Source organism: Elaeis guineensis, chromosome 6 (assembly GCF_000442705.2).
Source record: "Elaeis guineensis isolate ETL-2024a chromosome 6, EG11, whole genome shotgun sequence".
Classification (NCBI taxonomy): Eukaryota; Viridiplantae; Streptophyta; class Magnoliopsida; order Arecales; family Arecaceae; genus Elaeis; species Elaeis guineensis.
Genome location: NC_025998.2, coordinates 60,017,510 through 60,089,598, shown reverse-complemented (window position 1 = coordinate 60,089,598; position 72,089 = coordinate 60,017,510). Strand labels below are relative to the sequence as shown.

Genomic DNA, 72,089 nt, shown 5'->3' with positions numbered 1-72,089 from the left:
CTCCGTTGTTATGATGAAGTCCTTAGGACTATTTAGATTCGATAAAGAGAGGATTTATCGATTAGTCCTTAAAACTGTTCACGACCAAATGATAGGCTATTAATAAGGACAACAGCTTCTATCGAGCATAGGTCGCTGTAGGCCATATGGGTTGGTTGTCCTCTTAACCAAGGAGTGTGGAGACACTAGTATGGCATACAGGTGAGATGTAAGGGTACATCATCATTGAACGTGACCAACTCCAGAGTATTCTGCTGTCGAGAATGTCTCTGATGGGATATAGGTATAAGTGTCCCTTAGACCTGAGATCGCCTCAGTGACTTGCAAGCAACTCACTGTGCTTTGGTACTGGACTAACTGAATTTCTAATTCAGGGACGGAAGGCTTCTGGGCACAGTCAAGTACTTGCGAAGTCAGAGTGTGATCGAGATGGGATTGACCACTCCAAGAGTTGGAGAAGAATGAGTCGTTGTATTTTAATTTAGCAAAACCTTGGCCAGGGTAATCCATCAGATGGATTTGATATTTTGAAATACAATATGGACAACCTGATCAGAGTTGACAGTTGAACTCTGGGGTGTCCTATGATCATTTTGGTCAAGGGGATGAATTATATGAAAACTATATCCGCATGGGTTCTAAGGATGTTGTTCTACACATTCGACCTATCCGGTCGTCGGGTACCATTGCTAGATGGTCACTTCGATTGGTATAGAAATTTATTCCTATGCTACCGGCTTAGGTTCGGACCTATGAGGTCACACACATTAGAGTTCATGATCTGATCAGATGGTTGATCAACGATTAAGAATCGTTCTAGGGTTAAATGATCAATACGATTGACATTTAACCCAGTGCAAGTGTTGCAGGAGGATCTATTAGCAATTCGATTGCTGATTGGCTTAATTTGATTAAGCCAATGGGCTGAGATTAAGTCTAATTAAATATGATTTAATTAGATTTAGTTTGAGCTTGATTGGATCAAGTCCAATTGGTTTATTGGATAAGCCAAGTGCAAGGAAAAACTAGTCCTAGTTCAACTAGGACTTGGGTCAATCTAATTTCTAATTTGATTAAAAAATTAAATCAGATTTAAATCTAATTTAATCTGATTAAATTAGGTTCTTAATTGGATTAAGACCTATTTTAATTGAGTTGATCTAATTTTGATTTGATTTGGTTTGAGAAACCAAATTAAAACAAGTCATAAGACAGAATCCTAGTAAGACTAGGATTCCACCTTGCGCCACATAAGCCTTCTCCACGCCCTCTCTCTTATTCAACGCCAATCTCCACTTATTTTGTGCAACAAAAGCCCTCTCCCAGATCTCTCCCACGTTCACAAAAGGTCTCCTCTCTTCTTTCTTACATGGAAGGTGGTTTGGATCAAATCTAAAAGGAATAAGTTTGGATTTCGAATTCTATGAGATAGAGTTTTAGAAATCCAAAACTCTTTCAATTTTGCACCGAATTTATCCAAATTTTTTTTGGAATTTTTATAGCTTTTAGGGTATATATTGTGCACCCTTTTCTGGTAATCCATGTATAAAAATATGAAGGAGGTGCTCAAGAGTTGGGCGTCCCTTAACTTGCCATGTTTGGATAAGCCTTGACTAGGTGTTTGACCTAGATAAGGACTCTATCATATCTCTCTATATAAGATGAGTTTCTTTATGAAATTTTAGGAGAAGTTAGATATTTGAGATACCTTTGTGCCATCCAAAAATCAAAGAGAAATAACTTTGGGTCGTGGAGATATAAAAGATGCAAGTTTGGATGTCTAGAGAGAAAAACGTGAAGAAGAAGAGGGTCTTCTTCTAGGGTTTTTGTTTTCATATCTTTCCTCCCTCTATCTTGAGTTTCCTGAGAGTATCTCAGATCTGAAACTCCTCCTTCTACTTTTCATCTTTGGAAGAGTCCAAATCAAGAAGAAGGAGGCACCTGATCAACCATCAAAGAAGGATCAGCACAGTACTAGCATACTATGCTGATTTCCTGATGCAGGACTTCTGATCGAGATTCGTGGGCTCGTGTGGACGACTCCTAGAGGCCAGACACGTGTGTGGCTTGCAACATCATCCTCAAGCCCAGATCAACAAGGTTAGAACGTCTAACTTGCAAGGTAATAGATCTAATCTATTGTTTAATACATACATTAGATGTAGTATAGAAACATGTTGATATGATCAACATGTAGTTCATGCTATATTTATATATTTTAATTTTTGATTTAATGCTACGTAATAATCATGTAATAGGATCTTAGATCTAAGGATTTTCTGATTTTAGAAAATAAATTTTGATTTATTTTAGTCTTTCGCTGTATGATCTTGAAAAAGTTTCAAGATCTAACCCTGAAACCCTAGATAAGGTTCCTTCAATTCATAGACTCCATTTCAAACTTCATGGCTCCAAGCCACTTATCGTAGTCGGACTTTTACAAGTCATTCAATAATGGGCTTCAAGTTTGATCTAATCAAATCTAGTTTAATAGGTTCATTAGATTGTGTCAGTTCTTCTACCTATCAAACTTTATAAGTTCAACTTTAGAGGCATCAGTTTCTTTACCAAAAAATTTTTTTTCTAAAAGAAATACCAAACAACTCTTATTCTTTATCAAGGTAGGAGCAATATCCCCTAATTTTTTAGGAGTATCCTACAAAATAACACTTATCGGCATCCAAGCTTATCGGTCTATAAATTCTAGACATAAGCCGAACACCCAGACCCTAAGGTGAGAGTGTCAGCCTACGTTCAGTCTATATTCCGTATGGTGTCTTTGTGACTGATTTGCTCGAAACTCTGTTCAGAATATGACAAGCAGTCTCAAAAGCATAATCCCAAATGCAAACTGATAGACTTACAAACTCATTATAAACTGAATCATGTCTAATAAAGTTCAATTCCATTAAGAAGAATCTCATTCTCTTTTAGATATGTCAAAAAAACTTATCAAAAGGTATTCTCCTCTTCGATCAAACTGATGAGTTCCAATACTCTTCTCAGTTTGTTTCACTACCTCATTTTGAAATAGTTTAAATATTTTAAGCAATTCAGATTTATGACACTCATATTCATAGGTCCACATATATTAATATGTACTAGACTCAGAACATCACTGGCTCTTTCATCTTTTCCAATAAAAGACGACTTAGTCATCTTACCAATGAGACAGGACTTATAGGTTGTCAATGATTTACAATCATTGACTTCAAAGATTATATTTTAAATCAACCTGTTCATGCTATTCTTATTTATATGATCGAGCCTTCAATGCCAAAGATAGTCATGCATGACATTATCTACTTTAGGATATTTGATTGATGTGTACATTACACTAACAGGCGGTGTAAATATCATTTCTTAGTTGTCCACCATAATTTTGACATCATTCATAATGATATTATAAAAATTATTAGACGATAGTGACAATCACTAAAATAATATTGTTAGAATTAAAAATAGGCTCCATAATTTCTAAAATCAGGACTGAAACATAACTTCCATCACCAACATTTAGGAACCTCTTGCTGTTTTCAAACTTTCTACTAATCTGAAGTTCCTGCAACAAATTATAAATTTGAATAGACTTTCGGTATCCAATATGTAGGTAGTAGTATCACAGATAGAGAAATCACAAGATATTATCATATAAGTATCTTGTTAGCAATCCTTTGCTAATTTTTCTTCCTTAGCCTAATCGGGTCAAGGGACTCTGCCAGACTCAGGTTAACCTTAGACACTTTTGTCAGTTCGGACCCCTCAGCCTAAGCATGATTCTCTTGCACCATCTTTTTCTTTTCTTTTTTCAAAGGATTGATGCCCCACTGAAGACATCTTCAGATGTGCCAAAGGACTCCAACATTTGTAGGATTTTCTCTCACTGAGCATCATCTAATTTACAACTAAATTCATATTTTTTGCTGCTCTCAAAAATACCATACAATGATTCGATCATTTGGCCACTTCTAATTAGTGCCTTTGATCGCATCACGTGTGTTGGACATGGAAACATCAGGTGCTGGATCCATATACAGGATCCATTCATACTTTAGAACTATTTGTAACTTTCGATACCAACTATGAAAGTTGGATCCTATAAGTTTATCACTGTCAAACGTGAATGGAGCAACGGATATCTAGCCATAATTGAAAGGAACAACATAAGACCTCTATGTTTATGAATTGATTAAGCTTAAAGACTTAGACTTTAGTCTAAAGGTTCTCCCATTATTTTTATAAATTGGTAACCTCTATCTTCAATTCGAAAAATTATTTTAATTTCTTAGCGGATACTAGAATCCACATAGACTGCACATGAGCCTGACTTTGATCGGCTCACCCATGTGCATTTATGAGTAGATTCTTAACCAATTGTTTCACTAAACAACTTCTAGTAATTGATTTTTCTCTAAATTCCTAATAGTAGACTTTGGCCTCCACTGAAAGATCTGGTTAGGTCAAACCATTAACATGATCATACTCAAGAATCTGACTAACAAACGATCAGGCCTAACTTTGACCGATCATCCAGACCATCATCAGAGAGACTCGACTGAGTCATCATATTATGAATGATAATTTTAATAGCAGATAAGCACCAGGCCTTTGGGCCGTCCAATGATCATCCAACTAATGGACCCATTATCACTTAACTTAATGGGAGGCTATGACTCTATTATCTCCATAATATTATCATTTTAAGGATCTAATAATTTAAAAGATTTAATCAATATATTTTAGAAGATAAAAATCAACCTGCAAGTCATAAATTCTCTCACTGACTACACCAAGTCATGAAAAGACTAAAGACTAACTGGTCAACCCGATAAATCATAAATACTCCTACTGACTTCACCAAGTCATGAAGAGAAATACTGACAAGTCATACTAAGAACACCTAAATCAATCATACTAATTTTCAAGTTAATACGGGTCAACCCAAATCATTAAGCAATCTGATCAAAATATAATTCATCATGTTGGTCAAATAAGTAAGATCAGTGGGAGGGATATGCCATTAACTCGCCAAAGACCTAATCTTTGCGAGTAGCTCCCAATTAATGACCATCGATCAAGACTGTCAAACTTATCTTAAACACTAATTGGTTAATTAGTTTCAATTCGATCAGCTTATAGACTTGGGTTCAACCATTGAGCTAAAATCAAGATCCATTTGGTCTAATCAAAGACATGGACTTGACCAACTATAACTATTACATTTGATCTAGAATTTTTTTGATCTAGTTTAAATCAACTTTTGGTTAGATTTGATCAACTACTCTTTTAGTCTATTAAATCTTTGATTCTAACTTTAGTCCAACCCAATTAAAAGGATCTGATCTGAGCTAACCCATGCCTCATGTTTTATGCAATGTCATTAGATCTTAAATTCATAATTCTAGATCTAAGGATTCATCTCTTAATTCTCAATTAAGCGTAGCATTAACATGGGTTAAGATTTTTAATTGAAACCATTTCAATTTGTAAACTCCTTTACAACTTGTAAACTTCTTTACATTGATTTTATGTATAAATATTTAATTCTAAAAATTGAGTCGGCTCACTCCTGGACTAGCCAGCTCACAACAATAGTCGACTAAGTTCTGAACTTAGTCAGCTCATTGAGATAAATAATAATATTTACTTTCTACCTTTGTAAACTGGGTCAACTTAGTAGGAAGCTGATCTGACCAACCAAGGCACTGGGTCGACTCAAATCAAAATGAGTCCACTCAGCAGGCAAAAATAACAACACTTTGTATAATTTTCAGATCTAAATAATTTTACATAAACAGAAATAAAATCAATCATAAATCAATTTTAGATCTCATCTAAATTTATTTATGATTTTAGATTTTATTTTTCATGATTAAAATAATTTTAATCACTAAGATTAGATGTTACTACTTTTCGTATAATTTATATCACATACAATAATCCTAGGATTTTGTTGGTGCAAAAATCTGCTTGCGTCGGAGAAGCTGGAGTCGGAGAAGTCGCGATCGCCGTCGGGACCTGCAAAGGAAGTCTAAACCGGAGGTGGGGTTGCTCCGGCAAGACCCTCCGACGCTCAAGTCAGTTCTCTGCCTCAACAAGAATGGAGTGCTCGAATGGAGAATTTAGCAAAGTTTTGAGATAAGAAATGAGCTTATAGAATAACGTATCTGGGTCCCCCTTTTATAGGCGGAGGAAGCAACGGATTGATGGCGACGTTTGTAACCGTCTGGCAGTGGACTGCCCAGGGTCAGGCGGAGTTTGCTGCGAAGCGTAGTGGAATGGACCCGTGGCTATCACTGGGGCGTGCCACGTGGAGTCTGCCGCATGAAGTGGGGCGGCGTTTGTCGTCGTGACTTGCCAGTGGATGGGAGAATCGCACAGTATCCGTTGCAGGAGGTGGAGCAGGATCGTGGCCGTTTATCGTGGCTGGTCAGGTAGTAATGGAGCCATGCAGGATCCGTCATAGGGAGTGGAGCAGTGCTGCGATCGTTACTGCGGTCTGTCAGGGAGTGGTGGGGCTGCGCGAAATCCACCGCAGAAAATGTAGCAGAATCATGGCCGCGATTGCGGCCTGGGAGTGCTGATCTGTCGGTTGAAGTTCGGCAGTGGTCAGAGTCCGGCCACCGTAGAGGTCCGGACGAAGACCGTCTGCAGCCATTGGAATCGAGGACGGAGCCCGGCTCTCACAGAGTTCGGGCAAAGTCTTCCCGCAATCAAGGTTAAAGGCGAAGTCTGACTCCCGTCGGAGTTCGGTCAAGGCTTACCAGCAGTTGATGTTGAGGACGGAGCCTGGCTCCCGTGGGAGTCCGGGCGGAGTCTGCTCGCTGCTGAAGTTATCGACGGAGTCCGGCTCCCATAGGAGTCCGTCCGGCTCCCGTAGGAGTCCGATCGCAGTCTGCCTTGCAGCCGTTGGAGTCGAGGACGAAGCTCGGCTCCCGTAGGAGTCCGGGCGAAGTTTTCCTGCAGTCAAAGTTAAAGGCAAAGTCCGGCTCCCGTAGGAGTCTGGTCAAGGCTTACCAGCAGTTGACGTTGAGGATGGAGCCCAGCTCCCGTGGGAGTCCGGGCGGAGTCTGCTCGCTGCTGAAGTTATCGGCGGAGTCCGGCTCCCGTAGGAGTCCGTCCGGCTCCCGTAGGAGTCCGATCGCAGTCTGCCTTGCAGCCGTTGGAGTCGAGGATGAAGCTCGGCTCCCGTAGGAGTCCGGACGAAGTTTTCCTGTAGTCAAGGTTAAAGGCGAAGTCCGGCTCTCGTAGGAGTCCGGTCAAGGCTTACCAGCAGTTGACGTTGAGGACGGAGCCCGGCTCCCGTAGGAGTCCAGGTGGAGCTGTCCTGTAGTCGATGTCGGCGGTGGAGCCCGGCTCCCGTAGGAGTCTGGGTGGAGTCTGCTTGTGGCTGAAGTTGTTGGTGTCGAGGATGAAGCCCGGCTCCCATAAGAGCCCGGGCTAAGTCTCCCTGCAATTAAAGTCAGAGGGGAGGTCCGGCTCCCGTAGGAGTCCGGACGAGGCCTACCAGCGGTTGAAGCTGAGGACGGAGCCCGGCTCCCGTGGGAGTCCGGGCGGAGCTGTCCTGTAGTCGATGTCGGCAGTGGAGCCCGACTCCCGTAGGAGTCCGGGCGGAGTTATCCTGTAGTCGATGTCGGCGGTGGAGCCCGGCTCCCGTAGGAGTCCGGGCGGAGTCTGCTTGCGGCTGAAGTTGTTGGCGTCGAGGATGAAGGAGCCCGGCTCCTGTAGGAGCCCGGGCTAAGTTTCCATGTAGTCGATTCCACGAGGACTTCGGCTGTGGGTATTTTATACCCAACATCAGTCCCCCTACTTTCGAGTTTGAATTTCAAACGAAGGAAGTACACAGAGAGAGAGATGGGCACATCCGAAACCGTCCCTTCGAATCCTATGCACTGCCGCCTCCGGATATTTTGGCATTAAATGTGCGCGTGCCGGAGTCTTTTCGAATTGGAGCGGTATGAGGGGATGCTTCGAAATTCCCGCAGATACACTGGCCTAGGTACGGCGCAATTATGATCCTGCCAACCGTCAGTCGCTTTTAGCCGTCTGTCAGGGGGAGTGGGACACGTGTCGGATGCGGACTGGCTCGGGGGATTCGCGATCATTATGGCGCCGGATCCCAAGGTCTATTTAAACCCGTCCTTCCTCCTTTAGGTGTCCTACTCCATTCGTGAGTTTTCGCTGGTGTCTGTCTTCCTTCGAGAGTCCTGCTTTAGTGAGCATCTTCTCGAGGCATAGGCGCCTCCCGTTTTTCGTCCCTCAGGTCCCTCAGAGTAATATAGGTTAGTGCCAACCTTCCTCTCACCGCCTAGGGGCTTCTTTTTTCATCATTACTTTTGTGCATCCCTCCGAGTTAGTCTTCGGCCTTTCGTTCCCCTTTCGGTCTGTCTTTTTAGGGTCCTTTAGATCCCCCCTTCGAAACTACTCAAAATGTCCTCTGGCTCTTCTGCTCCCAGCAGTTCCGAGAGTTCTTCTGCTTCAAACCCCCAGGTCCCTGTCTCTGTGGATGAACCCACGTCCGGGGCTGGGCCTCACCCGGTTTTGGCACCGGGCGCAATTCCATGTTCCTCGACTTCGGAGGAACTCCTTCTGATAAGGGTTCAGTATGGGGTTCCTCCGGAGTACGACCTGGAGCTACCTGGCCCCTCTGACCGGGCCAGCACTCCTCCTCCCGGTCGTTTTTGTTTGTATCAGGAAGCGTTTCGTGCCGGACTCCGGCTTCCGCTTCCTGCCTTTGTCGCTGCCTTCTTCCGCTTCTTGGACATCTCTCTCACTTCCGTGGCCCCGAATTCTTTTAGGTTTTTGATAGGGTTTCTCTCCCTCTGCCATGTAGTCGAGGTTCAGCCGTCTCTTTCCTTATTTAGGTATTTTTATACCTTCAAACGTCATCCTTCGGCGAAGGACTGGTGGTACTTCTCCCCCCAGTTTGGTAAGAAGGGGTTGCTAAAAGGCGCCCCTTCTTCGATTCACAATTGGAAGGGGAAATACCTCTTCGTCCACTGTCCGACCCTGGAACTGGGCCTGCCCCCTTGGGGTTCTCTGAGGGATTCCATCCGCCGGGCTCCCAGCCTGGGGGAGGATGACCTCCAGGCCGCCCAGAAGCTTCTAACTTATCCCGCTCCTTCCTTTCCTAATCTTCTGAGGGAGCAGCTTCTTTTCGACATCGGCCTGAGCCCCCAGGATCCAGCGAGTATTCATCTTATCTTTTCTTTTCTTGCCTTCCTCTTCTTCTTCTCTTTACTTCTTTTTCCTTCCCACTCTCTTCTTTTTCTTTCTCTTCTCTCTTTTTTTTTTTTTTTGACTCTTGATTGATCGGTGTTGCTTCTTTTTCCCCTTTTTCTTCTTTCTTCTCTTTCTTTTCTTTCTTTTTTTTTTTTTTTTAGCAATGGACGTCGAAGCAACGTGGATGCTCACCAGGGGCATGAGAGCTCAAAAGAGAAAGGGCGCGGCGGCCTCCGGATCGGCGAAGAGGGCCAGGGCGGAGGAGACGAGCTTGGCTGCGCCCGTCCAGGCGGCCCCGACCATCGACATTCCTTCAGATGCCGAGCCAGTGGCTCCCCGGGCCTCCTCGAGGAGCCCACCGACTGGGGCTCCCGCTCCGGGGGTTCGCTCCACGGAGGCGCCCGCCGCGGGGAGGAGGAGGAAATCGGTGGCTCGCAGGGCGAGTAGCCACCGAGCTGCTGTAGACGAGTCTGTCTGCTCCGAGGAGGGATTGGAGAATCCTTTCAACGATAGGGACTTGATCAGGCGGTTGATCGACGGCTGCATCCTGTCCGACGTCGTGGGGAGGATCGACCGCGCCGATCCTGAGCAGCGGGCTTGGAACTCTTTGGGGTCCTTCCTCGAGATAAACGGATCTTTATTTACACGGTCATTCGGCCTCTGTCATAATTCTCTATTCATCCTTGCAGATTGGGCACCAGCTCTTCGCCTATATCGAGGCGGTGAGCCGCATGAGGAGGGACATCCTCCAGGCGAAGGAACGCTGCCAAGCCGAGGTTGCCCGCCTCCAAGCGAAGTCGGCTGAAGTAGTCGCCCTCCAGGAGGCCCTGGAAAGAGAGAAGCAGGCCCGGGAGGAGGAGAGGCAGATCTTGGAGGAGTCGGCGAGGAAGGCAGAGGCCGAGGTCGCCCATTTGGTCGAGCAAACTCTGATCCTGGTCTCAGAGGCCAGGGTCCTTGCGGTGGAGGAATTCAAGGCCTCCGCGGAGATGAGGAACCTGAATATCCAGTTCGGCCAGGAGGCGTTCACCAAGGGGTTCGAGCTTTGCCAAGAGAAGGTGGCCAGCAAATTCTCCGAGCTCGACCTCGGCTTCCTTGAGGAGTCCGAAGATGAGGCCGGCCCCTCGTCTGCCGCCACCGCGGTCGCACCCCCCACGTCGGGTTCTCCACCTCCCGCCCCTGAGGTCTGAGACCTCTGATCTTGTGCCCTTATTTTGTCGCAATATTCCCTTTCTGTTTGTCTTCATAATTATTCAATCAATAAAGTTGAATTTCTTGTTGTGGATGGCTTCTCCTTCCCCCTCCTCCTTTCCGCTTTTCTCCTTGCAATGAGTCGTTCCCTGATGCTCTTGCCTTCCAATGGCAGTGCCCTGCAGAAGCACTCCCCTTGCCCCTAGGAGTCCCGCTGAAATCGACAATCCAGCGGTTGAAAAAGGAGGTCCTTCACCTGATGAAGAAGTTGAAGAAGTCGGAAGGCGAGCTCCGCAAATCGAGAGAAGGCCATTCTGAAGCCGCCGCTGAGGCCGCCCACTTTCGGAGTCTCCATGTGAAGGCGATCATGGATTACAGCCGGAGGAAGGTGAACTTTGCAAAGGAACTCGAGGAGTGCAAGAAGAGCACCAGCGACCGTATTTGGGCTCAAAAAGCCAGGATCAGCACCCTTAAGGTGGAACTGTCGGTTGCGAAGAGGAAGATCGGCCAGCTGGAAGAAAATTCATCCCAGCTCTTGGCCCGGGTCGATGATGAACAGAGATGGTCGCAGAAGGTCTCCGACCTTCAGAAGCAGCTTCAAGACGCCGAGATGAGCCACGACGTGCAGCGGGCTAGCTGGCGCAGGCAGGTAGAAGAGTACAAAGGGAGATTTCGGACGGCGGCCGACGAAGTCGTTCGTCTTCAGAGGCAGCTGGCTAACAGGGCGTAGCTTACTTCTGCCCAAGATTCTGAAGAGCTTCAAGCCCTGAGAGGCACTGTTGACGGGATCTCTATCTCCCTCAGGGAGAAGACAGCCGAGCTGCAACAAGTGAAGATCCAACTGGCACTTGAGCGGCGGGCCATCGCGGACGTGGAGGCGGAGTTCGAAGTTTTGAGGAAGAGGCGTCGAGAGGTGGAGGCTGAGAGCCAGCGACTCCGTCGGGCGGTCCAGGACGCGCTGCAGAAGAGGGAAGAGCTAGAAGGAGAAATAGAGAATATGAGGCAGTCCTGGTTGAGGGATGGAGTAGATAACTCTAGGTCGGAGGGAGCAGGGCCTCCTTAGAGCTCTTTTGTCTTTCTGTCTTATCATGTAGTTACTTTCTTTCTATCGTTTTGTCCTTCTTTCCTTGGCCGTCCTGGCCTTGTAGTGTGTATATCGAAAATGGAATAAAAAGAGCATTTTGTGTTACCTCGTCCACGCGTTGCACTGATATTGTTGTCTGCTGAACCTTTCTTGTCGTTTGACTTGTCTGATGTAGACGTCGTCGGGGGGGGCTTTTTTCCTTCATCCGATCTTGTTAGGCGGCCGGGTTTCGCCACCATTAACCCCCGCTGCAGAAGTCGTGGATGGAGCCCGGCTCCCATAGGAGTCCGGGTGAAGTCTTCCTTGTAGGCGGAACCCGGTTCCCGTAGGAGTCCGGGTGAAGTCTTCCTTGTAGGCGGGACCCGGCTCCCGTAGGAGTCCGGGTGAGGTCTTCCTTGTAGGCGGGACCCGGCTCCCGTAGGAGTCCGAGTGAGGTCTTCCTTGTAGGCAGAATCCGGCTCCCGTAGGAGTCCGGGTGAGGTCTTCCTTGTAGGCGGAATCCGGCTCCCGTAGGAGTCCGGGTGAGGTCTTCCTTGTAGGCGGAACCCGGCTCCCGTAGGAGTCCGGGTGAAGTCTTCCTTGTAGGCGGAACCCGGCTCTCGTAGGAGTCCGGGTGAAGTCTTCCTTGTAGGCGGAACCCGGCTCCCGTAGGAGTCCGGGTGAAGTCTTCCTTGTAGGCGGAACCCGGCTCCCGTAGGAGTCCGGGTGAAGTCTTCCTTGTAGGCGGAACCCGGCTCCCGTGGGAACCCGAGCCTTCCATTTTGCTCGAGTCGGTGGGAGGTTCTCCTCTCGTTACCAGCCTGGTTGCGGGGGTGCGTTAGGGCGCTGTATGGCCTCTCCCCCCATCCGATCTAAAAGAACTGGGCCTTCGACTTTGCTCATGTCAGGACGAGGTTCTCCTCCTGTTCCTGACATGGCTGTGGGGGCACATTTGGGTGCTGTAAGGCCTCTCCCCCCATCCGATCTAAAAGAACCAGGCCTTTGACTTTGCTCATGTCAGGACGAGGTTCTCCTCCTGTTCCTGACATGGCTGTGGGGGCACATTTGGGCGTTGTAAGGCCTCTCCCCCCATCCGGTCTAAAAGAATCGGGCCTTTGACTTTGCTCATGTCAGGACGAGGTTCTCCTCCTGTTCCTGACATGGCTGTGGGGGCACATTTGGGCGTTATAAGGCCTCTCCCCCCATCCGGTCTAAAAGAACTGGGCTTTTGACTTTGCTCATGTCAGGACGAGGTTCTCCTCGTGTTCCTGACATGGCTGTATTTTTGGAGGGATCATATCCAGTCATAATAGATCCACGCCAGGTGGGAAGAGCACGTTAAGTAGAAAGGAAATTAGATTCGAGGTGGAATCGTAGGTGATACATTTACAGTTTTCCCGCTCCTCCTTGAGGCCCTCCGGTGATGGAGTCGATGGTCCCGATGGGGGGCCGGTCCCCGGACTGTTCCTCCCTTCTCTGCGGTTCAGGCTGTGGGAGGGCTCTTGGCCGGTCTCCTCTACCCTCAGGCCTACGGCGGATGAACCTGTCGAGCCGACCTCGCCGAATGAGCTCCTCGATCTCGTCCTGGAGCTAGATGCATTCCTCTGTGTCGTGGCCGTGGTCACGGTGGTAGAGGCAGAACTTGTTAGGGTTGCGCTTCCCGGGGTGTGTGCGCATCCTCTCCGGCCTAGGGAGCTGCTCCCTGACCTCCATTAATACCTGGGCCTTCGAGGCGTTGAGGGGGGCGTAGTTACGGAATCTCCCTGGTGGGGAACCCCGTCGAACCCCGCGGTCCGGGCTTCTCTGCCTGCGCGCCTGGGGTGGAGTATGGGCGCGCTTATGACCAGGAGGGGATCGAGAACGCGGCCGAGCTTCCTTTGGCCTTTTCTCAACTGCGGGTTTACTCGAATCTCCCGCTTGCCGCTCCCTTACTGTCTCTTCGTCCTTCATTTTGAAGGCTTCTTCCGCTCGGGCGTACCCCTCAGCCCGAGCCAGTAAATCGGCAAAATCCCTGGGGTACTTCTTCTTCAAGGAGAACAAAAGATCATTCTTCTGAAGGCCACCCTTCAGGGCGGCCATGGCAACTGATTGGTCCAAGTTCCGGACCTCCAACGCCGCGATGTTGAAGCGGTTGACGTAGGCCCGTATGGACTCCCCTTTCCTCTGCTTGATGTTGATGAGGGACTTCGAACCCTTCTGGGGGCGTCGGCTGCTGACAAAATGGGCCACAAATTGGTGGCTCATTTGATCGAAGGAAAAGATGGTACCCGGCTTCAAAGCCGAGTACCAATTCCTCACTGCTCCCTTCAAAGTAGATGGGAAAAGCTGGCATAAGATGGCGTCAGGAGCGCCGTGAAGCAGCATCATCGTCCGAAAGGCCTCCAGATGATCAACCGGGTCCGAAGTCCCGTCGTAGCTTTCGAATTGGGGAAGCTTGAAGTTTGGCGGGATCGGCTCCTACATGATCATTTGGGAGAAGGGAGGGTCAGTGCAAATATCCTCACCATAAGCGGGGGGCGCGTGGCGGAGTTCTTCAATCCGTCGGTTCATCTTCTGGAGCCTCCGGTCCAGGAAATCCTCTCGACTTCGAGTCTCGAGGGTCCTTTGGCAGAACGGGGGCAGGGATCTTCCACGGGTGGAGTCGTGATCCGATTGAGGGCTCTCTATCCTCGGATTTATTTTCTCGGGAAGGATGGGGCGGCTGGCCCAGGTGGCCCGCCCCACCGTCGGGTTCTGGCATTCCGGAGATGCCCCTTCCGGATGCACCGACGCCTGCGGTTGCTGCTGCTGCATTGCTTGTACAGCTTCGACGAGGCCTCTGACCTGCTGTGCCAGCAAGTCAAATTGCTCCGCGCCGACCGCCGCCGCTGGAGGAGGAGGAGGAGGCTGAGAAACAGGGAGGGAGGCCGGAGCCTGAGACCTGGCCGCAGAGGCCGTGGACCGTCGTGTGGATGCCTTGCATGGAGGCATCGAGTGTGGATCCCGTGGGGGAAAACAAGGAGTGGGTGTCGGAGAGACGATCGGAGGTGGCTCCATTGAACACTCCTTTAAGAACAAGGGTACTGCGGAGGTTCGACCCTTCCTCTAGCGCCAATCCTGTTGGTGCAAAAATCTGCTTGCGCCGGAGAAGCTGGAGTCGGGGAAGTCGCGGTCGCCACCGGGACCTGCAAAGGAAGTCTAAACCGAAGGTGGGGTTGCTCCGGCAAGACCCTCCGACGCTCAAGTCAGTTCTCTGCCTCAACAAGAATGGAGTACTCGAATGGAGAATTTAGCAGAGTTTTGAGATAAGAAATGAGCTTATAGAATAACGTATCTGGGTCCCCCTTTTATAGGCGGAGGAAGCAACGGATTGATGGCGACGTTTGTAACCGTCTGGCAGTGGACTGCCCAGGGTCAGGCGGAGTTTGCTGCGAAGCGTAGTGGAACGGACCCGTGGCTATCGCTGGGGCGTGCCACGTGGAGTCTGCCGCACGAAGTGGGGAGGCATTTGTCGTCGTGACTTGCCAGTGGATGGGAGAATCGTGCAGTATCCGTTGCAGGAGGTGGAGCAGGATCGTGGCCATTTATCGTGGCTGGTCAGGTAGTAATGGAGTCGTGCGGGATCCGTCATAGGGAGTGGAGCAGTGCTGCGATCGTTACTGCGGCCTGTCAGGGAGTGGTGGGGCTGCGCAGAATCCGCCGCAGGAAATGTAGCAGAATCGTGGCCGCGATTGCGGCCTGGGAGTGCTGATCTGTCGGCTGAAGTTCGGCAGTGGTCAGAGTCCGACCACCGTAGAGGTCCGGACGAAGACCGTCTGCAGCAGTTGGAATCGAGGACGGAGCCTGGCTCTCACAGAGTTCGGGCAAAGTCTTCCCGCAATCAAGGTTAAAGGCGAAGTCCGGCTCCCGTCGGAGTTCGGTCAAGGCTTACCAGCAGTTGATGTTGAGGACGGAGCCCGACTCCCGTGGGAGTCCGGGCGGAGTCTGCTCGCTGCTGAAGTTATCGGCGGAGTCCGACTCCCGTAGGAGTCCGTCCGGCTCCCGTAGGAGTCCGGTCGCAGTCTGCCTTGCAGCCGTTGGAGTCGAGGACGAAGCTTGGCTCCCATAGGAGTCCGGGCGAAGTTTTCCTGCAGTCAAGGTTAAAGGCAAAGTCCGGCTCCCGTAGGAGTCCGGTCAAGGCTTACCAGCAGTTGACGTTGAGGACGGAGCCCAGCTCCCGTGGGAGTCCGGGCGGAGTCTACTCGCTGCTGAAGTTTCAATGGAGTCCGGCTCCCGTAGGAGTCCGTCCGGCTCCCGTAGGAGTCCGGTCGCAGTCTGCCTTGCAGCCGTTGGAGTCGAGGATGAAGCTCGGCTCCCGTAGGAGTCCGAGCGAAGTTTTCCTGCAGTCAAGGTTAAAGGCGAAGTCCGGCTCCCGTAGGAGTCCGGTCAAGGCTTACCAGCAGTTGACGTTGAGGACGGAGCCTGGCTCCCGTAGGAGTCCGGGCGAAGCTGTCCTGTAGTCGATGTCGGTGGCGGAGCCCGGCTCCCGTAGGAGTCCGGGCGGAGCCCGGCTCCCGTAGGAGTCCGGGCGGAGTCTGCTTGTGGCTGAAGTTGTTTGTGTCGAGGATGAAGCCCGGCTCCCATAAGAGCCCGGGCTAAGTCTCCCTACAATTAAAGTCAGAGGGGAGGTCCGGCTCCCGTAGGAGTCCGGACGAGGCCTACCAGCGGTTGAAGCTGAGGACGGAGTCCGGCTCCTGTGGGAGTCCGGGCGGAGCTGTCCTGTAGTCGATGTCGGCGGCGGAGCCCGGCTCCCGTAGGAGTCCGGGCGGAGTTGTCCTGTAGTCGATGTCGGCGGCGGAGCCCGGCTCCCGTAGGAGTCCGGGCGGATTCTGCTTGCGGCTGAAGTTGTTGGCGTCGAGGATGAAGGAGCCCGGCTCCCGTAGGAGCCCGGGCTAAGTTGCCATGTAGTCGATTCCACTGAGGACTTCGGCTGTGGGTATTTTATACCCAACAGATTTCAATTCTAAGGTTTTGTAGAAAAATAAATTTTCTTCCTTTCATAACTCATCTTCATTAACAAATAGCACTCTTATATGCCATAAAAAATCTCTATGGAATGGAAGGAGAGGGTCTTAAAATCTTACTTTTTCTTATGACCAGACGGTCAAGAATGTCCAATCCGATTACTTGACTAGTAGGCATCTAATCAAATCATATCACATATAAAAAAATTTAGATTAAATCTAAATCATATCAAATCTGATTTTAACATTAGATCATATCTAAATCAGATTGAAAATATCACATGCATCAAATAAAATCAGATTTTATTAAAGATCAGCACAAACTAAGATAATCTTTTCACTGTAAGGGATAAACTCTACAACAGGACAACCTTATTTCAATTTGTATGATCATCTAATAATTAAATTCAGATCTAAGATATCACATATTAGATCTAAATAAAATTAAATTTCAAATCTAATGTGCATATATAGCATGTCATAATGAACCTAGGCTCAAATACTGCTGTTAGAAAATATAGACGATTTCATGCATGTATTTTAAAAATTTTTAAAATAAATCATAGCGAAAAAAAACTAGATTAATCATATTAATCTAACATGCATATGATCTGATCAATAAATCAACCTACTCTAGGATCTATGACATGATATATGGCATATAAAATTTGAAAATCTAAAAATAAAATCTGCATACATGAATGTGAGCAGTAGATCAAATCTACATCTAATCTAAGTTCAAAACTCGATACTTGAGTATGGATCAACAATCGTCGCTACTGATAAATATGATAAAGAGGTCCTCGCTAGTTACGCGTGCCATACAGCATATCCGATCTCTACAGATGGTCCACTCGAAGCTCCGATCTGATCGATCTCCTCGAAAGTACTAACTCGCACGAAAATCATCTTGTTGGCTAATCTGAATCCTTCCTTTAGATCTCTTGAATCTTTCTAGAGCTTGAAGGAGGATACTCATGGTGGAATCATAGGATGTGGAAGAAGAAGAATACAAGAAACCCTTCCTTTTATTTTTTCTCTTCCTTAAACCCTAGAAAAGAAACCTAAGAACCACCAGCCCAAGAGAGAAGACCCTTCTCCTTAATATCTCACGACAATAACCCAAGGAGACCTAAGCTGATAGCATAAGAACAAATTTATGAATCAATTGATGTAATCATCTAACAATGAGACCTGACGTCCGGATATGTCAAATGATGACTAAGCAACATTCAAGAACCTACTGACGTATGGTTACCGTATAATTCATTTCTTTAACTCTAATGCTCAAGGAGACCTAAGGTTTAACTATCAACCTTGAAATAGTTATCCATATTATATTTTAACCCTTCAAATCTATCCGAGCTCAAATTTTACTAAATTGAAATACACTAATGTATTAACTCCTACTTATTCGAAGGGATCAATCCCATCTTGACTCACACACCGACTTGACAAGTACTTGATTGCACTCAAAAATCTTTCGTTACTGAATTAGAAATTCAGATAGTCCGACACTAAGGTACAGTGAATTGCTTGCAAGTCACTGTGATAATCTCAGATCGAAGGGATAATTATATCCATACCCTTCATGAGCTACTCTTGATAGCAGAGTACTCAGCAGTTGGTCATGTTCAGTGATGATGTACTCTTACATCTCACCTGCATGCCATACCAGTGTCTCCATACCATTTGGTTATGAAGACAACCAATGCATATGGTACACAATGAGCTACACTTAATAATTGCTATCGTCCTAATAATAGCGCATCATTTGGTTGTGAACAAGTTTAAAGACTACGCGATAAATTCTCCTTTATCGATCAAAGTAGTCCTAAGAACTTCATCACAATACAGGAGTTCATTAGAAGATGTAACCTTATGATGAATAGGCCAAATAATTTTTATTATTGTTTAATTCATATATAATTTATAATTAGCGCAATCGTCAAACAATTGACTTTTGAATACAATTTCTAACATCATCTATATTTTTCCTATAATAAGATAGAAGTGTTCTTAAAAGATATGATTAGCCCATACAAAATAAAAATGTCAGCTAACAGTAAGCACTAATTTAAAATTTAATTTCAATCCCAAATAAAGATGAGGAAGATCGATTTGACCAAGTATCTTGAATATTGATCCAATTAGATTTTTTATTAAAAAGATTAAAAATTATAAATTATTTACATAAAATATGTCATATTTAAATATTAAAATTTTTAATATTAAATACAACCATTTCTCTTTAATTACAATATAAATAAAATTATCTATATTTTAAATAAAATGGTTTTGAAGATATCATAAAAGTATAAAGTTAATCACTTCCATTTGTCTCAAAGAGAAAAGGATTGAATTTTTCATGACATGAAATAATCATTAAACTATGAAATATCATAATATATTTTAAATGGGTATATTTAAAAATGTGAATAAGCTTTTCATAAGCATAATAATTAGTAATTTTGATAAAGTATATTCCCCGACACTGTATTTGTGGATACTTATCACAAATTTTCAAAATGTGGGGGATAAAATTGATGAATATTAGATTTTTCAAAGGAGGTGAAACCCATAAAAACCAACCTTTTGATGAACAATCCAAAATTTAATGTAGCAAGAATAAGCTAGTCAGGTGATCCGACGAGTATCGATATATTATAGAGTTATGTAACCAATAGTCCCTCAAAAAATCTGCGCTTCGCAAAACTGGGAAGAGGAAAAATAAAGTGCTTTGAATGAGCCTGTAGCCAACCGAGCAGGATTTGTACTACAAACACCTTTATAGGACTCATATATTTGAATGCGTTTGTGAAACCTTAACCTATAGGACCTAGATTATCCAAGAGCACTCAAGAAACAAGATAACAGCACAAGTCTGCAACGTGCCATCCATTACGAACCCAAAAATAAGCCTATGTTATGAGTATGATTGGGAAAATTAACACCAAAAGGACTAGTCTTGTAGAATGGTGTACTAAATAGAGTAGATCGCCTGTACCGGCCCAAGATCCAAAACAAACATCAAACAAAAACTATTTGTAGAGAATCGTGAGCAAAAAATAATGGTGGAAGAAGAAAAAAATTGGAAGAGAAAATCAAATATATTCAAAAGAGAATAAAGATCAAAATCTTACGAAATACCTTATAAAAGAGTCTCTATACATAAATAATCTTTCCTTTCTCTTTCTTCCTACACTTTTCCATATAATTTTTCTACCATCTTCCACATAATTTTCAATACAAAGGAGATGCCTAGGGTCCCTTTAAATAGAGCATTATATGGGTGAGAGTTTAACTCCTACCTTAATTCAAAAACTAAAAATCCACTAAAACATAAACTCTGCCAACCTTTAGAAGGAAATAATTAGATAAAGTAATACTAAAAATAGAATCATCAAAACCAATGACTTACTAAAAATGGAATCCTAATTGGGTTGAGACTTGACAATAAATCTCAACATTTTCCTTCACTGCAAAGTCCATGCTGACAATATTGATTTTGTCGATGTCATGAAATGCAATAATAGCCATCGTCATTGTCGCTGTATTAACAGCGATATATAGTAACTTGTCAAACCAACAATTGAATAGCAGCACTTCTTTATCGGCTTGAATATTAATTCTTTCATTGGCTCATCCTTTTCGATGCATATATTGAAGACAATGATGTCCTATAAAGTTCTCTCTGGGCATTGACTCCATAGTTATGTTACCAACACTCTTTCATGCATCCAACTCATCCTAACAAACATCAATATATTGCTTGCAATATATTGTAAGGATTGGTCATTACCTGCATACAAGAAAAATCAAAAACAAAATTTTGGCCATATCTGCATACCCCCACTTATATACTTCAAGTATCTGTACACAGTTAACTTCTATATATGAAATCAAATCTTCATGCATAAAGTCTTCTAGCAGCTTGAACTTTGTAGTAGCTTCAAGATTAACTAATACACCAAAAATATTGTCGAATACTAAGACGTAGCAAGAATCATCTCCACCAAACATATTTTCATATTGTTTAATCTCTGAAAATATGGCAACATTAGTCAGCTTTCCATCTTCATAACTAACTAAATCTTTACAAGAAACATCCATATCTTGGATAACTTCAACATAAAATCTTTTCACATAATTTGATTTCTCAATATAGATCTCTATAACCAAATCAACTATAGTATTCATTAACTCTTTCTAACTAATTTCAAAATTAGTGGATTCTTCCATCATGATCTTTTCTAAACTTGATATAGTAATCTAATCAGGCTTCTCTTGCTCTAAATTTTCTTCTGAACTTGCTTGATCCTAAAATGGATCAACCTTGTTATGCTCTGAGTCTTCAAAAATTTATCCAATCTCTAACTAATCGAGCTCCCCTTGCTTCAAATCTTCATCTTTTAATCAATTTTATTCCTCTTTGAGATTTTTGAAAAAGTTTAGAATCATAATCCACTTTTCAGATAATTTTTGTTTCGGATATTTATATGAATTTGAATGGATGGCTACAAGAATATCCCATACTTTCTTTGGCATCTTTATATGCTGAATATGGAGATAATTCTGTTTATCAACTAAAAGTTGAAGAATCTATATTATCTTTTTAGATTTTGGATTTTACTCTCTTCTTAGAATCTTATCTGTTGGCATCATCTCTGACTCATTCAAAATATCCTATAAATCTTGGTCTTTCAAATAAGACCCGACAAGACCTTCCAATATGGATAATAGATGTTCTTCAACTTACAAAAAAAAAATGGTAGTAGTCAAAGCAATCTTATTGATATTGGTAAGATCAAAAAACAACTAAACTCATTGATAGAGACAGTAGTAACATCAACCATGATGATTCACCTCTTGAATCACTAAATAAGAGTCCACATGTGTCACGCCCCCGACCCGAGATTTTGAATCGAGGGTCATGGCAACCGCCGCATACTCATAGAAAACTCTTCCCATAAGCATGCAAGGCATCTTATCATACTATCCTAAAACAACAGCGAAATAATTAGTCAATAATTTAAATCCAAAACATAATGACCTAAATTTTTTTTTCTTTAATGTCTCAATAAATTCAATAATGATTCATAGGCTTTACATCAAATTCAATAAGACTTTCAACCTAAAATAAAAGTATAGGGATTCTACTTCTGATCACTCTTCCATTCATATCTTGTATCATCTTAATTCCTTAACATCTGTAAAAATAATAAAAATAGGAGGTAATGAGCTAGACAGCCCAGTAAGCAATGATCACTTTTCAACAGATTTCATCAGGCATTTAAGTAAATCTTCATTTATAGAAAATAAGTATATAGAGTTCATCAATTCGAAATCAATTTCAATTATGCAACATAATTCATGCCAAATTCATTTCTTTTTCGAAAATTCAAGTTTCTTTCCAAATTTTAATTTCTTTTGTTCTTTAATTTTTTTTCGTCAACCATGAGCTATGACCATATTTTTTCTGTGGCAGGATCATAATACCGCGTATCTGCTTGCGGTAGGCTGTGAATCATCTGGCAGTCATGTCCTTTGGAACCGCTGGTCTCTCGACGGTTTGTCGCTGGTCTCTCTGGCGACATGTCACTGGTCTCGCTGGCGACATAAACCCTCAGGATAATTAATTGCCAACGTATATGCCCCCATTGGCAGGGTCCTTTACATAGTCAGGTTGTCAATTCTTATTGTTTCTTATATCATAATTCTTCATAAATCATGTTTCATATTCTAATTTTGATAATAAAATATATAATCATGTAGTATCGAAATCAATCAATATAATGCATCATGAAATCAATATGTTCAATCATGCTTCATCATAACATTTCAAATAAGATATTTTCATAACAAAATACCATTCATCCAATTCATGCATCGTTTCACAAATCATGTCAGAAGAATACATTATAATTTACCGATAAATCTAGAAAAAGTGAAACATTACTTACCTCGAACGCATTCCAATAAATCCACATAATTCTATAAATTTTCTTTCAAAAATTTTGTTCGTAGATCATATCGCGATATCCCATGATCAAACATCCACAATTCTATACAGAATTAATTTCAATAATTAGAAAGAATACGAATATCATATTTTAACGGTTTAGATTGGGTCCGATCATCTAATTTTATCTAATCAAAATCTAATTATAACCTAAATGATCCAAAGTTTGACTATCAGATCAAATCGGATTCGAAGTGATAGGACCGAGGTTTCTTCATCGATTTCATAAAATCAAATGGAGAGAGAAAATCAGAGGAGAGAGAATTTATGAGGTACAATTCAAATTGATCAGGTGACACAATCCAACATTACGATTGGTCCAATATCTCAATTGGTGAAATCAACATGATCAAATCAAATCATGGCTAGATCGGAATCATGGATGATCAAATCTAAAGATTCATGGTCTGATTAAGGTGAGTGCCAGTACGCTTCTGACAATCATAGATCAGGGTTCTTCATTAAAATCAGATCAGACTTATTAAAAAAAATTTCTTCATTCACTAGCCTCTTTTTTTTTTAGAGAGAGAATCAATCAAGAGAGAGAATATTTTAGAGAGAAAAAATTCTAGAGAGAGATAATTCTAGAGAGAGAAAACTCATCTTGAATTCTTCAAACAATATGATTCAACAAATTCTGATCGATCAGATCAAATCATGCTAAAATTATCATGTGGATAATTCAATAAGATCATGAGAAATAAAATCTAAAAATACCTGATCTGATCAAAGTGGATGTCGGTGTATCGTCCGACGATCACAGATCAAAAATCTATTATGAGAATCATTTAAATTCATCATCATTCTTCTCAAAATTCTAAAAATCTCAGGAGAGAGAAATAATCTAGAGAGAGGATTCTAGAGAGAGAAAGTAGAGAGAGAAAGTCCAATTCTAGAGAAAGAAAATACTAGTTCAGGCTGAAGAGAGAGAGGAAAGAGAGAGAAACTCTCTTTCTCATATTTTATTATTTATATCATTATTTATTAATTAATTTATTGATTTTTTTCTTTTCTTTTCTCTCTCTCTCTTTTTGTTTTCTTTTTCTTCACGGAAGAGAGAGGAGAAAATCTTATTTATTATTATTATATTATTATCATTTTATTTTTCTTCTTTCTTTTTTTTTCCTTTTCCTTTTTCTTTTTTTTTTCTTCTTTTTCTTTTCTTTTTCTTTTCTTTTCCTTCTTCTTCTTTTCTTTTTCTTTTTCTTTTCCTCCTCCTTTTTCTTTTCTTCTTCCCGTGGGCTTGTTTTGGGCTGAAACAGGGGACCGTGAGGTCCCCTCGTTGGGTGGCCTGCCGGCGGCGCAGCCGGCGTGGGGCGATCGTCGGCAGGAGGGGGTGACTCGCCGATAAGAAGAGGGCCAAACCGGTGGTCGGCGGTGACCATCGGCGACGGCAAAACGGCAAAAAAAAAAATTCTTCCGCAACAAAATCCGGCGACTCCGGTCGCCGACGAGTGTGCACATCGGCACGGGAAGGAAGAGGGAGAAGAGAGGAAGAGGAGGCTTACCTCCGTCACCGGCGAAGCTTTTCCGGCGAGAAATTGGACGGCACAGCGACAGGTCTCCGTGAGGAATTTTCGGCGATTGCCGCCGTTTTGCCCCGGGATTTCTCGATGAGAGGAGAGAGGAGGGTTCTCCTCCTTAAATAGGGCCGGAGGGAACCTGTTTCCGACTCCGATTAGGAGCCGGTGAACGGAGGAAGAAGACTCCCTTCGAGAGTTCTTCTCCTCTGTTTTCCTTTCTTTTCTTTTTTTTTTTGTTTTGGGCTTTGGATTCGTTGCTTGGGCCGGGTCTCACATTCTTCCCCTCTAAAAGAAATTTCATCCTCGAAATTTTTCTTGCCTGAGTCTTCATAGTTTCTTACTTGAATCTCATCCACAAATATTTCAATATTCTAATTCTTGATATAAATTCATTCTTAAATCATTCCATAAGGAAAAAGTAAATACATCAAATATTGATCTGAACGGAACCATCCATTTTCTTATTTATCAAGATCATCATCTCAAAGATTTTCAATGTTTCAAGATTTCAAAATTATGATCTTATTTCCAATAAAAATTAATATTCAATATCTCATGACTCAAATTAAAATCAAATCTATCTCTTGTGAATAGAAAAAGGTCAATGTCTCTATTCTTGCATAAGAACTTCATTCATCATCATTCATTTATTTATTTATTTATTTTAAAATATTAACCACTCTTAATTTCAACCCATCATAAGATAGGAAAATATACTTCTATGAATCATATGATGACATCCCAATCAATCAAAATTCAAAAATATTTTTTCTTATTCGTACTTTCAAAGGTTGAAGATTTATCATCTCATTCTCGAACTTTTGATATTTTAATTCTCGATACAACTTCATCATTATGTCATTTCATAAAGATCAGTATCACCATTGTTGATTGAATCAATATCACTATTTTCTAGTCATCGAAATTTTCTTACTCAAACCCTCAAACTCTTAAATATTCTAATTCTTGAAGCAAATTTTATCATTAAGTCATTCCATAATAAAAATCAATAACTCAAAAATTGATCTAAATCAAAACTATATTTTTCAATATCTCTATTCTAAGTAAGTATATCAATTTTCTTTATCTAAACATTAACAACTCTTAATTAATCGATTCATTATCAAATTATTATTGTATTATTTTTTTTAATATTATTCTTTCTAATATCAATAAATTTCTCGTATCAAACCATATCATCTATCATAATTCTTTAACTCAAAGGGTCAACATTCCTGACTTACTCAAAATAGTCCAGATTACCATGCTTCCGCTGCGCACTCTGATCTAACAATCAAAATTTCTTAGCTTCACCAAAAAAATTTTGATCAAATTATTTCTTTATCTTATCAATAGAAAAGATCTAAAATTTTAAATTTTAATTGAAGTCAAAGATTAACTTTCGATTCTCATTCATATTTTTACTGGTGTACAATAATCTTGATTAACCCTTGAGTCCAATATCATATTTAAACCATCATATAAATTTACTATAATCAATATGAATCAAATCTCAATTCTCATATCAATTCAATTCGATAATTTTTAAACCAAAAATCTTTATAAGTCAAATTAATGAAGAAAAAAAATCCTTCGATGCTCCACCAAATTTAGACATAATCAGAATATATATGGATTTCAAATCATTAATATTTTTTTTTCTAAAATTTTTATCATCAGGATCTTCAATATCTATCAAATATCCTTTCATAACAATCATACAAGCTTCAAAAAAATCAAATCTCCATTTAATAGTAGATTCAATTAGGGACCTCGTTAACAAAAGCAAAGGAACTCCATATCAATTTCTAAATCCAAAATTTTTAAATTATAAATTCACATGGATCCCTTAATCTGAAATAAATATAAATCAGATCTTAATCTAAAAAATATCAACCTCAACAATAATATCAGAAAATCTCTTGATCAACTTAGATACGAAATCTTTAAGTTGAAATTTCATACACATCAGGTAGTCTCCAAGAGACATAATAAGATCCATTATTTAGATCTAAGGATGATGATTAAAGATTCCAGTATGATGAATATTCTACAACCTCATAATCGATTTCATCAATAGGTTTCTTTGCAATATCCTCAAATATGCATTCATCCTAATATGCCACTTTATATATGATCCACATACCAAATTCAATTTCGATAAATATTCCAATCAAGCATCATAAAAGATTTTTCTTAGTCCATCCTGAAATAATATTTTATTATCAAATCTTTATCTTGTTAATAATAGTCAACTTCTCAACTAAAAGTAATATCATAATATTATTCTCACATCGAATTTGAACTTACGATTCACTTTGAATAACCAATGATCAAATTAATAACCACAATGCATAATAAAATTTTATGTCAATCCTTTTGTGATTACTTTCGATCAAGATCTAACTAATCATATCATGATCTATAGATTATCCATTATATTTCAAACTCCATATGTCATAATCTCTTGTGATCCTTTCATACATAATCTCAATCTTTAATCAAAATTTATAAATATTTTTTTCACTACAATTATCAAAGATCTACACTATAATGTCTCTGGTGTCTATCCACTAACACCCATTCAATATTTGATTTTATGTTTCATAATTCATCCACTTATGCTCTGATACCATATTAATTGTCACGCCTCCGACCCGAGATTTTGAATCGAGGGTCATGGCAACCACCGCATACTCATAGAAAACTCTTCCCATAAGCATGCAAGGCATCTTATCATACTATCCTAAAACAACAGCGAAATAATTAGTCAATAATTTAAATCCAAAACATAATGACCTAAATTTTTTTTTCTTTAATGTCTCAATAAATTCAACAATGATTCATAGGCTTTACATCAAATTCAATAAGACTTTCAACCTAAAATAAAAGTATAGGGATTCTACTTCTGATCACTCTTCCATTCATATCTTGTATCATCTTAATTCCTCAACATCTGTAAAAACAATAAAAATAGGAGGTAATGAGCTAGACAGCCCAGTAAGCAATGATCACTTTTCAACAGATTTCATCAAGCATTTAAGTAAATCTTCATTTATAGAAAATAAGTATATAGAGTTCATCAATTCGAAATCAATTTCAATTATGCAACATAATTCATGCCAAATTCATTTCTTTTTCGAAAATTCAAGTTTCTTTCCAAATTTTAATTTCTTTTGTTCTTCAATTTCTTTTCGTCAACCATGAGCTATGACCATATTTTTCCTGTGGTAGGGTCATAATACCGCGTATCTGCTTGCGGTAGGCTATGAATCATCTGGCAGCCATGTCCTTTGGAACCGCTAGTCTCTCTGGCAGTTTGTCGCTGGTCTCTTTGGCGACATGTCGCTGGTCTCGCTGGCGACATAAACCCTCAGGACAATTAATTGCCAACGTATATGCCCCCATTGGCAGGGTCCTTTACATAGTCAGGTTGTCAATTCTTATTGTTTCTTATATCATAATTCTTCATAAATCATGTTTCATATTCTAATTTCGATAATAAAACATATAATCATGTAGTATCGAAATCAATCAATATAATGCATCATGAAATCAATATGTTCAATCATGCTTCATCATAACATTTCAAATAAGATATTTTTATAACAAAATACCATTCATCCAATTCATGCATCGTTTCACAAATCATGTCAGAAGAATACATTATAATTTGCCGATAAATCTAGAAAAAGTGAAACATTACTTACCTCGAACGCATTCCAATAAATCCACATAATTCTATAAATTTTCTTTCAAAAATTTTGTTCGTAGATCATATCGCGATATCCCATGATCAAACATCCACAATTCTATACAGAATCAATTTCAATAATTAGAAAGAATACGAATATCATATTTTAACGATTTAGATTGGGTCCGATCATCTAATTTTATCTAATCAAAATCTAATTATGACCTAAATGATCCAAAGTTTAACTATCAGATCAAATCGGATTCGAAGTGATAGGACCGAGGTTTCTTCATCGATTTCATAAAATCAAGTGGAGAGAGAAAATCAGAGGAGAGAGAATTCATAAGGTACAATTCAAATTGATCAGGTGACACAATCCAACATTACGATTGGTCCAATATCTCAATTAGTGAAATCAACATGATCAAATCAAATCATGGCTAGATCGGAATCATGGATGATCAAATCTAAAGATTCATGGTCTGATTAAGGTGGGTGCCAGTACGCTGTCTGACAATCATAGATCAGGGTTCTTCATTAAAATCAGATCAGACTTATTAAAAAAAATTTCTTCATTCACTAGTCTCTTTTTTTTAGAGAGAGAATCAATCAAGAGAGAGAATATTTTAGAGAGAGAAAATTCTAGAGAGAGAAAATTCTAGAGAGAGAAAACTCATCTTGAATTCTTCAGACAATATGATTCAACAAATTCTGATCGATCAGATCAAATCATACTAAAATTATCATGTGGATAATTCAATAAGATCATGAGAAATAAAATCTAAAAATACCTGATCTGGTCAAAGTGGATGTCGGTGTATCGTCCGACGATCACAGATCAAAAATCCATTACGAGAATCATTTAAATTCATCATCATTCTTCTCAAAATTCTAAAAATCTTAGGAGAGAGAAATAATCTAGAGAGAGAATTCTAGAGAGAGAAAGTAGAGAGAGAAAATCCAATTCTAGAGAAAGAAAATACTAGTTCAGGCTGAAGAGAGAGAGGGAAGAGAGAGAAACTCTCTTTCTCATATTTTATTATTTATATCATTATTTATTAATTAATTTAATAATTTTTTTTCTTTTCTTTTCTCTCTCTCTCTTTTTTTTCTTTTTCTTCACGGAAGAGAGAGGAGAAAATCTTATTTATTATTATTATATTATTATCATTTTATTTTTTTTCTTTCTTTTTTTTTTCCTTTTCCTTTTTCTTTTTTTTTTCTTCTTTTTCTTTTCTTTTTCTTTTCTTTTCCTTCTTCTTTTCTTTTTCTTTTTCTTTTCCTCCTTCTTCTTCTTTTTCTTTTCTTCTTCCCGTGGGCTTATTTTGGGCTGAAACAGGGGATCGTGAGGTCCCCTCGTTGGGTGGCCGGCCAGCGGCGCAGCCGGCGTGAGGCGACCATCGGCAGGAGGGGGTGACTCGCCGATAAGAAGAGGGCCAAACCGGTGGTCGGCGGTGACCACCGGCAACGGCAAAACGGCAAAAAAAAGAAAATTCTTCCGCAACAAAATCCGGCGACTCCGGTCGCCGGCGAGTGTGCACATCGGCACGGGAAGAAAGGAAGAGAAGAGAGGAAGAGGAGGAGGCTTACCTCCGTCGCCGGCGAAGCTTTTCCGATGAGAAATTGGACAGCACAGCGACAGGTCTCCGTGAGGAATTTTCGGCGATTGCCGCCGTTTTGCCCCGGAATTTCTCGATGAGAGGAGAGAGGAGGGTTATCCTCCTTAAATAGGGCCGGAGGGAACCTATTTCCGACTCCGATTAGGAGCCGGTGAACGAAGGAAGAAGACTCCCTTCGGGAGTTCTTCTCCTCTGTTTTCCTTTCTTTTTTTTTTTTTTTTTTGTTTTGGGCTTTGGATTCGTTGCTTGGGCCGGGTCTCACAACATGCTTGTACCACTGCAAAATGAATTATTGAAAGCTCTTCAACCACCCCGAACTATGAATATGGGAACCATCAACAATCAAATTATCACTCTAAAAAGAAACTGCGCTCTAAATAAATCTGATTGAACATGTAAACCACTCAACCACTCTCTAAGCCTATCACTCTATTATCATATAGAGCCACAAATATATTGGGTACCAATCTCAAAATCTTCACTCTGATACTATATAAAATAGCACACTATACGGAGTAGATCGACCATGCAGACCTTAGATCCAAAATAAACATCAAACAAAAAATATTTATAGAGAATTGCACGAAAAAGTAATTATGGAAGATAAAAAAATTTAAAAAAATAAATTTATTCAAAAGAAAATAAAGACTAAAACCTCACAAAGATATCTCACGAAAGAATTTTCATACACATAAATAAATAAATCTGATTGAACATGTAAACCACTCAACCACTCTCTAAACCTATCACTCTATTATCATATAGAGCCACAAATATATTGGGTACCAATCTCAAAATCTTCACTCTGATACTATATAAAATAGCACACTATACGGAGTAGATCGACCATGCAGACCTTAGATCCAAAATAAACATCAAACAAAAAATATTTATAGAGAATTGCACGAAAAAGTAATTATGGAAGATAAAAAAATTTAAAAAAATAAATTTATTCAAAAGAAAATAAAGACTAAAACCTCACAAAGATATCTCACGAAAGAATTTTCATACACATAAATAATCTCTCTTCTCTGTTTCTTCCCACACTATTCCACATAATTTTTCCATCATCTTCCATATGATTTTTCATATACAAAGGAGATGCTAAGGATAGTATCATGGAGGTGGGAGTTTAATTTTTATATTAACTCAAAAAATAAAAATCCACTGGAACACAAACTCTACCAACTTTTAGAAAAAAATTTAAATAGAATAATACTAGGTCAGAATCATAAAATTATTAAAACTAATGACCAACCTAAAATAGAATCTTAATTGGATTGAGACTTGATGATGAATCTCGATAAGTCCATGAACAGTGTTCACTCTGATCATTACAAATGGAATCAATCATACTAAATGGAGGTTCAAGATTACAAGGTACCTTCATCCACTGAAAGTATTAGATGCCTAGTGTTTCCTGTTGCATCACATACTGTGTATTGTAGTTGTCATTAAATTTTGAATCCATGGGATAATGTTGTATTTTAAAAATATTTTTTTTTTAAGATAGTGATTCAAAATTTTATTATCTATGTTTTTGAATAAAAACTTCTTTTGGTGGGAACATCAAGAGACACATATCTTGATTTAAAATTAAAAGGCACATCTCTTGAATTGGTGGTTAGGTCCAAAAAACATCATTTTATCAAAGGGATGCAATATGCCGATGGCTAGTCTATTAAGTGAGGGCATGCAACCCTTTTGATATGAGACAGCTATTCACTTACACCCTCCTATATTTATAATTAGGGTATGAGGTCATTTTGATCCCACACACGTTAAGATCAAATAGTGAGAGAATAATAGTGAGATCTGAAAATTGTAAGTGAATTGAGGGTATACATTTGTTGTCTAGTTCGGTGTGAATAAAGAGAGATCCCACAAAATATTTTTCCATAAAGATTTTCCTTAAATTTTCAGGCATTGTATTGCATTTGGAAAAGGCACATAGGGTCCGTCAAGCATTTAATTTGAGTCCCGCATTACGAGACTCTAGTGCTTCATTGCATCTTGCATCTGAGCAAACGTCTCTCAAGCTAGAAAATCCCCCTTGAGGGCAAAAAATGTCACAGAAGGAAGCAGCCAGAACATGAACTCTATAAACGAAATGAACTCCACACGCTCCAAACTCCATTTTTATTGTTAAATGAAAATGTTACTGCCAACGTACCTCTTTGAAATATTTACTGCATTACGGCAAGCTTGATGGCTTGGTTAGAAGTGCACCAAACCGCACAAATAATTGTTACAGTGGGTACATATATATATATATAGACGAAATATTCAAAGCGGGAAAAAGGATCCAGGGCCTCTAACAAGATGTTCCTGGCTGTCCTGCAATTGGCATAAGAGCCCAACAGATGATGGATAAACAAAAGATAAATTCACATTATACTCAGAGCACTAATTTGACCCATTTCCAAATCAGAAAAAACTAAACAAAATACAAGCTCAAACCCTCATCATTGAAGACTTGGGGAGATATAAAAATCTGAAGGACAAGACCTTGAATATCAGTAGCAGGTAAGCTTTGTAAAAAGAGATCATGCACCATGCAAAGTCCAACCTGCACATGAGAGGGAGATCATATTAAAATATTAAAATATAGTAACAGGAGGCAAGGAACATTTGAGAGGTTGACGGCAGTCCCTCATAATACTTGTCCAGGAACAACAGCCTTTGTTAACTGAAAGTGCATCATACCTGGAAACCACTGCTTTCAAGAATCTCAGTAAGCTGTAGTACCCATATACCAGAGAAAGCAAGGAATATAAAAATAATGGCATATGAAAAATGTAAACAAGAGTGTAATTGTGAAGGAACACAGTCTTTTTACCATATAATGAATTGTAGAAATTGAGTATGAGACAAACAATGCCAAATTGGCAAGATTATATTTCTTATATAGGCGCTCCAAAGAGAGAAGTCTCATCCCATTTGCAGTCAGATGACACTCTCTAAACCATGTGTACAAAAGTGGCACATTCAGGGACCCAATTTTGCTAGCATATGGGAAAAGGCAAAGGCCAAAAATACCAGGAGGTTTATGATTCATGTTCACTTCCATTACCATCTGATACAGTTTTTTCTGATGAATTTTCCTCAATATTGAGCTGGTCTGATTGGTCTGAATCTGACCGAGTTTTACTCGAGTCTCCACTCTGCGCATCTTCAACCTGCTTATCTGTTAGTTTCCCCCAACAACCTAAAAGTGAGTTCCTGCTTGCCTTTCGCTTCCCACGAATGCCCTTGAAATCTCCAATCGGACTCTTTCCATCTTGTTCAAAATTTTCACAATCTTTTGGTACAGGCAATTCAGTTCTTTGACAGCTAGTGGTAGGCATGTCACTTGCTGGGGCTGTGCAAGGTCCAGGAGCCACAGACCATGCTTCCATTTGAAGCACTTCAGGAGATGATGACACTGTCATGCCTTGCTTCTTTCCTTGTCTGAAAAATGACGATGAAGATGGTGAATTAAGATTCAAGTTCAGAGTTGGGATACTTTCACTGAGATCAGTAGGGAAACTGGGTGCACATGCCATTAATGGTGGTGCAGGAGGAATGGAGCTTGCAGCAGTTTGATCAAAGTTTTTGGCATACACAGTATCAGGGAACAGTTGCCGAGGCATCTGCAACTTCCTTTTCTTTTTCAGACTTTTCCTTGGGTCCTTGGGCTGGGAAGGGGGAGGACCCGGAACTGTGAATGGAGGGATTGTCGGTCTCTCTTCTCCATAAAGCAGGCGAACTGACTCAGCAATTGCTGAAACAGTTGGAGGCAAATCAGGTTTTGATGGCCTGGATGGTGGAATGCTGACTGCTTCTCGAAGCCAATGGGGAAGCTTGTTCGTACTTGAATTGCCCACAGCACTATCATTGTTGGGAGGAAAATTAACAGAAACCGGCTTCTTTTGGGCACTCGAAGGCATTACCATGCTGGATACACCAGAATGAACATTATTAGGATGATCATGTAACAAATTCGGTGATTTGTCTGAAATGCTAGGAAAATAAAGATTCTTTTGGGCACAAAATTCATCTTCATTCTTCTGTAAAGCACAGCTGCTAGGACAGTTCATGCTTAGAGAGCCTAAGCTATTGCCCGCCAATGAATTATGCTCAAATGACTGATTAAAAGGTATCTTAATTTTTTCAAGTCTATCAAATGGTAGGGCAGAAAAATCTCCGGCAGAACTTGTTCTAATTTCGTCAGATTTCCATGCTGTCAGTGGTGGGTATTTCTCATTCATTGTACTGATATGGTTTGCTCCAGATGTAAGATCCCCACAACCCAACTGAATATCTGTCAGGTGAGAGCGAAACCTAGGTGGTTCAGTCCCAAGGCTGGCAAATTTACTTCCCAGCAATGCCCGAGTCATCATTCCATCAGAGATTCCAGGAAATGATATAGGCTTTGAAGATTTCAGTGCTGCAAAAGATGGCCCATCCATTATCTTGTGCTGCTCCTCAGTCCATCTTGTGGACAAGTCTTCAGCAGCTCTATGCTTTAAGGACTTCAACTTGGGATCTCTGAGCATCGCATCCCAATTACCCTTTCCATGCCTACGAACACCAATCCAGAGAGCATCAAGTTCATCTTCTGACCATGCATCTGGCTTTAATCGTTTCTTGAAGAATTTACTTGTTGCAGATTGAGTTCGCATCATTATGTTGTCTAGAACCTTCTTATGGTTTTCAGGCAATGTTGAACATGTGGTTGGCATTGGACCCAGTCCAAGCATTGGAGGTAGCTCTGCCATCTTTTGTTTTTGCTTCAGATTATCACTCATATGTTGCCTAAAGTTGGGCACTGAGGGAATATCTGGCAAGTCCTGAATGGAACCATTAACATAATCAATATTTGTGCCCAACGACAAGCTTGGTAATAGATCTGCATGTGGCTTCATCAAAGTTCTTGATGGATATGAAAACTTGGGCAGTGTCTTATCATCAAGAACTAAGTTAGGAAGACCCAATTTCTCTTGAAATGAGGCAAAAGAAGAACCTGAACCATCTAGAGGATCATGGGGGCCCTTTCTGGAGGATGTAGGTGGAGGCTGCAGAGAAAGGCACCATCTAATTATGATCCTGAAGACTAGATATCTCTATTCAAATAATTGATGAGAGAGAGAAAATGATAGAAGAACGTACAGGACAAAAGGGAAAGTAGCTGTCAGGAATCATATTCTTTAATCGGTGATGCAATGCCTCTCCAGATGTATCAGGCAATAGAGATGTATCTGCAGTTGTTTCTCTACCTTCAACATTTGTGTCTTTTAAAGCTCCAGTGCTGGCAGCAGGTGGCAATGGAATTTCTGGCAATCTATTGCTCATTTTTCTTTGTTCATGATTTGATGTTGGGAGGCTTAGTAGAGATTCAAAATTTCGGGATGTTGAGATCACCAGATTAGCGTTAGGAGCACATAGTCCCAAAACAGGTAGAAGATTGCTAGAAATTGAATTTGCAAAGTTTGTGCTTTGGTACTGATGGCTAGGTAAAAATATATCAGGAGAAAGATTTCCAGGAGGTCGGGCAAAAAAATCCAGATGAGTTCCATGAAATCTTTTGTACCCATGCTTTGAGAACTTTCCAAGTCTTGCAGTAGACTCACTCTCATTCTTAGTTTCAAATGGTTGAGATAATTTGGTATCCTCCATATTGATGGAAGAAGCCTGTTCTCCTGTATCCAGAGGTTTGCTGATATTTAGGTCCTCACCTTCTTTGGCAGAGGGAATAAGTGGTTGCATCAGTGACTCTGGTTTGTCAACAGAACTAAGAAACTCTGTCATGTGCCTCCGAGCAATCCGTTCCTTCTGTCTAGCACGGAGCCTAGCACTGATTGGAAAATTGGGTTAAGTAAGTTCCAAGAATAGGAATGGACATAAACAAATAGAAAGCACTTACAATTTTTCTTTCAATGCCCGGCCAGCAGGTGTATATTCTGGCTCTTGTTCCTCCTCTTCGTTACCACTCTGCCATGAGCAGTGATTGCACCGAGTGAGTTTGACCAAAAATTGGATAATAATAAAGCATCAGTATGAAGGTCAGCAGTCAGCACATTTAAGCACTAAACACAGCTAATGCGATATGACAATTTGAAAAATGAAGAACCGCAATGAGATAACCATGGCAAAAATCAATCAACTGGGAAAAGGTCCACAGGAAAATGATTGCAGTGGTAAATAGGACAGAGAAACAGTAGCTTAGTTGATGGATTAGCATCCTACACTCTGGATTTGCTAACAATTATGATTCAAGTCTTGATCTACAAATTGAGATCCAAATTCTCAATAAATCAGATTCGAAACTTGGCACAAACCAGATCTTGAAAACAAAGAGATCATGATAGATAGACCTAAGTGATCAGGCGTAAGGAAAAATAGAACCACATGACACAAATAGCACATGGTACAACATAACCTCAATAACATAAAGTTTCAAATTCTTCAGAACCCAAAATGAGATGCTAATAATCTTATTAAAAATAACTTCTGAATCCTGTAGATCTGAACCAAATCCACTGTGTTTTACACTTCCAGTAAAATTGACAGTTTTACTCCACGCTAAGGATTCAATCTTGAGGATCTGTACGTTATTCATGGCAAATCAGTATGGCTTGATTCTCAATATGAGGGCAGCATGTAGAATGAGCATTGTTTTCATGAAAAGACAGAAAAAGCACACAAGAAATGAGCTGTACATTGTTGATACGCCTTGACACATTTCAATACGGCACCATATCATGCAATACAGGCTGGTTGGCCCAAATACCAGTGAATATTTGCTGCTTCCATACAAGTTAATGGCTGGTAAACATGAGACTAAACAATCTCAAGATATCACAAAAAAACAAATCAAAGAAAAACCATACTATAAGTAATCGCAAAGATGTCAAACAACAAATTGAAACCTCCTTTAGTTAAATCAATAGTCCCAAGGTTTCCTTGAATTTTTCTTCTTTTTAATTTCCATTTTCTGGTAAATAGACAAAAAAAATGTTATAGTTGATCAAAAAACTATTCATATACTTTCCCTCATCCTCTCATTAGGTCATCTAGAAATTACAAGTATTTGTGTATGAAGGATGGGGAAGGAGTGGATTACATAACACAAGTTTCTCCCAATAGCCATCGTTGAAGTACCGATGAACTAATGAGAATTAAGCAAAATAATAATTGCTAAGCAACTAGCACTTACGGTCTCCACCTGGCAGAATGAGTTTAGAAAGATAATTCTAGATACAATGACCTATGCAAAAGTAGCATTTTCAAAAACAAAGAGCAGGTTTACCATGGTTATAATATAAAATCTCTGCTTAGTTTGATCCATGTTATCCTAGTAGTTAAGAGGAAGCAAAAGATAACCAGTAGACTACAGAATATTGTCCAAGAAGTCCTAAATTCTAAAGACCCAAGCACAAACTTATGTAAGTAACTAAGCAGTAAAGAATCTTGCACTTAGAAGTTGTAACAAGAACTTATTATGACTGAATTGGGTTGCCATATGTTTTAACCTTGTTGAATGGTTGTACTGGTTATTTACACTGGGTCAGTAGCAGGTATAAACTGGTAAAACTACTAAATACGTTATAGAAGCTTATAAAAAAGGTCAGTGGCCATTCTATGGTAACATATCATGCATACTTTCTGAAGAATCAAATCATATAAAGAATTCTTCTCCATAATCATGTATTTATAACAATCACACAGATAACCAATTCATGTAATCAGGCTCATCCAGTAATTTTTAAGAAACTTCCCATAATTCAGTTCTAGACGTAGTGCCGAAGATCTGTATTCTACATCAATTTTGTTTTTGTTTTCCAGATAGTCCATCATCTTGTGTTAGGAAAGGCAAAACTGGAGATTTTGTTGCTTGTACCACATAGAAGGCTGTCAAAGATCATGATGCAATTAAAAGAGATATAGGAAAGAATCAAGAACTTTCCCCATATTACCAGTCAGACTATTCACTAAAGAAATGTCTATTTAAAACTTATATTCCAATACAATAATAATATATCATATTTTAAGAGTGCATTTAATGCTAAAAAAATAAATAGCAGTTTAGAAAGAATTTAGATGAACAAATTACGCATGAAAAGTCACTTCTAGTTAGGATTTTTTTATATTAATAAAATTGGCCAGAAATCACTATGTTGATTGAAAGAAACACAATAGGATGACTAAAAATCCCACTTGATTCATTGGGATTTCTTTTAGTATGTCTTGAATATATATAACATGTACATGTGAAAAATATATATATATATTTCAGCAACAATTCAAATTTTGAAAAAGTAAGAGAAAAATAAGGAAAGGATTACAACAACAATTTGAATTCAAAATTCAAAAATTGAATTTTATATCAAGAGAATTTATGACATGTTATTATCTCTTCTCAAGCTGAGCATTCGGTTGAGTACAAAGCTTGGACTGTAGAAACCGAACACAATTGGAGGGAAGACCTTTGGTGAAGATGTTAGCAATTTGATCTGCAAAAGAGATGAATTTGACATCTAAAAGCTTACGACCTATCACACTAGATTAAAGGAACTGAATAGAGAGGAATATGCAATTCACATAATAGAGAGCATAACCATTATAGTTCAGTAATAGTTTGGATCAAATATCGATAATCTGCTATAGTAGCTGATCAGGTGACCCATGATTGCTTTTTAGCACTCCAAGAAATAGTGTTAGCCCGATGAAAACATGAAAATTAATTGTAGAATGTCCATCAATATGAAAATCCCACTTGATTCGTTGGGATTTCTTTGAATATGTATTGAAGATATATAGCATGTACACATGAAAAATAAAAAAAATATTTCAACAAAAAATTTAAATTCAATATTTGAATTTGAATAAAAAAAATAGGAGAAAAATAAGAAAAGGATTACAACAACAATTTGAATTCAAAATTCAAAAATTGAATTTGAATCAAGAGAATTTATGGCATGTTATTACTGACTGGTTAGAGTGGTACAAAATATTATGGATCCCTCTCTAATACCTCCCGGACTTCAGTTGACAAGATAGCACATGTTTCCATCATTACACTGATGTCTTTATTAGAAAGTCATACAATATGTTACTATTATCAATTGTACTAAAGCAAAATTCAAGTTTCACTAATAAACATTATCTAATAGCATCTCCTATGAGTGAATTTGGATGAAAACAATACCTCACTTAAATTTTCACTTGGTATTGAAGCAAATGTTTCCTTGTAAGATATCGCCTTTCTCAAGCGCTTCCCTCGACCAAGAGATGCTTCCTCCTCGATCTGATATTTTTCCCACCTACAACCCAGCATAAAAAATACAAGTACATCATCATGCTTGAGATAAACAATTAAGCTTCTATATTAATCAAATCAAAGAATGAACTTAGAAATGCAATCTTTGAGTGCTTCAGAATATGTCTATATGCAAGATAATTTCCTTCCTATTGGCAATGTCTTTTTTTTTCTCTTTTTTCTTTTTTTTTTTTTTTTTTGTGGAGAATATGGTGGTTCTTGACCACCACTCAAGTTTAAACCCAAGACCTCTCACTTGGAGAGAAACGTACAACTAGTTGAGCTAACAGCTGTTCGTTGTCGATAAATTCATTAAAAAAAAACTGTAAACGATGATGAAATGAAAATAGGTAGACAGATAAGGCATCACAAAAGATTTGGGAAAATTTACATGTGAAGAGTTATATACTATACTTAAGGTAGCACACAGTCTACATAAAACACCAAGCAAAGAGTCATGGAATCTGCTCATATAAGCATTCGCAATTTAGGTAACCAATGTCTGCACTAAGATTCGGATTCATTTAGCACCAGCTTTGGAATAAAGAAAGAAAGAAAAGAAAAGAAAAGAAAAGAACAAAGAACCCCACATGCTTAAGTATTTTTTTATACGCACAACAGCTCCAGCAAGTTTTCTTTTCCTCAAGTGTTCCAAGATCAGGCAAGCTGGAATGCCCTCCTCAAATCTTAACCCCAGAAGTCAACTGGCCAGATAATTGGACCAAGCACATTCCCCAATTCTCACAGTGAGCTAAACAAATCCTCAAGACTTAAAGATAGAAGAAAAGAAACCAAAGTAAAAGAGAGCAAAACAACACAAGCCTACAGATTATTGTGATAAGCTCAACAGAGTCACAAAACAGAGGTCCTAATCAACAGTCACACAATTCTATTTCTGAAAGCTTTCCTCTGTAAGAATATTAGATAAATTTGAGCCTACAAAAGCTCTACTGCTGTAATGCTTGCACAAGCAGAATCTCATAATAACTTTTGCCAGTTTTGCATAAATGACCTCTGCAGAGTTGGCTTTTTTGTATTTATCCTTCCATAATTGATCCTATATACCCCTCACATTAGACATCTTTCTGCAGAATCAGCTCCACAGTTGACATCTTATTCAACTGCATCAAAAGCCAGCTGTTTACCTTCTAAAATGACATGAATATTTTGCAGTTTTGCAGTCGTATCCCTTGAAATCGCCAAACAGTATAACAGGTATAGCAGAAAGATTATTGTTGCATAAATACCCCTCAATTAATATTAATAAATATATTATATAGAAATATAGGATAATGTAATAAATATGATATGAGGTTATATATTTAATAGTTATAAATAATTCTGAATATGATATATATGATTATATATTAATATTGCTCAATACATAGTTATATATTGATGTAATTCTAACATAGCAGCATGTTATGGTCTACTATATAGTACTATGAGTACTATATTATATTAATAAAAAATGTTTAATATTTATACAATTATATCAAATGTTTCTATATGATATGATATTACATATTAGTCATACTATTCATATATTGTATAAAATATTTTGAGAATATCAATAGTTTTATGATATGCATTTCAAAAAATTGTATGCTTAATAATATATAATAGTAAAGAAAGTATTTATATTAGTATAACTTAATACATATTTAATCGTTGTTTTATTAATGTTGATAATTACAAATTTCTTGCATATTGTGTTAACTGTATAATATATTTATTTGAACAAATAAAGATTATTTGATCATTAACTACAATATAGTATATGATAATTATAATATTACAAATACAATACAATAGTTATATAACAACATTTGGTGATATCTAATTGATATAATGATTAAATAATAGAATTTAACACTTATAGTTTACATACTATATAATATGTAGTATATGCTTATAATATATTATTAACAAATTTTATATCATATATTATGAAATACACTACAAGCTAAATATTAGTATAATTAAATATTAGTGTCAATAATATGATATTATAATAATATCGCAAAAGGACATTTAGGTCATTGTACAAGGTCGATGGCTAGCCTTTGACATGCACTTGCTGGATTTTAACTATTAGAGTAGCACTAGAGAAATATCTAATATGAAGGTATATATGCAAAAATCACTTTTTGATGGATAAATGCAAAAAAGGAAATTTTTGCGGGTGAAAGAAAATGTTAAGTTCTTTTCCAGATCTATGACTTTGAGATATCATAAGTACTTCAAGCTTTCATTATGGTACTCAATGTAGCCTACAAAACATCAACTCTTGTCATGAAGAAATAGTTCATGTATAAAGCCCTAGGTTGTAAACAATGCAAGCTACAAATTAGATGGTTGCCTTAAAGATATGGAGATGCATCATTCTATTTGCATATGAGATAAATATGGAATGACTTCACTAAGGTTTCAACTATCAAGCCTCTCCACAATCCATTGTTTCATACCAGTTTCACATAGAGAGCTTGCTCATCAAAAGGCCAATATAAGAAAACTTTGCTAACACAAGAAGAAATTGAAGCATGGAAATTGGGTGTTTCATCAAGCTATCAGTATCATGATTGACTCCAACCTATAAGAAGAGGAAAAATGTTGGTCATATGACACATACGAAATATGAATTTTGTCTGGACATCCTTAACATAAAGAGCTCGCTAATCACAAGGCCAATATAAAGAGAATGTTGTTGACTAAAGAAGAAATTGAAGCATGGAATTTAGGTGTTATAGATTCCATCAACCTATACAAAGAGCAAGAACATTACTTAGTCATACAACAAATCATTTTGTCTAGCCAACCTCAACATTTATGCCAAATCTTCAGAAAACCACCCCACTACCAAATAATTGCACCTATTAAAGTGGAGATAATTTTGTAATATGACTTTATTAGTTACATAGCTAAAAGATTTGCAAGGACGGTGTCAAATGGAGAACAATATAAACTTATATTTATATTGTGAAATATCCATGAATAACAAGCAAGGTCACAATCCAATGCAATATAATGGTTCAAAATTGATATCACATCACTTAAGGGTGGGTACAACATGAGCCATATTGTCATACCATGCCCAGGCACAATCACCCAACCAAGTCCTACTTAGTTTAGGTGAGGTGAGAAGGGTGATTTCAACCAAGTTCTATCTAGTTTAGGTAGAAAAGAGGGCCATGCTACCCCTTATAATCCCACATCCACCGCCTTTTTCTCTATTTTGCTTATGTTAAAAACCAAGTTCTATTCAATTTTGAAAGGGTCATCCCTTTAAATCCCATACTCCCTTCTATTTGATCCCTCTATTTTCTGTGAAAAACCAACACTATCTCCATTTCTCCAATCATGTTTCTCCCTCTCTCTGTATCTCTCTCTCTCTTGATTCAACACTAGGGCTGAATCAGATACAGATCAGATAGAAGCATATCCATATCCATATTTGTTTTGTCGGATGAATACAAATATGGATACAAATATTATTTGGATGCAAAAATTCATAGCCATATTCGTTTTAAACGCATACAGATACAATTCGAATACTTGATATATGGATATATTAATAGATATAAGTTAGATAATTAAATTTTATGACTACAGAATCAAAGATATTATTACTAAATAAATGATAAATCAAGTTAATAACATGTTTATATAGTTGTATATTTTTTTAAAAAATTTATAAGTGCTATGTAAAATTATATAGAATTACAAATACATTCGAATATTCGAATATAAATCAAATAGTTGTCTATCCATATCCATTTTTCTTTGACAGATATGGATAAGAATACGGATATTAGTCGGATCCTCAGATTTTTGTCCACATCCGGATTGATTTAGATACAAAAACATATCCAAACGGATATTATCCATATCACTTTCACCCCTATTCAACACCATCCCCACTCCCTTTCTTGTTAGAACCCTACAAGGTTTTCTGCTCTGTGCTCTCTTATGAGGTATCTAGTAATAGCATCCCTCTTTTCTTTCTTCCATGCATGCGTTGATCTAGACTTCTTGTAAGCTTCTATAACAAATTTCTTCCTTTCTTCATTCTCTCCATATTATTTTAATATTGAAATAACCTTTTATATACATGAGATATCTTGGTTTAAGAAAAAGAAGCCCCTAAACATAATTTCTTCAATAACTAAATGCAGCAAAACAAAGATCTGTTTTAATTTCTGTAAATTAGTCTTTAGAACCTGTAAATTAATTTTCTAAAAATTATTTCTGCTCTTAAAATTTTGAATATCCTATAAATTTGAAACTACTATATATTCTATTTCAAGTAGTTAGTTTCTACAAATAAATTCTGCAATAATTATTTTCAGCAAAACAAAATCTGTTTTGAATTTCCGTCATTAAATTTTCTGAATATCATATGTTTCCTTTCTAATTTTTTTACATTCGACTTCAGTATTTCGGTAAATTCTGTAATTTAACTTTTGTGAAACAAATATTTTTTTTATTTAAACTATTGTTGATAAATAACAAAATCAAAATTTCTGGTAATTAAATCTCTTATATTCCAGGAACTTAATTTTGGCAGAACAAACTTCTGTTTGAAATTTTGCAAAACAATTTTTGTATGTTCATAAATCAGTTTTCAGATTTCTGAATATTATATTTATATATTATATTCTATAACTAATTCCTGTAATTTGGAAGTTATGTAATTTAATTTTAAACAGTGAATTACAACAAAGATTCAGATTACTAAATTTCCTGTATATATTATATTCAATATTTTAAATTCTGCATAATATTTTTTGGGAACTTACCCTCTGTTTGGTACGAAGGATGGATTGATGGAAGGTGGGTAGGAGATGAAAGATGCATGAGGGAGAGGATAGATGGATAATAGTTGTAGACATTTTTACTAGACCATCTATTGATAAAAAGTATTATTATTATTATTATTAATTTATAACACTTATTTATACTAAAGAAGTGGAGGAATATATAAATTATTATTTTTATAATTTATAATAATGTAAATATTTAATTTAATTTAATTCAATAAATAATTTTACAAATTAATTATATATAAAAATTTATTTATATATAAATAACTAATTAATTTATAATTTAATTTAAATAGTTAATTATTTTTATACAAACAGTTAACTAAAAATAGTGAATATAAACAAAAACAATAGAAGACAATTTTAGTTATTTACTTATAATTATGAAAATTATATATTAAAATTAAAATAATTAGTAATAAAATTTAATAGTATAGGATAAATAGTATAGGCAAAATAAAAACATATATATAAATAAAATAAATAAAAAAGTGAAAAGGTATTAGGATTTTGCCAAAAGTTAATAAGAAAAAATTTTGTCAATATAGCTCCCACCTTTTACATGCTCCATCCTTCCTTCCTTGCATTCTCCAAATTTGGGAGGATGCAAAATAATAGGCCTAAGTAGATGGACAATCCCTCTTTTTTATCCATGCTTTCTAAAATTTTTTAAATCAAACGGTGGATGATGACCATCTATCCTTCCAACCCCATCCATCCTCCCTCTCATGACCCCAACCAAACAAAGGATTATTTCTATAAACAGTAATCTGAAAATTCAGAACATAATAAGATAATTAGAATTTTATTTAGGATATCGTATGATATACTATTTTGAATAAACAATATACAGGTTGCTTTTTTAAGTTAGTCCATTCCATAAGGATTTGGATCATGTTGGTATCAGGTAATTATTAGGTTTTGTCTAGATCCTGGGCATTGAGGACATAGAATTTCATTTTAGAATTTATCACAGTCATATTTTGATAAAAATTCTTCCAATATTAAGTTTGAGAGAAATTTTCAGTTTGTTCACTGAGTGTGCTCACAAGTAATAACTCACCTTTTTCTAGAGCTTTTTAAATATTTAGGCATCAAATAAATTATAAAGTGACCGATATGTAACTTATGAATGTTATGCAATAGTGTTTTGGATGGAAAATAAATGTGTAAATGAAAAGTATTACTCTTATTTTTGTTACCAAACGTTACGCTAACTTTGTTTATCCATATTCTTTTGTTATATGTGCATATTTTGTTTAGAACTTGGCACCTAAATCATTTATAATGTTTTTGCCCTACTAATGGAGGTTATAGATTGATGCTTTGACAATTCTGGAGCACATTTTGGCCCACCTCACAAGGCATAAGTACAGTATTCCAGCCCACTGTGCAAGATATAAATGCAGTATTCTGACCCCCTTCACATAGGTTTTCTTTCTTTGATTACATTGACCACTTGGAGAGTTGTTGAAGTTAGATTCTTATGAACAAATTTCTTATAGTTTCTTATTGGTTTTTTGACCTTGTCAATTATTTAAGTTGGAAATTTTAGTTGCTCTAATATTGTTTCACTGCCTTTATTGAATCTATTATATTATCATGTTTATATTGATCTAATCATAAAATGGATGCCTTGCATGCTTACAAGGCCATGCACTGAGTAGATGGTGATTACCATGTCTCTGATTCATGAATTTGAGATGGAGATTGAGACATATCAAGGATCATGCTAACTGCCGACAAAGAGTATCGATGTGTACACATGGATATGCCTCAGAGACTCTTGGTACAACCATTTTTGGCCTCCAAACTCCGATTTTGGGTTTTCTTTATCATGTTTTCTTGTCTAAAGATATGTCTTTGTAATAAATAAGATGGAAATATCAAGTTGAGGGCCCTAGTTAAGCTTGTGTATACTAAAGTCATCGGCATGCATAAATATCACAAAACATCTCATAACTTGCAAGCTAAAATATATTTAAACAATATACATTTTATAATAAATATAGAGACTATATTTATAATGTGATTTAACTATATTGACACTTGCAATCCAAAATCATTCAAATGACAACTACTATCATCAATAATCGTGTACCAGGAACTAGCTTACATATCAATTTTCTATAAATTTTTAATTTTCAATTCTTTTCAGCACGGCATGAAGAACAAGCTTTGCATATACTTCTCAAAGCATTACCTCTAACCACCCTTTGAAAATACTTCCATGGTCATGTCAAAAATAAAAAAGAAGCAACCTTCAATGCATTTCAACGCGATACCCAGGAATATTGCTTGGTTTAGGAACAGCTCACGATCGCTTCAAAGCAAACAAAACCTTGATCCACCCTCAAATCACCCTATGTTCAGGCAATTTAGGGGCAGCCTGTATGGTTTTATCTGAATTCAACTTGTGAGTGCCAAACCAAGTCTCCATGCACCGAGAAGGCCTCACTGCGGTCCATATCTAAAGGTATGTAGCGAACAGCTCGATATTTCAAACCTTGTGTAATAGTTTACGACTTTTTGTTTTCCAAAGGATAAACTGCTTACGTTGGACAAGCTTTGAGTGATATTAGATTTTGTGACAAGGTTGCTAACCACTAATGCTACATTTTTTATCGAAAATTCATATCTACTTTAAAAATTTTCTAGTGGAAGTCACCAACATTATGCGTGTACCCTTTAGAGAACTTACTAACTTCCACAATGACAAAAACAAACTAAAACTAGAAAAACAAGATTTCACACAAGATTGGCTTTTATAGAAACTTGTCCTTGATAGCATTTCCCATCCACAATAATAAGACAGAAAAATTAACACCACTTCAAAGAAAGCTGAAATTTTGATGTTGATAGACAATCAAACAGAAAACTGTCTTCACATCATTATCCTTTTCACAAAACTAACATATTCACAATTGAAAGTAAGTTTGGCAAGGATACAAGTTTGGTAAAACTAAAGATGCTCAACTTTAGCTGTCCAATCTAAATGCACATGTCTCTTTGTCCACTGATAAAGATGATATCGGGAAAGCTTAATGTAAATATCACAAGGGCGTAAACATGACACTTTAATATGCTTAGAAATAAAGAAAAGGATGGACAGACTTTACTGACCTGACACGTAAAAGTCTATCCCATTCATTTTCCTCACTACCACTGATTGTGTTATCTTCTTTTGCTTCAGATGTTAGTTCACATCCATCACCAGCAATACTAGTGAGCATATCAGCACCCCCAGCTTCTTCATTTAGCTCATCATTCCAATCCACTGACTGTTTAGCCAAATGATAGACAAGGAATTATTATATAAATGGATCCATTAATTGAATTGATTTCAAAACAACAGTTCCTAAACAGAATTGTCCTAGAAATTGAAGATAAAATGATGACAAGAAATAGTACTCTATGCGATTACTATGCAATCATATAAAGAAAGAATACTAAATGGTCTTTAGAGGATTAAGGCTTCTCACCTCTCTATTATAGAAACATTTTATTACTAAACCCATGCTGTAGTGAACTTAATAACAATTAATAAATGCTACCAACTACTTGTGCTCAGAAAATAGAACTGCCATTTACCAGAGAAAATATGTAACGAATGAAAAGTAATTCAGATGCCAGCATGTAACTCGTGAACTAGCATTCAACCCTTGGGGGGCCGAAATATATGGAAAGTATTTTGTAATGGCAAAAAAAGAAGTAAACATGCTATTGTAGTTCTTAAGAGTTCCTTTTGAAAATACCAATTACCCTATATCTTTAAAAGATTTATTATAACTGTCAAGGATTTGGGTGAATAAATTGAAAAAGGAAAAGGTATGGGTGTTCCTGAGTCATATTCTACTTGTCTACCCATGAAATTTGAGCCATCATTGCAGATTTTTTAAATTTTTAAACAGTTTAAAACAAGTGTACCAATTAGCATGTCTCATTTTTGGAATGAAAGATTTTAATAGATAAGATAGTTTCATCATCCCTCAAAACCGAGGATGCATTGATTGAAAATATAGATGGCATGTATATCTCAAACTAATATATCTTCTAAACTAATTCTTTACATAATCTGATCAAGATTACCAACATAAAATGATGCGTACTAGTCAAGGAATTAGGTGAATAAATTGAAAAAGGAAAAGGTATAGATGTTCCTGAGTCATATTCTAATTGTCTATCCATGAAATTTGAGCCATCATCGCAGATTTTTTTTAATTATAAACAGTCTAAAACATGTGTACCAACTAGTTTGTTTCATTTTTCGGGTGAAAGATTTTAATAGATAAGATAGTTTCATCATCCCTCAGAACCGAGGATGCATTGATTGAAAATATAGATGGGAAGTATATCTCAAACTGATATATCTTCTAAACTAATTCTTTACATAATCTGATCAAGATTACCAATATAAAATGATGCGTACTTTTCAAATCATTATGGTAATACGAGAGTTGGAGTCTCAATGGAAAAAATAGGTTGCCTATGCTATTGTTGATCGGAGAAAAACAGATTTATTTGTTGGAAAAACATTATATTGAAGAGAAATTCAGTTTCTTTACTACCCTAAGAAACTGACATCCCCAAGAGAGAGCATGCAAGAGACAAGGAATTGAGTCCAAGGCGAGAAAATTTATCTTTTGCCAGATGAAAGGAATACCAAAGAACCTGGTTTGTCTAACTAACCTGTTGCTCTCAAATCGCTTGAAATTTAGTTGGATTTGGGCCGAGTTTCCAATGCTGACGAGGCGTGCAAGCCCTGGATGGTAGGATGGGGAGGACTTGAATGGCAAAAAAAAAAAAAAAAGGAGCCTAATGGAACTACTGATGCACTCAACCTTTATACCATTCAACACCCTACTTGGGAACCCATTTAGAAAGAGAAACAAAGAGAGAGGTAAAAAACTGGATGGCTGCAACTACTAATTATAGAAGTGTACTCATGAATCCAGAAAAGAATAAACTACTAGTCTTCATGCTAGGACATTGGCACCAAGGAAGTCATGACTGGACATTTGCTTTAAACAATATTTGAGCAAATAATTTTTTTATCATAGTTTGTTACATTTGTTCCCCTTCTAATAAAAAGAGGCATCTCAATGCACAAGTCTCCCACCACTATAGGGTCTAGGGAAGGTTAGATGCAAGCAGCCTTACCTCCTCATTTAGAGAGGCTATTTACCATGTTTCGAACTTGTGATACCCAATAAAGCAACCTCACCATTACACCGAGGCCCACCCTCTGTGTCCCAATTTTGATCTTTCCTTTTTTCGTTAATATACATGAAATTTTGTGTCTAACCTTGAAAGAAAGCACTTAAGCATATTCTGAAACCAAGAATTGTAAACCAGGTATCTATTGAATTTTATGTGCATAACTTAATAAAACATCATGTACTTGAGCTTTGGCATTTTGGAACTTGATAGAGAATTAGTTCATGATGATCGCTGTTAAATGTTTAAACACCAAGCAATTAGTTACAGTATATTCCATTTGTCATAGGATTGGCATAATGTGGAAGAAGAATGTATCACTAAATAAGAACCATGTTAACAAAATATATCTTTTCATAACATTCTACAAGTGTCCTATTTCTCTAACACTTTCTTCCTCGAATTTAACAAAAATGAGATATTAACTTCTCCATCAGTAAGTCTAGTGATCTTAAAAGCCAAATTAAGGTGCTTTTCGCACTTACTTTCATCAACTATGTGGAAAAGTCTAATATGTTCTCACACAAAGCTAGTAATGCCTTCCACTCGAACTTCTTACTATATATGAAGACTCTTTATTATTGAAATAAAGAAGCTTCTACTTTATGTATATATACTCTAATAATAGAATTAAGGTATAGAAATAAGTTAAAAAGGAAACAGGGGTAAACTTATTGAGGAAGAATACATGACAGACTCTTGACTATGCATCTTACTATCTACGGAAACTCTATTACTTAAAGAAGCTCATAAATATGCTCCCATCACACGTGGACGTGCATTTACATATGATACTAACAGATGGAAGTAAATGAAGTGAAAGTTAAAATATAGCACTGAACTTATTAAGATGGGTGCTTGATGGATATACTATACTGAAATAAATATCCCAAGCATACTCCATTTTATGTTAGCATAGTCATACATTATTAAGGGGTAGAAAGAGTTAAGTGCATTTATGAAATAGAGTGAACTTATCAAGAAAGGAGATGCTCAATGAACATACTTGATGAACAGTCATGATCCAATTAACAGGAAGGAGTCTCTTGTGAACAACCATGTTTCGTTCAACTGCAGGAACACATCCACTGCAGAAGTGGTTCAAGGAAAGACTTTTGATGTTTCAAATTATCCAACTAATTCTATCCGAAAACGTCCAAATTTCAGGCATTGTAACGTGTAGGACTGCAAGTACTTGATGTCAGGTAAGAGGGACATTTGGGTCTAACAACCAGACCCCAATCCATAAATTCCCAACCTAGATCAAATCAAGTAAATGTGGTGGATGCAACATTTGTAAAACATTTTTGTTGGTCCAACAGAATCCGTGCAATCAAGGCACTGGAGGAGGGTGTCTTTCCAGTGTGGATTTTTAATTGTTTTCTAAAGTCCAATCCAGTCCACTGGAGCCTAAACAGATCATGTCCAATCTTGTGAAATGAAAACCCAACCAAATTAGAATTTGGATCTTGATTCTGGAACCATTTGGAGTTCAGACCTCATCTAAACTTTTATGTGCAAGACTCTTGAGATATGCATATTATGATACATTTGGCAATTTGATCAAGATATAATTTTTCAGTGCTCTGGCAAAAATTTCCTGGCACTTGAGATAGAATTTGGGCTGGAGCGCTCATCAACATGAAAACCAAAATAATCAAAAGGCAAAAAAGGCTGAAACTGCTGAAACTAAAAGCTTGAAGCATCCACAACCATAAGCTTAAAGCATGGGTCCTAACTAATAATCTCAAGTTCCAAACATACTGGCAAATCTCATTCCCTTTTTCTTTTCTCATGTGGTCTGAAGTTGCATAAGTGCTGTAAGTCATGAGCGAGCAGCATGGAGCCCAATGTAAGCAAAATTACCATTTTAAAGTGCATATTTTAGTGAAGGAGATTTGTATACTGCTATACCATTTATAAACTTTTATACAAAAAATTACCAACCACATCGGACCTATGATGGCTATTGTCAAGCCCTTCGTAGCATAATCCGCACCCTCGATTGAATACTTGAGAAGATTTTTAAAAAATCCAGACAATTAATAATCCTTGGCATTGTGAGATTTGACTCCAAAAAGAATTTTGATAACAGCAAATGAGAAGCAAGAAAAAAGAGATAATTGACATGAGAATTCAGTTTCAGTTTCAACTTTCAATTAGTACATCTGAACCTGCTCAAGTTTTGGCCATTATGACTCTTTGATTTAACTCATGGATTGCAAAATTCTGCATCATTTTTTGGACACAACATGTGGTTCTTAATTACATCACTGCTCAGCATTGACTAATTGCTTTTCTGGCTCTCCACAATTATATATGTTAACTTACATCAACTTTATTCTTTTTCTGGTAAACACATCAAGTTTACTCATTGTTTGACAAACCATGCAATCAGTTTCCTTTGTGTTTTTGTCTGTTTATTTTAGTTAAAACTGTTTTTCAGCATACATATGCATGTGCAAATTTATGAGTAAGAAAAGATAATATTTTCTGATTTCTATCAAAATGTGTATTTGATATCAAGACACAACTCGTTCATGAAGCTAGCCACATCCGTTAGAATTATTAGCCAAAGCAACTCTTCCTTCACTCCAAGGATTTAAAAAACGGTAGTGGCATGAAGGCAGTTAGGTGCAGAACAGATCATGTGCAGTATTTGGGCACCCATATGACTGGTATGGAAGAAATAAATAAGGTCATAAATTAGATAAGAATAATGAGAAATTATAAATAAACAAGTAAATATTGAAGGAAAAAAAATAAAGTATACTCTCACTCTTATTTAACAACCGAATTTAGATATGACATGTTAACCTCAAAAAATATCTCCTTAGGCACCATTTTCTAATATTCAAACTTCAAACATAAGCGGTTGCCAGCATAAACTCCAAGAGTTATATGCAGGCCCCTTGCCCCTACATGTTCATTTAACAAGGCACTTGTGGTATAGCCACATATGGGGACCATATTGAGCCAATACGATGTAGTCACTAGACTGCATACATGTATTTAGATACAGCGGCAATCGTTCCAACCATGTTTTAAAGCAGTGGTCCATTCCAGGCCCCCCTGCCCCCCACCTCTCCTCTCAAAAAATAAAATAAAATAAATAAAAGCCATGATTACTTGACCATACACTTTTTTAGGAACAGTCCATTTATGTGGTATACATACCACATGGGCCCACAATCTTGAATTGTTGCATGGACCTAAGGTTGTTCATTAAATAATGTACATTATGTCCAACTTTGTCTATTAGGTTATTATGGTAGAAAACAAGGTTTTAAGTACCGGATCATACCGATCCTTAGCAGGCATTATCATACTGGACCACTGGGGAACCAGTTGACTAACACCAGGTACTAGACTGGCACACTGTACAACACTCGATATATCCTTCGTGTGCTGATACTTAAAACCTTGTTAGAAAAGCTATGAGTCAATTTCTCAATTAATATCAGAGCTTTGGAGTTGCCACATTCAGATGAACAGCCATTTATTCATCGATCTTTATCCATAATTTTTAATTACGGCCATGAAATTAACAAAATCATTTTCTATGTAGCTTGATAATAGAATTACTGCACTGATGCAAATTCTTCCTTACTGAAAAGAAGATCAGTCATCTAAAGCCTTAGGATGGGTAGAACTAGGTTCCCTTTTCTTCCTTTTTTTTTTGGGGGGTACACCCAGGGGGTTGGGGTAGGAGGATTGGGAAAGGAATGCTATTCTGATGTGCTTTGCCTGGAATGTTCATCATCTTAACGTTAATGAAGAAGAATTAGATAAATTTATCCATAGCTCTTGATTTCGCTGTCCAAACTTATCCAGCAGTAGCATCACATCTGACAACCATTTTGATTTGGATGAATCATTTTCACCCTCCTCTAATATAACCCTCTCCCCCGAGCATTCTTACAATGTAGGACAAATTTAAAAAACAAAACAATTCCAAAAATTTTCCCAACCCAGCAGAACAGTAAGTAACAATATCAGGCATAAAATCCTGAAGTTGAACCCAATACCATCATGGCATAGAGGAATCACTACCACCAAGAACAAGTAGATATCGGAGATAACACACAATATTCCTCAAATGAAAGAAATATATGCAGTAATATTAAGTACATCATAACCCAAAGCCTGTGCTTTTGAAAATGATATTAAATGAAGAGAACACAGGCTTGGACTAGATCCTAATCATCTGTTTCATAAGAACCATAAAATCACTGAAGCTAAACCTGGCATCCATGACTTGTACTCAGCTCAAATCACTGAGATAAGCTTGCTACAAATTCAAGTAAAAGAAATTTCAAGTAAGGTGGGAAGCTGTCTTCACCCATGGTGGATGCAATGCATTTCTTCCAATGCTATAGCAAAATACTAAATTCGGGCCACGCAGCATTAACACACTGGTATCAATGTCATTCCTTCATGTGTACCCTGTGTTTCTGCATCATAATTGCCCAATGGTAGACTCTTTTATTGTTCCTTGCATTTTAGATGAGCAACTGAAAGCAAGTCTTTATCATTTTACCTGAGAAGACCTCAATCCATGGATTAAAGCAATTATGGCTCTGCATCAATCATGTTGGCCTGAAGGAACTCATCCCTGATGAGTTAAACTTCTCTTAAGGACTCAAAAACAAATATAGCCACAATTTAAAGCTTTTGTATTCAGTCCTTACAATATACAACTTTTCTTGACATTTTTAACATGATTGTGGTCAGCTTTGTCACCTGTCTTAGGCCACAAAAGACTCTCTCCTTTGGAGTCGTACAGATATATGTTCAAATTCCATCACAAATCATGTTTCAATCAACATGAGTTAATCCACTTAAGGTGTTGAAGGAAGCCACAGCAAAAAAAGTTGCCGACCTCATGACCAAATAACTTACAATAAAAGTTCTTGCAAATATGCAAGCTAGAAGTATGCATCAAAGTAGCTTTAAGTGCATGTAGGTTCTGTTGGAGAAATATACCCTCAAAACCATGATTCTTCTCTATAATACCTTTGAGATTATATGTTTGACCATTCTCATGTATTTCATCCATATGGTTTTAGATATGAGTGTAACCATGGACCTTAAAGTTGGAAAGAAAGCTACCCCTTGCACCATTTAAATTTAGGAATATGATCAGTCATACTAAGTCAAAGGAGTGACTGGTCAATTCCTACACCCGAAATGATACAGCTGAGTGAGGGTGCATATAACATTCATCTGGCTTCCCTAGTGAAAGTGTGTAGGCATACAAAAGTGACCATTCCTCTAGTAATTGTACAAGCCCACTCTAACATATGGACATTTCACGAAAAGTGGTCAATGGTTGCAAAACAACCTCACGAAACAAAACTCTGAGTTTCAGATGCATCAAATTTATTATGGACATATATAATGATCCTTACACCTGAGAATACGACTATCAACAATGGTCTTTTTGGAATCACCATTCAGGTCAAATACTACCACTGACTATAATATAATTTACAGAGCTTATCACACAACCCTCAACTGAGCTGCAAGTGGTAGTAATTTGTCCAACAATTGGAAAAATCTTTATACATATTGACATTGTAATTGATTTGGCACAACAAAAAAACCATAAAGAAAAGAGAACTTCTGGAAGAAGTTAAGTAAAACAACCAAATAAACAATGTAGTAATTCTGATAACCAAAGTAAAGTTCCACAGAAAGCTTAGAACTCACTTTTAGTGCACCAAGCATATCATTCTCTAAATCCCCATCAGCACTTTCAGAGGCTACTGATTGTAGGTTTGACCGATCAAGAAGCTTTGAAATTGCATTTTCATCCCACACAATCTTTGTGCAGCCGTCAGTACATTTATCCTGGTACACATCTCCCAGACCACCAACCCTCCTTCTATGCTTATGCTCACCATCAGCAACAGCATCAGTTTTGCTGCTTGAAGTTTCTTTTGTATCTTGTCCATTTACTGTGTCAGAGTCATTGAAAAGTTCTTCTGTTCCCCATCTAAGAATGTCCTCCACTTCCTTTTGAGATTCTGACTTATTCACAAATAGTTGGTCAAGCATCAATTTCTTCTTAGCAAGCTGCAAGATGCGCTCCTCGACGCTAGCACGTACTACAAGCCTGTATACCAGAAGCCTGTTTGATTGCCCAATTCTATGTGCTCTATTCATTGCTTGTATATCAGCATGTGGATTGAAATCTGAATCATATATAATAACAGTATCTGCTGTGGCCAGATTTATCCCAAGGCCACAAGACCGTGTGGACAATAAGAATACAAATCGAGTTTTGTCCTGATTAAAACGAGCAATTGCTGCTTGACGATCTGCCACTGATACAGAACCATCCACTCTTTCAAATGTCTTAGGACCAAATTCTATAGTCAGGTAATCCTCAAGTATATCAAGAAGTTTTGTCATCTGAGAAAATATAAGGACACGGTGTCCATCCTTATGTAACATCTTGAGCATAGAATGCAATAATGTAAGCTTGGCTGATGCCTTTATGCGCATTTCATGAAGGAACTCCATTGTACCAGATTCAGGTTCAGTTCCTGGAATGAGATATGGATGATTGCAGACCTTCCGGAGCTGCATGACAATATTTAGCATTGACTGCAGAGCACCACCTTTTCCTATGTTACGTAATATCTGATAGTTCTTCGTAAGCATGGCACGGTAATATTCAGCCTGAATGGATGTCAACTCAACAGGAACCATGCGCTCAGTCTTAGGGGGGATATTTTGCATTGCGTCCTTTTTCAGCCTTCTAAGCATATGTGGGGCAACAAGTTTCTTCAGCTCCTCCACCTTTTCTGCTGTTGTAAGGTCATTAAACTTCCCTTCAAATGCTGACAAAGAGGGGAATGAAGCAGGCTGCAAAAAATTTAGTAAGTTATACATCTCTCCTATGTTGTTCTGCAAAGGAGTTCCGGTCAATAACACACGGTGCTGAAAAGAAAATGTGTTCAGTAAACTAAAAAGTTTACTTCCAGAATTTTTCAGACGATGACCCTCATCAACTATAAGAACTTCCCAAGGGACACCACGCAGATGAGAAGAATCCGCAAGGACCATCTCATAAGTAGTCAACAACACATTGAACTTATATGATTTAGTTGTCTCATGTGATCTAGTTGGATCACTGGCATGCCATTCATATTGACGAATAATAGATCTTGCTTTTGCACAACCATGATACTCCACAACATTCAAATGAGGGGCCCACAGTGCAAACTCAGCCAACCAATTAGGCATTGTGGAAAGAGGAACTAAGACCAGACATGGCAAGTTAGCCTTAAACTCAGAATACAAGGAGGAGATGAAAGCACAAGCAGATACAGTTTTCCCCAGCCCCATCTCATCAGCAAGTATTACATTCTTAGACTTATGCCAGCATTTACGTAGCCAATTTAAAGCTTCTAACTGATGTGGAAAAAGTGAACCTCCTTGAAGCTCCTTCGGCTGCTCCACCAAAGAAACAAGTTCATTAGAATCACCTTTAACCCTTGGAAAATTATCCTTGGAATCTTTATCAAAAGTTTGAGATTCAAATTGTTCGAATTCAGGAATCAGATGAGAAGACTTTTCAATGACAGGTTCATCTAATCTTTCCCAAGTACATTCATCATAAGGGAGACCACGCCATTTAATCAAGGCTTCTTCACTACCATCCTTAGAAACATGGAGCGAGATAACACGCTGTGGCTCACACCACTGTTCCTGACAAATATTTATAACAGCAGTTCCATACTTTGCCTTGTAATTCTCCAGTTTTCTTTTGGTTAAAACTTTTAATTGGGATTCAGAAACCCAGCTGTTATGAATGTTTGATTTCCCTACCCATTTAACAAAAAATTCATACATAATACTATCCTTGTCGTTAGGCCCTAAGTCCTGCACTGCTTCAGAGGATATCCTTATTTCCGCACTTGCATTTGGTTGAGTCTCCATGCTTGCGACATTGATGCATTCTGAATGATAAGAGACATCTAAGCAGGAAGGCCCTGGTGTATGAGATTTTCCATTTTTGCTTGAACTCATATCTTCCACATTTTTGTTTTCCACAGAGATTTTCTGAACAGTGTCTTCGCCAATATCTATGGCATTTACCAAAGAGTCCTCTATGGCTTCACAAGTTTTCTCAATGACACAATGATCCCTGGAAGATTCTATGACTGATGCCATAACTTTGGCTTTATCCAGACATTCATTAGTATCATGTGTTTTGCCATTAGAGTATTCATTCATACCTTTTCTTTCGCCAACCCATTTTGCTTCACTATGGCATCCCTCCATAAGTATGCTCTTGCCATCCTTCTTATCTGCAGCTTTACTGCCATCATAACAGTCTTTTAACTGTTTGTCATGATTTTCTGAAACATTACAACTGTAAGAAGGCAGTCCACTTGCTAACCTTTGTGAATTACTTTCTGACTCAGCTTCTTCTGGAGAAGCAGCAGATTTGATTTTTTGAGCATGAAATGAAGGTATCAGAGTGCTAGTCTGCACCCGACACCCCAAAATTCGGTCAACCTTTACAGACAGAAAAAATATGGACTTATAACAATGAGTTCAAGTAGCAAACAAAAATGAAGTTATAGGAAACAAATTTTACCCATATCTACCTGCTGTCCTCCATCCCAAAGATTCTCATCATGTTTTATTGTCTTATCTATATGCACCCCATGTTCATCTATCCTTCGTGATGAGTGAGATGTTCCCTCAAGGGATACCTGTGCATATAATTAAACATTGACCATCAAGAAACAATAATAAGATATTTTCACATAAAAAAATGATATAACACAATGCAGAAGTACAGACTGAACAACAAGAACATCAAACCAGCTGCCTGCATAATGCAAACTTAAAAGCAAGAAAACCTAAAGTAAGACTTCTGAAGGTCATAAAAATGAGATACTCCTTTAGAGATGCAAGCAGATGAAAAGAAGATCCATATTGATAGAACTAGCTCATCACACTATAACAGACATCCGAAGGAAGAAAGGCTACTGCAAAAATATAAAATTGCAAGACACTAAGGCGAAAAAGAGAGAACTGATCCTCTAGTAATCCATAGCATCAGATTTTTTTTTTTTTTCACTTTTTGCAATTTTTCTTAAGTTTTCCTACGCTTTCACATATCTTCCTTCTTGTTTTGAGTTATTGAGTTGCTTCCACTCCCACTACTCTGAAACTCCACCCCTTTTGTGGCATCGGTGCTCCCACAAGCATCCCTATTGAGTGTTAAGATGCCCTTTTTAACCTCATCTGATTTTTTTAGGTGTTTTTGAAGGTTGAGAACTGAGACTATATCCCACTGTGGTCACTACTTTAAGTTGTGCAGTCCTGACACCCAGTCAGCACTGAGACTTCTGGACACATCTAGAGGGCCAAAGGAAGACTGCATGCCACTCTCCTCTTACACAAGAGAGATAGGAGGCCAATGGAAAAAATTAGGTGCCAAATAAATAGAAAGGGTAGCAAGGGAGACGATAAGGAGAAAGGATTGGAAAGAAGATATAGCATACTCACTTAGTATTAGTTCTCTAACAGTGCTTAAATTTTTTCAGTCAATAGTTATGTTATACAAGGAGATGAACAGAGATGGTCTATTAGTTTTGGTTAAAATAATGAAATCGTTCAATTTCTTCTGCACTCCCTCTCCCTTTTCTTTTTCATCTTTCCTTCGTTTTGTCTTGAGATCAACTCTTCATGCAGATTCTCCGCATAAATCTGATTTTATTTTCAGAGTTCAGCAGACAATGCTGATATGAAATAAATTTTAGATTCCAACATAGTGTAGTTGTGATCTCCCAGATCTCTCGCCTACACCATGTAGGCAAGAAAAACACACTCTGCAAGTGGACTGCATCATCCAAAGACTTCAAAATGAAAAATAAGAGGAAAACAAGCATTTAATACTCTAGCAGTCTCTCCTCAGACATCCAATGATGGAAATGCCAGAGTTGGAAGGAGAAGCATAAACACTAGGTTAACCCAACAAAGAAAAGGTGGCAACCATCCTAACCATGGGATACACAACTGCCCCTCATGTTTACAAATGGGAGCTCATGCGGCAATTGCTGGAGCTAACTCATCACAATCAACACTCCAATCTTTTTGCTTATTGACAATTAATTCCAATATTTTTGCATTTAATTGGTTGTCTTGTGAAATCATCAATCATCGTCTCCCCATTGCTACAAAGACAACTTAAATGGTAACTATACGGAGATATAAGCATCTTGACAGGAGATCACGTTTGGCAACACTTAGGCACCTTAACCCCAGGTACTAAGTTCTTAAACAACACTTCAAAAAATTAGATGATAAAATTGTAACTAAGCATATCAATGGCAGATTGTGTAACTTATTTACAAGTGCTTTTGGCAATGTCAATATGATCTAGCATCCTTCAAACCCACAGGTCAATTAAATTCTTCGATAGCAAAGTACTACCCATGTAATCATGTGGCAACAGGGTACACAACAACAATAAAGCATGGTTAGGTTTCCTGATTTAGAGGTCATTACAAAAGCATTATTGATGAAGCAAGAGGCATAGGTACATCTGGCACCTGAAAGTCTTTAGATCCAAATATTAAATTCAAAGATTCAAATTCAAAAAAGACTCATAGGTGCAATTGGGGCATGGATGCACCCGAATTTTTTTGAATTCTCTGGTTCCACTATCATCAGATATCCAAGAATTAGCAAATTGGCATTGCATCCCGTACAAGAACACCTGAAGATGATTGGTTCTGAGATTCTCCTCTGATCAGGGATATTAAATTTTGTGAATTGAATTTCAGGAACATTTCATTAGCATGCATTGCTTCATAGTTCCAAGTATGCAATAGGTTGTCCCTCTTCTTTATATGCACTTCCCACACTGAATTGTTAATGAAGTTTGTAGAACCCACCTCCCCACCAAAGTAATCATAAGAGGGAATCCTAATGTCTGTCACACCCTCACAATGCCCATGAAGAAGCATATAGATCAAACATATAAGGTAACACATAATTCTCGAATTTCATTTGGAAATGCCTCCATGGGCAACTCCCACTATAGTGATCATCCATCATAGATATAGCTACCACAATCCTCAATGCCTTTGTGCCACCTAAAAGAAATCCTGCAAAACTACAAAGACAACATCCAATCATGGATGAATTCTTTGGCAAATCTTCTGTGCCGAGTACATGTAAACAAAGTAAGTGGGTTGGTGATGGAATATAAAGCACAATAGCCACATTCTATTGTCTCTTATGGAAAAGGTGTATGATGATCTATTTTACAAAAATAATCAAGGATAACAATATTATCAACCAAGCGATCTCCTCTGCTCCAGAATTGTTCAACGAATCAACACCAAATAATAAGAACACATCTTCTAACCTTTGGTGAGCATTCAAAATGTTGCCTAACTAATATTCAATGTCAGGTTCATCTAATGTGTCCTCAACAAGCCAACAAATCAGTTCACTAATTTGACAGGGTTGTATAACCCATTAATACTGTCTGTTAGCGAGCTCCACACATCTGAAAGGGACTCAATTCTAGAGTCGTCAATGCCTGATGGAACCACCTAAATGTCTCATATACCAAGGAAAATTATATCAAACCAATTACCATTAGAGAACCATAAATTAAACAACCAAAATTTACATTTGAAATAGAGATTATGCTAGTGATAACACTCAAAGAACCCATTAATGTATTATATTACTTCAAATATTAAAAGGTTAATTTTAATAATATTTGAAGAGTTGACCTAGTCACTTTTTCTTCAAAGTTTAAAAAATACGAATGTCACGCAAATCCTAGAGCATATATTTAAGCAACATCTGACTGATAAATACAATCTGGATCCAACAATCAATGTAAGTGCCCTGTTAAAAATTAAGATTACTGAATTGCCACTGTCATAAGCATGACTGCATGCATTTGTACGTATATACTTACATCCTATAAATATAAATTAAAAAAGGAAGGTAGAATGTGAAACTCATCATCAATGGTATGATAAGAATGTAGTTACTGCTATATTGAACATGAAGGAAGACAGAAAACACTACCTCAGCCTGTTTTTGACTAGCACATTTTGCCACATTAGGTTCTTCCTTTGCGATAGATGCAGCATGCTGCTGATCAAATAATTTGTGCTTCTGCATTGACCCACTGGTTTCTGGACACGTAGAAGTTTGCTTTGATGTGTCATCACAAGCAGCCGTAGCAATATGTTTTCCTCTTTCAGTTTTCGATCTCTTATTCTTTTCTACCCCGTTAGCCTTTTGCTTCTTTTTTCTGGATTTCTGAGAGGACAGAACTAATGGAGGAATAAGTTTCTTTCTTTGCACATCGCTTTTGCACAGGTCAGACTTCTCTTCCTGAGATTTTTCATTTGGATCTGAGCTCAAAGTATTAACAAGAGAACGGACCTCCTTACGAGTACTTCTTTTCCAGCGAAATGGTGAATCTGGTTCTTTCGCTACTTTATTATCTGCTGCTGTTGAAATGCCATCTCTGGATTCCCCATCACACGAATGGCTTGATTTTGTGCTATAAGATGCATCATGTGAGGATTCGAACTTCTTTTCAACAGATGGAGCTCTATGAGATAAACTAGCTTTCCCTTTGTTATTTAATTTACTCTTTCCTGGGATGGAGCTTCTACCAGAGAGTGATGCCTTGCCTTGGCCAGGTAATTTATGTACAATACCAGATTTTTCAAATATACTCTTGGTTCTTGCTCGTCTTGGATTGGACTCTGCATTAGCTAATGTCTCCATATTATCTTTTTGCTCACAACATTTTGGGCATAGCCACTTCCCAGGTGGTGCACGCTTTTAGAAACACAAAAACATAAAAGAGGCAGTTAGCATGCATTCAAAACATCCTAATGACCAACTAATGAAACGAACACAATGACCAATAAATGCATACCTTGAGGGGTGGACTGAGACACTGAAGATGATAGGTTCGAGGACAGCTATCACAGCAGAGCAAATTGCCACCAAGATCACATTCTACACATTCAAAGTAATGCTGCAAGAGAAAGATGAAAAAGTATATCCATATACAGTGAGACAGAGAGATTGCATAGAGTTGCCAACTATCACAGAAAGAATTGATTGCCGTAAGATTTTTATCCATGATACTGCAAGATCTCATAGTTGGAAAGACAAGGAGTAGGAAATTTTAGAGTTCCAGAAAACAAGCTATGAGCAATGAATACCCCAGCAGCACAGAATCATAAGAGCCGAGGAATAAAGAATAAAAGGCTGAGGTTTAGGAAGCTGATAAAAAGTAGAAATTTAATAATGGAAAAAAAAAATTTCTTACCCCATCATGTCCTTTGACCTTTCGAGCAAATTGAGAAACGTCCATATCACCTTTCAGCTTCCTCTTACCTGAAGAGCTAATCCTCAGAGAGTCTGGAGGTAGCGAGGAACCTTCTTTTCCATTAGAGAGATCCCATCCACTTGACATCCGTCTTCGCTTGCGTTTCAATACCCAATTCCTATCTATCATGCTATCACACAAAGACTTGTCTTCCCTCATCTTTGGGGCCTCAGTCCTGCATGATTGGCTCGTGGCACAGACAAGCATGATAGCAGCTCATTAGTTGGGCAGAAGGCATTAGCAACACAACCAACATGTGGTCAAACACTTTGAAGTTAAAAAAACTAAAGAAGCAACAAATTTGTGACATTCAAGGAACTTGTTCTCAGACATTGCATCCTAATATACATGAGTACATCCTTTCTCCTTCATCTCACTAATGCAGGTTAGAAGAGAAATAGATAGATGATAGATAAAGCACTCAACATGATAGCATCGCATATACCAGACCATAAAACGAAATTGTGCTAGAACCTGAATGAATTATACCAAGGAAATGAATCAATAGAAGATACAAAAAGTAATTTTAAAAGAAGAAAATGCATTTTCTCTTCCAAATTGTAACAAAGAGCATCTGCAAAACAGATCCTTAAGCTGCTCTAGACTCACATGCTAAACATCAGCCTTGCATCCAATAATTTACAAGAACATGTCTACTTTTCATAACATGTGGTTACTCTTCGTTCTTTTCCTTCTTTTAAAACCTATTCCTTCTACGCCCCCCACCCCTGCAAATGCCGTTCTCAAGTTCTTCTTAGAAGGTGCCCTAATGTACCCAATAGCTTACTATTAAAAGAACAGAGTAGAAGAATCTGAAAATTGGAAAAAAATGGTGGAATTGGAAGCTGTAGCCTGTACAAAAAATGCCGAAATCCAAGAAACAACAGGATTTCCAGGCAATCGAAGGGAAGTCCTTCGCATATCTAAAACCAAAAAGCTGAGCGATTTAAGCAAAGAAACCAAGAACAAGGAAAGACGGGCACCTCAAACCGTGCCCGTGCAATAGGGTTCGATTATCCAAACAAGAACCAACCATTCCATCACGAAACCTAAAAGCCTATGCTGACAAACCAACGTAAGATAATTATCAAAAGAAAAAGAGAAGAAGAAATCAGAGCAAGCTATTACCTCTGGCGGCCAAGAAGACAAGAAGAGGAAGCATATGACTAAGTCCGCCGCTGCCGCAGACCTAACATCTGTTGACAAGGGATAAAGGAATGGAAGCTGCTCCTACGGCTTTTATAGCCGCCCCCCGCACTCTGGACCCAATTAAATTGGCATTAAATTAGATTAGATTAGAAGCGGAGACTGCGATCTCTCTATTTCTCCTCTCTCTGTCTCTCTCTATATCAAGTAAGAAAAGGAGAGAGAGGGGTTCTTTGAGGTGTACGGGAATCTGGTGGAAAAAGAGGGTTGGGGGTCACCAATCGAGGACAATGGGGAATATGATTTTGTTGCCCAGCCCCGAGTGGCGAGGGGCGAGCGCACTCCAACCCCCACCCCTCTCACCCCCAGACCCGGCTCTCCCGCCAATCCGGGAGCGCCACGTGGGGCGTGGCAGGCGCTGATAGCAGCGGGTCAAGGGAACAGAACGAGGCAGAGACTGAGACGGCAGCGCACGGCAAGGCAACAAGCACTGGTCGCCTTCTCGGTGGATGGAATCGATGGCCGTGACGGGGAGATGGACCGGCATCCCGCCTGCTTCTTTTAGATTCCGATGATGACAGAACGAGGAGGTATTGAGGAGATCGGGGTGAACGGCTTTTTTTTTTTTTTTTTCCCTTTCAGTTTAATTTTACGTTTTCCTTTTGAGCATAATGAATGTCTTTGATTTGGTTTTAAAAAATATATATTTATGCAACGTGAGGGGGAATATAATTCTAGATTTGCTGTAAGCTGATGTAATGCCATAGGGCGCTTTACTTAAATAATTTTTAAAAAAATTATTTATAAAAATAATTTAATTTTTAATTTATTTATTAAAATAATATAAATTTTATAAAACATCATTTAAAATGATGTTTTATGATGTCCACATCATCACTCTTTTTTCATCAAAGTGAACCATGAAAAAAAAATAAAAAATAAAATTTTTATTTCAAATGGTGATTTTTAAAACATCATTTGAAATAGTATTTTTGAAAATATTATTTCAAATAATATTTTCAAAAATATCATTTCAAATGATGAGTTGAATTATTAATTTTTTAAAAAAAATAAAAAAATAATAAAAAATAAAAATTATAATTTTAAATATTTAAAAAATAAAAATTTTAATTTTGATTCAAATAAAAATCATCATTTCAAATTAGTATCCCCATTTCAAATTATCTTTTTAAAAAAATATCTAAAAAAAATTGATATAAAAATAAATAAAAAATATCATAAAAAAAGAATTGAAAAAAATAAAAATTATAATTCTAAATTTTAAAAAAATAAAAATTTTAATTTTAATTGAAATAAAAATAATCATTTCAAATTACAATCCTCTTTGCAAATTAATTTTTTTAAAAAAATACCATAAAAGAAGAAAGAAAAAGAGAAAAAAATAAAAATTATAATTTTAAATTTAAAAAAATAAAAATTTTAATTTTAATTCAAATAAAAAATATCATTTCAAATTATTTTTCTCATTTCAAATTAATTTTTTAAAAAAATATTCCAAAAAAATCTTAAAAAATTAAAAAAAAGAAAATATAATAAAAAAATGAGAAAAAAATAAAAATTATAATTTAAATTTAAAAAAATAAAAATTTTAATTTTAATTCAAATAAAAAATATTATTTCAAATTACTAAATTTATTTAAAATTAATTTTTTTAAAAATATTTCAAACAAAGAAAAAAATACCTAAAAAAATGCCAAGAAAGGTAAAAATGGAAGAAAATTAAAATTAAAATTTTAAATTATAAAAAAAATAAAATTTTAATTTGAATTTTAAAAAATTAAAAAAATAAAAAATACCACAAAAAAGTGAATAAAAGGAGAAAAAATGAGAAAAAAAAATTGTAATTATAAATTTTTAAAAAAAAAATTAACTTTAATTCAAATAAAAATTATCATTTCAAATTACTATCTCCATTTTAAATTAGTTTTTTTATTAAAAAATTATATTAAAATAACTAAAAAAATTAAAAATATCATAAAAAAGAAAAAAATAAAAAAATAAAAAATTGAAATAAAAATGCCAAAAACACCATTCCTTTTGGTATTTTTGTAGCTTAAACCCAAAAAAAAAAAAACCCTCCCTCATCTCCCTCTTCTCTGGCGTCTCCTTCTTCTCCGCGTCTTCCTTCTCCTCTCCGGCGGCACAGCAGCGAGCTCCCGGCAGCAGTGAGCTCCCTCTTCTCCCTTTCCTCTTCCTCTCTCTCTCCCTCTTCTCTCCCTCTTCCTCTCTCTCTCCCTCTTTTTTCTTGGCCCGTCAGCGACAGACGGCCGACGACGGCCCCGCGTGCCCCCCATGTGGTTGGTCTGTCGGTAGGCCGGTGGTGGCCGCCCCACCCCTCCCCTTCCCTTGGCCAGCCGCCCTCTCTCTTTCCTCTTCCTCTCTCTCTCCCTCTTCCTTCCCTCTTCCTCTCTCTCTCCCTCTCTTTCCTTGGCCCGTCGGTGATAGCCGGTCGGTGGTGGTCCCGCATGCCCCCCCATTTCGTTGGTCCGACGGTGGGCCAGCGGCGGCCGCCCCACCCCGCCCCTCCCCTTCTCTTGGCCAGCCGCCCGCCCACCCCTTCCCTTCCCTTGGCTGGCCGCCCCGCCCCATCCCCACCCGTGGCGGCCCCTCCCTAGCGACGGCCCCGACGGCGGCCCCGCAGCGGTGGCAGCCCCACAGCGCCCCCCAACAGCGGGCCCCAACGGCGGCCCTGCGGCTGCCCCCCGACGACGGCCCGTGCGGCCCTGCAGCGCCTTTCTATTTCGATCTTTTTTATTTTTTATTTTTATCTCATTATTTTTTATTTTTATCTCATTAGATTCGGATTTGTTTTAAAATTTGATTCGATCCTAATTTAAAAATTTTAAAATATATGGTTGTTGGTGCAGAAATCCACCTACGCCAGAGAAGCTGGAGTCGAGGGAGTCGCGATCGCCGTCGGGACCTGCAAAAGAAGTCTAAATCGGAGGTGGGGTTGCTCCGGCAAGACCCTCCGATGCTCAAGTCAGTTCTCTGCCTTAACAAGAATGGAGTGCTCGAACGGAAATTTTAGCAGAGTTTTTAGGATAGAAAATAGAGCTTAGAGAATAACGTATCTGGGGTCCCCTCTTATAGACGGGGGGAGCAGAGGATTGATAGCGACAGTTTATGATTGCCTCGTCGTGGGCCGTACGGGGCTAGGAGGAATTTATCATGAAGAGTAATGAGGTGGAGTCGTGGCTATCATCATAGCTCGCCACGTGGAATTATTTGCGAGGAGTGGAGCGGCGTCTGTTGTCGCGACTCGCTATGGAGTAGTGGAACTGCACAGAGTATCTATTACGGGAAGTGGAGCAGAATCGTGGCTGTTACTACGGCCTGCCAGGAAGTAATGGAGCCGCGTAGGATCTGCCGCAGGGAGTGGAGCGAAATCGTGGCCGTTACCGCAGCCTGCCAGAGAGTAATGGAGCTGCGTAGGATCCATCGCAGGAAGTGGAGCAGAGTTGTGGCCGTTACTACGGCACGCCAGGGAGTGCAGGCCTGTCGGCTGGAGTGTCTGACGGAGAAAGGTGGTTAGCTACCCATCTGAGAGGAGCCTGGAGTCCAGCTCCCGTAGGAGTCTGGACGAAGTCTTCCTTCAACCGAAGTCGGCGACGAGATCCGGCTCCCGTGAGAGTCCGGACGGAGTCTTCCCGCAGCCGGAGTCGAAGACGAGATCTGGCTCCCGTAGGAGCCCGGGCGAAGTCTACCTGCAATCAAAGTCAGAGGCAAAATCTAGCTCCCTTAGGAGTCCGGACGGAATTTACCGGCAGTCAAGGTCGAGGGCGGAGCCCGGCTCCCGTAGGAGTCCGGGCGAAGCCTCCCAGCAGTTGAGGTCAGGGACGAAGTCCGGACGGAGTCTTCCTGCGGTCGGAGTCAGAGACAAGATCCAGCTCCCGTAGGAGTCCGGACTGAGTCTTCCTGCAATTGGAGTCGAGGGCGGAGTCTGGCTCCTGTAGGAGTCCGAGCGAAGCCTGTCTGCAGCCGGAGTCGAGGACGAGGCCCGGCTCCCGTAGGAGTCCGGGCGGAGTCTTCCTGCAATTAAAGTCAGGGGCGAAGTCCGGCTCCCGTAGGAGTCCGGACGAAACTTACCAGCAGTTAAAGTCGGAAACGGAGCCCGGCTCCTGTAGGAGTCCGGACGGAGTCTACTTACAGTTGGAGTCATGGGCGGAGTCTGGCTCCCGTAGGAGTCCGGGCGAGGTCTGCCTGCAGCCGGAGTTGGAGACGAGATCTGGCTCCCGTAGGAGTCCGGGCGGAGTTCACCTGCAGTCGGAGTTGGGGATGAAGTCCGGCTCCCGTAGGAGTCCGGACAAGATCTTCCTGCAATTAAAGTCAGGGGCGAAGTCCGGCTCCCGTAGGAGTCCGGACGAAGCTTACCAGCAGTTGAAGTCGGGGACGGAGTCCGGCTCCCGTAGGAGTCCGGACGAATTTTGCCTGCAGTCGAAGTTGGAGACAGAGTCCGGCTCCTGTAGGATTCCGGACGAAGTTTACCAGCAGTTGAAGTTGGAGACGGAGTCCGGCTCCCATAGGAGTCCGGACGAATTTTGCCTGCAGTCGAAGTTGGAGACGGAGTCCGGCTCTCGTAGGAGTCTGGATGAAGTTTACCAGCAGTTGAAGTTGGAGACGGAGTCCGGCCCCCGTAGGAGTCCGACGAAGCCTCCCTGTAGTTGGAGTTGGGGACGACGTCCGGCTCCCGTAGGAGTCCAGACGAAGTCTCCCTGCCGTCGCAGGTCGGACGCCGATAGAATCCCCGTGGGGTCACTCCTGATACGAACTTCGGCTGGGGGGGTTTTACAGCCAACAGACGGAGAGCGTAACCGATTGAACATACTATTTCAAATGATATTTTCAAAAATATCATTTCAAATGACGAGTTGAATTATTAATTTTTTAAAAAAAATAAAAAAATAATAATAAATAAAAATTATAATTTTAAATATTTAAAAAATAAAAATTTTAATTTTGATTCAAATAAAAATCATCATTTCAAATTAGTATCCCCATTTCAAATTATCTTTTTAAAAAAATATCTAAAAAAAATTGATATAAAAATAAATAAAAAATATCATAAAAAAAGAATTAAAAAAAATAAAAATTATAATTCTAAATTTTAAAAAAATAAAAAATTTAATTTTAATTCAAATAAAAATCATCATTTCAAATTACAATCCTCTTTGCAAATTAATTTTTTTAAAAAAATATCATAAAAGAAGAAAAAAATGAGAAAAAAATAAAAATTATAATTTTAAATTTAAAAAAATAAAAATTTTAATTTTAATTCAAATAAAAAATATCATTTCAAATTATTTTTCTCATTTTAAATTAATTTTTAAAAAAAATATTCTAAAAAAATCTTAAAAAATTAAAAAAATAAAAAATACAATAAAAAAATGAGAAAAAAATAAAAATTATAATTTAAATTTAAAAAAATAAAAATTTTAATTTTAATTCAAATAAAAAATATTATTTTAAATTACTAAATTAATTTAAAATTAATTTTTTAAAAAATATTTCAAACAAAGAAAAAAATACCTAAAAAAATGCCAAGAAAGGTAAAAATGGAAGAAAATTAAAATTTTAAATTATAAAAAAATTAAAATTTGAATTTGAATTTTAATAAATTAAAAAAATAAAAAATACCATAAAAAAGTGAATAAAAGGAGAAAAAATAAGAAAAAAAATTGTAATTATAATTTTTTTTAAAAAAAATTTAACTTTAATTCAAATAAAATTATTATTTTAAATTACTATCTCCATTTTAAATTAATTTTTTTATTAAAAAATCATATTAAAATAACTAAAAAATTAAAAATATCATAAAAAAGAAAAAAAATAAAAAAATAAAAAATTGAAATAAAAATGCCAAAAACACCATTCCTTTTGGTATTTTTGTAGCTTAAGACCCAAAAAAAAAACCCTCCCTCATCTCCCTCTTCTCTGGCGTCTCCATCTTCTCCGCGTCTTCCTTCTCCTCTCCGGCGGCACAGCAGCGAGCTCCCGACAGTGGTGAGCTCCCTCTTCTCTCTTTCCTCTTCCTCTCTCTCTCCCTCTTCTCTCCCTCTTCCTCTCTCTCTCCCTCTTTTTTCTTGGCCCGTCGGCGACAGACGACCGATGATGGGCCCATGCGCCCCCCATGTGGTTGGTCTGTCGGTAGGCCGGTGGCGGCCGCCCCACCCCTCCCCTTCCCTTGGCCAGCCACCCTCTCTCTTTCCTCTTCCTCTCTCTCTCCCTCTTCCTTCCCTCTTCCTCTTTCTCTCCCTCTCTTTCCTTGGCCCGTCGATGATAGCCGGTCGGCGGTGGTCCTGCATGCCCCCCCATTTCGTTGGTCCGCTGGTGGGCCAGCGGCGGCCCCCCACCCCACCCCTCCCCTTCTCTTGGCCAGCCGCTCGCCCACCCCTTCCCTTCCCTTGGCTGGTCGCCCTGCCCCATCCCCACCCGTGGCGGCCCCTCCCCAGCGACGGCCCCGACAGCGGCCCCGCAGCGGTGGCAGCCCCGCAGCGGCCCCCCACAGCGGGCCCCGACGGTGGCCCTGCGGCTGCCCCCCGATGACGGCCCGTGCGGCCCTGCAGCGCCTTTCTATTTCGATCTTTTTATTTTTTATTTTTATCTCATTATTTTTTATTTTTATTTCATTAGATTCGGATTTGTTTTAAAATTTGATTCGATCCTAATTTAAAAATTTTAAAATATATGGTTGTTGGTGCAGAAATCCGCCCGCGCCGGAGAAGCTGGAGTCGAGGGAGTCGCGATCACCGTCGGGACCTGCAAAAGAAGTCTAAATCGGAGGTGGGGTTGCTCCGGCAAGACCCTCCGATGCTCAAGTCAGTTCTCTGCCTCAACAAGAATGTAGTGCTCGAACGAAAATTTTAGCAGAGTTTTTGGGATAGAAAATAGAGCTTAGAGAATAACATATCTGGGGTCCCCTCTTATAGACGGGGGGAGCAGAGGATTGATAGCGATAGTTTATGATCGCCTCGTCATGGGCCGTACGGGGCCAGGAGGAATTTATCATGAAGAGTAATAAGGTGGAGTCATGGCTATCACCATAGCTCGCCACGTGGAATCATTTGCGGGGAGTGGAGCGGCGTCCGTTGTCGTGACTCGCCAGGGAGTAGTGGAACTGCACAGAGTATCCGTTGCGGGAAGTGGAGCAGAATCGTGGCTGTTACTGCGGCCTGCCAGGGAGTAATGGAGCCGCGTAGGATCCACCACAAGGAGTGGAGCGGAATCATGGCCGTTACCGCAGCCTGCCAGGGAGTAATGGAGCCGCGTAGGATCCGTCACAGGAAGTGGAGCAGAGTCGTGGCCGTTACTGCGGCACGCCAGGGAGTGCAGGCCTGTCGGCTGAAGTTCAGCTGGAGTGTTTGGCGGAGAGAGGTGGTTAGCTACCCATCTGAGAGGAGCCCGGAGTCCGGCTCCCGTAGGAGTCTGGACGAAGTCTTCCTTCAGCCGAAGTCGGGGATGAGGTCCGGCTCCCGTGAGAGTTTGGACGGAGTCTTCCCGCAGCCGGAGTCGGAGATGAGATCTGACTCCCTAGGAGCCCGGGCGAAGTCTACCTACAATCAAAGTCAGAGGCAAAATCCGGCTCCCTTAGGAGTCCGGACGGAATTTACCAACAGTCAAGGTCGAGGGCGGAGCCTAGCTCCCGTAGGAGTCCGGGCGAAGCCTCCCAGCAGTTGAGGTCGGGGATGAAGTCTGGAGGAGTCTTCGTGCGGCCGGAGTCAGAGACAAGATCCGGCTCCCATAGGAGTCCGGGCTGAGTCTTCCTGCAATTGGAGTTGAGGGCAGAGTTCGGCTCCGGTAGGAGTCCGGGCGAAGCCTGCCTACAGCCGGAGTCGGGGACGAGGCCCGGCTCTCGTAGGAGTCCGGGTGGAGTCTTCCTGCAATTAAAGTCAGGGGCGAAGTCCGGCTCCCGTAGGAGTCCGGACGAAACTTACCAGCAGTTAAAGTCGGAGACAGAGCCCGGCTCCCGTAGGAGTCCGGGCGGAGTCTACTTGCAGTTGGAGTCATGGGCGGAGTCTGGCTCCCGTAGGAGTCCGGGCGAGGTCTGCCTGCAGCTGGAGTTGGAGACGAGATCTGGCTCTCATAGGAGTTCGGGCGGAGTTCACTTGTAGTCGGAGTTGGGGACGAAGTTCGGCTCCCGTAAGAGTCCGAACAAGGTCTTCCTGCAATTAAAGTCAGGAGCGAAGTCCAGCTCCCATAGGAGTCCGGACGAAGCTTACCAGCAGTTGAAGTCGGGGATGGAGTCTGGCTCCCATAGGAGTCCGGACAAATTTTGCCTGCAGTCGAAGTTGGAGATGGAGTCCGGCTCCCGTAGGAGTCCGGATGAAGTTTACCAGCAGTTGAAGTTGGAGACGGAGTCCGGCTTCCGTAGGAGTCCGGACGAATTTTGCCTGCAGTCGAAGTTGGAGGTAGAGTCCGACTCCTGTAGGAGTCTGGACGAAGTTTACCAGCAGTTGAAGTTGGAGATGGAGTCCGACCCCCGTAGGAGTCCGGCGAAGCCCCACTGTAGTTGGAGTCAGGGACGAGGTCCGGCTCCCGTAGGAGTCCGAACGAAGTCTCCCTGCCGCCGCAGGTCGGACGCCGGTAGAATCCCCGTAGGGTCACTCCTGATACGAACTTTGGCTAAGGGGGGTTTTACAGCCAACAGACGGAGAGCATAACCGATTGAAAATACTATTTCAAATGATATTTTCAAAAATATCATTTCAAATGACGAGTTGAATTATTAATTTTTTTAAAAAAATAAAAAAAATAATAAAAAATAAAAATTATAATTTTAAATATTTAAAAAATAAAAATTTTAATTTTGATTCAAATAAAAATCATCATTTCAAATTAGTATCCCCATTTCAAATTATCT

The 72,089-nt window shown here is 38.9% G+C and overlaps 1 protein-coding gene across 4 annotated transcripts; it reads right to left on the bottom strand.

The window, feature by feature from the left end:
- Window positions 1-32,127: 32,127 nt before the first annotated feature.
- Window positions 32,128-63,808, bottom strand: LOC105035334 (protein CHROMATIN REMODELING 4). 4 transcript variants are annotated; one of them, XM_073259526.1, is made up of 12 exons: window positions 63,046-63,113; window positions 62,003-62,237; window positions 61,604-61,705; window positions 60,736-61,503; window positions 57,279-57,386; window positions 57,068-57,186; window positions 54,367-56,986; window positions 46,561-46,718; window positions 38,504-38,618; window positions 35,219-35,286; window positions 34,465-35,149; window positions 32,128-34,370 (listed from the first exon to the last, which is right to left on the bottom strand). In XM_073259526.1, exons 1-12 carry the CDS (start codon window positions 63,096-63,098, stop codon window positions 32,361-32,363), a joined length of 7,041 nt encoding a protein of 2,346 aa, XP_073115627.1. In that variant the 5' UTR covers window positions 63,099-63,113; the 3' UTR covers window positions 32,128-32,360. The 4 variants fall into 4 exon arrangements, with proteins under 4 accessions (XP_073115627.1, XP_073115628.1, XP_010909175.1 ...); XM_073259527.1 differs by having other exon boundaries at window positions 54,367-57,186; window positions 60,736-60,972; window positions 61,099-61,503; XM_010910873.4 differs by lacking the exon at window positions 63,046-63,113 and adding an exon at window positions 63,191-63,808 and having other exon boundaries at window positions 54,367-57,186.
- Between the last annotated feature and the right edge of the window lie 8,281 nt (window positions 63,809-72,089).

Bases quoted from the DNA above. Each gene is read 5' to 3' on its own strand.
- LOC105035334 (XM_073259525.1), bottom strand. From the start codon at position 63,098: ATGGTTGGTTCTTGTTTGGATAATCGAACCCTATTGCACGGGCACGGT. The intron at 61,504-61,603 runs GTATGCATTTAT...TGTTTCTAAAAG, and splicing joins GTCTCAGTCCACCCCTCAAG to CGTGCACCACCTGGGAAGTG. The intron at 34,371-34,464 runs GTACGTTCTTCT...CTTTCTCTGCAG, and splicing joins GCTACTTTCCCTTTTGTCCT to CCTCCACCTACATCCTCCAG.